The sequence below is a fragment of the Heterodontus francisci genome, chromosome 12 (assembly GCF_036365525.1).
Source record: "Heterodontus francisci isolate sHetFra1 chromosome 12, sHetFra1.hap1, whole genome shotgun sequence".
NCBI classification, from domain to species: Eukaryota; Metazoa; Chordata; class Chondrichthyes; order Heterodontiformes; family Heterodontidae; genus Heterodontus; species Heterodontus francisci.
In genome coordinates, this window is record NC_090382.1 from 43100447 (window position 1) to 43172535 (window position 72089).

The 72089-nt window shown below is 43.6% G+C and overlaps 1 protein-coding gene across 2 annotated transcripts; it reads left to right on the forward strand.

Annotated features, from left to right (window-relative positions):
* The first annotated feature begins 12604 nt into the window (after window positions 1-12604).
* LOC137375834 (alpha-1B adrenergic receptor-like) lies at window positions 12605-59124 on the forward strand. 2 transcript variants are annotated; one of them, XM_068043360.1, is made up of 3 exons: window positions 12605-13926; window positions 46489-46590; window positions 55738-55825. In XM_068043360.1, exons 1-2 carry the CDS (start codon window positions 12960-12962, stop codon window positions 46581-46583), a joined length of 1062 nt encoding a protein of 353 aa, XP_067899461.1. In that variant the 5' UTR covers window positions 12605-12959; the 3' UTR covers window positions 46584-46590; window positions 55738-55825. The 2 variants fall into 2 exon arrangements, with proteins under 2 accessions (XP_067899461.1, XP_067899460.1); XM_068043359.1 differs by lacking the exon at window positions 46489-46590 and having other exon boundaries at window positions 12620-13926; window positions 55738-59124.
* The last annotated feature ends 12965 nt before the right edge of the window (window positions 59125-72089 follow it).

Consider the following 72089-nt stretch of genomic DNA (forward strand, 5'->3'; position numbering starts at 1 on the left):
ACAGCACTAGTTAACCTCCTGGTGAGGACAATTATACCTGACCTATTCAGGTGCAACCTGTCTGAGATGTGCAGACTCTCCTGTCCCAGAACTGATCCTGTTTATGTTTAGAGATACAGCACTGAAACAGGCCCTTCGGCCCACCAAGTCTGTGCCGACCATCAACCACCCATTTTATACTAATCCTACACTAATCCCATATTCCTACCGCATCCCCACCCGTCCCTATATTTCCCTACCACCTACCTATACTAGGGGCAATTTATAATGGCCAATTTACCTATCAGTCTGCAAGTCTTTTGGCTTGTGGGAGGAAACCGGAGCACCCGGAGAAAACCCACGCAGATACAGGGAGAACTTGCAAACTCCACACAGGCAGCACCCAGAATTGAACCCGGGTCGTTGGAGCTGTGAGGCTGCGGTCCTAACCACTGCGCCACTGTGCCGCCCTAATGCCAATATGTATTTTATTGCATTGTGCGAATGTTTTTGTTCAATAAAATTACCAGACTAGCAAAAAGATGCCAACATTTGACAGCTGCTAATGCTGCTGTCTTTTGAGTGCAGTCTGAAATGTGAAACTTCACATTGGACATACAGGTTTACAACTAATGATTATTTTTACATTGCCTTTTGTTAATTGTCCACTGTAGATTTATTTTCTTTCACTTATCTATTGGGTTCTTGAGAGGGTACATTCACATTTTATGATGCTGTTATATCAAGGCATTGTATGATTTAGAGTACAATCACATAGATATTTCTGAGGTCATTTTATATCCAGTTGTACACACTCACACACATATTTTTGAAGCATGTACATTCCCAACTATAGTTCATGAAATCATTGCACATCCTGACTGCACAGTGCCTGTGGGAGAAATGTATCTTCACATTCAGACTTCTTGGCATGTGTGTGCTTGCACTGGGAGCAATACAGGTCGGGGCCAAGGCAGCTTGTTTGGCCTTAATTTCTGGGAGTTAGTTAGACTCGGGCTCTGTAGTTTTCTCATCCATAATTTGTTGTTAGTTTTATTTTATCAACTGTGGCATGTTATGCTCATTAGAATTATGTTGCTGACACATTTTTGGAGTTGTTAGTTTGATATTAATGTAAGCAGTGGATAAGCAGTTCTTCAATCTAGTGAAGGAATTAATGTACAAAATATTATTCTACAATATTATGCCTCTTATTCCATCCAATGCACTGAAAACAAGCTGTATATACACCCAGTTCATTGAAATTAGTAATCATTCCAGAGCGTGACCCTTCATTGTTTTAGTGAAGTTTTTTGTTTTTGTTTAACTAAAGCCTGAATTCTTTGCTTTCTCTGGCACACAAACTTTATTGCCTCATTTTATTAATTCTTTTATTCCATGTTATATTAACATTTAATGTACAACATCAAGTATTATGAAGGCAGGGAGATGTGAAGTGCATCAGAATTTGATGTGCAGTGACAGATATGGATTAATACTCTTCTGTGGAGCATTACAGCTGTTGTGATAATGGGATTCCAGTAGAAGATGATTGTAACTATAAATCTTTACATAAATCATTTTAACCTTGTGTTGGTCTTGGGATCTGATGAGAATAACTATGCCACCAAAAAACATTTTAATGTGCCTAAATTGTCAATCACAATCGAGTGAACATGAAAGTATGGTACTAAAAATAGGATAAATGTGTATCAAACAGATGGTTACAGATTTCAATCCTGCTACAATTTAGAGTACATTTGTTACTGATTCAGTTTTGTTGCTTTGATGGAATAATTAATGTTGTCGAAAGAATGCCTTCAACTCCTGATAGTTGATCTAATAGTGAATGTGATGTCAAGGCTTGAATCATCTTGCTTTCCTGGATGGGGCGAAGTGGCCCTGTGAGGGGATAAATGTGAAAGAATCAAGTGAATGAATAATAAAGCACATTATAATTACCTCTACGCCACAGTGCACCTGAATTTTCCTTTGTTGTTTGTGCATACGTGGGTTTCCATTGCCAACATACAACTTCCAACTCTGTATGTGCACCTGGTTCTTACACAAACTATCAATGTCATGGAGATAATAGGAATGAGAATTGATATTAAAAACAAGAAGATTAATTTCAAACCCATTTAAAAATATTCATATCCAATATATTATATGGAGGACAATTAATTATTTTTGATTCACCATCCAAAAGAATGAAATATTCAGTGTGGACCTTTGTGATTACTCCACCGATCAATAGCTGCAACAGAAAAGAAGCAGTGGCCACAGAATAGGTTGAAGAAAAAAGGTCACATACGGTTTAAAAAAAATTGGATCAATGTCTGGAAGTTCATTCTCAGAGTTTTGCTCTTCAAGATTTGATTTTTAAAAACTTGCACTTATATAGCACCTTTCATATCCGCCAGGCATCCCAAAATGTTTTACAGCCAATAATGTGCTTTTGAAGTGCACTCACTATTGCAATTTAAGAAACTCAGCTTCCAATTTGTGCACAGCAAACTCCCACAAACAACAATGTGACAATGACCAGATAATATTCCTTGTGATGTTGATTAAGGAATAAATGTTGTCTAGGACACAGGGGATAAAACCCCTGCTCTTCTTCAAAACAGTACCATAGGAATTTTTGTGTCCAGAAAGGGCAGACAGGGCCTTGTTTTAACACTTCAGCTGAAAGGTAGCACTATCAGCTTATCCCCAGAGATGGAGACAGAGAAGTCGAGGAAGGGAAGGGAAGTGTCAGCAATGGACCATGTGAAGGTGAGAGAGGGTGGAAATTGGAAGCAAAGTTAATGAAGTTTTCCAGTTCAGAGTGAGAGCAGAAAACAACACTGATACAATCAGCAATGTACTGGAAAAAGAGTTGGGGTAGGGGGTCAGAGGTAGAACTGGAACAAGGAATTTTTGACAACCCACAAAAAGACAGGCATAGCATAGCATAGGAAGGCATATGGGATATATGCCTTTATTAGCCGAGGCATAGAATATAAGAGCAGGGAGGTTATGATGGAGCTGTATAAAACGCTAATTAGGCCACAGCTGGAGTACTGTGTACAGTTCTGGTCACCGCACTATAGAAAGGATGTGATTGCACTGGAGAGGGTGCAGAGGAGATTCACCAGGATGTTGCCTGGGCTGGAGCATTTCAGCTATGAAGAGAGACTGAAAAGGCTAGGGTTGCTTTCCTTGGAGCAGAGAAGGCTGAGGGGGGACCTAATTGAGGTGTACAAGATTATGAGGGGCATTGATAGGTTAAATAGGAAACTTTTTCCCTTAGCGGAGGGGTCAAGAACCAGGAGCATAGATTTAGGGTAAGGGGCAGGAGGTTTAGGGGAGATTTGAGGAAACATTTTTTCACCCAGAGGGTGGTTGGAATCTGGAAAGCACTGCCTGAAGAGGTGGTGGAGGCAGGAACCCTCACAACATTTAAGAAGTATTTAGATGAGCACTTGAAATGCCATAGCATACAGGGCTATGGGCCAAGTGCAGGATTATGGGATTAGAATAGTTGGGTGCTGTATGGCTGGCACAGACACGATGGGCCGAAGGGCCTGTTTCTGTGCTGTATAACTCTATGACTTATGATCATGCAGTACTCCTTCACTACTGCACTGGAGTGTCAGCCTAGATTATTATGCTTAATTCCTAAAGCCAGGCTGGAACCAACAATTTTCTGACTTAGAGGCAAGAGTGTAACCAACTGAGCCACGGCTGATACTTGTCACAGCTGATACAATTACTGCATTGTAATCTATCCCAGTCAATCAGCATGCCCTATATGAAAGGTCAAGGTCAGCAAACACTACAGTACAGATAGTAAGGAGAGATGCAAACTTGATTGGAGCACAAAGATTTCTCCGCAATATACGCCTAGGAGCTGAGAGATGCAAAACTAAGATGTGCACTGTCATCACCAGCAAGAGAGTTTAACTACAGATAGGCAAGTTTACATAGACAGCTTCTATTTAAAAATATGGATATAAGAACTTATCATGTAAAAAGTTCACCTAAACATGTCACTAAAACACAGTAAAAGGAAGTAAAGTTTAGTATACAGGAAGATTATGCAGATTTAATTTTTTTTTTAGTATGTTACTAGTGGATCCTACTTGGCATTGCACACAATAGGTTCCAGAATATGGTTACTCTCTTCCCTATCTGTGATGTCATCATGTTGCTGTATATGATTTCTTCTTTCTCTTTCTCTTTTCTTTTCTTTTGGATGGGAAGCAGTGGGTGGTATGTTGTGGGGTGCAGGCTGCATTTAGGATGGGGTTAACAATGGGAAATGTGCCCTTTAATGCCTCCCTTCCTATATCTCCCTGCAATTATTCATGATTCCCCCATTTCCTCACTCATGCAGTTGCTATCCTTTCACCTTCCCTCTAACTATTCCCTTCCTACCATCTCCCACTCCAATCTAATATCTCTACCTCTTTCCTTTTAAACCCTCCGCTCAGTACTTGTTCTCTTTTCCCCTCCTTATTCCACTAGTATCAACTAACCATAATCCTAACTCACACTCCTAACCTTCTACCCACTCTCACTCCCCCACACAGCTGGGTAGCAAGAGGACAGAGTACCTCTCACGATCAACCAGTTTTATTCCTCTACTCCCTGCTACCCTTCTTTATTATCTTTTGCCCTCAGAGAGGTATTGTTTGCTTTCACCACTCAATTATTTTCATTTTTTAAATAGGAAAATTAGAATGAGGAAAGAAGCTACCTACCTGCCTTCATCTCTATTTGTGTTTTCTTTTCTGCCTCTGTCGCCTTTGCATTAGAAATTAGAATCTCTGTCACACAAGTGTAAGTGATTAGAACTGATTTTTTCCCATCAACAAAACAGATTGAGAAGAAATTGGCTTCAAAACGTAACATTTTATTGAATAAAGGTAACATTATCTGAAGAAAGACACATACTCACTCTACCTCATCTCTGACCTCAGTCTCTCTCTTTGTATCACCCCTTTTCTCTTTTGACCCGAAACTGCCTCTCTCAATCTTAATATAATTTCTAAAGTTTATAGAACACAAAATTAAAGTGAACATGTGTATAATCAGAACACTGTCATTGTGCCGTCTCACGTGCAGCCATATACAGGATTTTTTCTGTTTTAAAGAGTACACTATAAATTTTATCTCAATGAACTTTCATTGCAGCAGCTTATTCGGGAGCAGAGAGTGCGAGCGAGTGAGCAGCTGGGAAGGTCAGTTTCAGCTTAAACTTAATTTCCTTTTGTTTTCGGCGGACCAAGGGAGTGCTGGGTAAGTAAAACCCTATATATTTGGGCCCTTTAAATTAACTTGCCATTCATTGCAGCAGCTTTTTCGGGAGCAGAGAGTGCGAGCGAGTGAGCAGCTGGGAAGGTCAGTTTCAGCTTAAACTTAATTTCCTTTTGTTTTCGGCGGACCAAGGGGCTGCTGGGTAAGTAAAACCCTATATATTTGGGCCGTTTCTGAACCCAAGACACTACACGGGTAGTGTCTGCCACCCGCCCTCCTCCTCTAACCAAAAAAAAAGGACTCGGTGGTGTGTAGATAAGGTAAGGCTTTTTCTACTTTGTTTTTTATCGTGTGATTGGTAAAAACTTTTTGTTCCTTTTTCATTTATCTAAGTTTCAGACGAAGTTAAGCTTAAGATTAAAAATGGCAGGAGATCTCAGACCCGTGTTATGCTCCTCTTGCTCAATGTGGGAGCTCAGGGACATGGCTGATGTCCCTGACTCCTTCACGTGCAGGAAGTGTGTCCAGCTGCAGCTCTTGTTAGACCGCATGACGGCTCTGGAGCTGCGGATGGGCTCACTTTGGAGCATCTGCGATGCTGAGGAGGTAGTGGATAGCACGTTTAGCGAATTGGTCACACCGCAGATTAGCATTGCTGAGGGAGAAAGGGAATGGGTGACCAAAAGGCAGAGAAAGAGCAGGAAGGCAGCGCAGGTGTCCCCTGTGGTCATCTCCCTCCACAACAGATATACCGTTTTGGATACTGTTGAGGGAGATGGCTAACCAGGGGAAGGCAGCAGTAGCCAGGTTCATGGCACCGTGGCTGGCTCTGCTGTTCAGAAGGGCGGGAAAAAGAGTGGAAGGGCTATAGTCATAGGGGATTCGATTGTAAGGGGAGTAGATAGGCGGTTCTGTGGTCGAAAACGAGACTCCCGAATGGTATGTTGCCTCCCAGGTGCACGGGTCAGGGATGTCTCAGATCGGCTGCAGAACATTCTGAAGGGGGAGGGTGAACAGCCAGTTGTCGTTGTGCACATAGGCACCAATAATATAGGGAAAAAACGGGATGAGGTCCTACAAGCAGAATTTAGGGAGTTAGGAGCCAAGTTAAAAAGTATGACCTCAGAGGTAGTAATCTCAGGATTGCTACCAGTGCCACGTGATAGTCAGAGTAGAAATGAAAGAATAGTAGGGATGAATGCGTGGCTTGAGAGATGGTGCAGGAGGGAGGGGTTCAGATTTTTGGGACATTGGGACCGGTTCTGGGGGAGGTGGGACTATTACAAATTGGATGGTCTACACCTCGGCCGGACTAGAACCAATGTCCTTGGGGGTGCTTTTGCTAACGCTGTTGGGGAGGGTTTAAACTAATGTGGCAGGGGGATGGGAACCAAATGAGGTCAGTGGAGAGGAAGGAGGTAGTAACTAAAGCCTGTAAGGAACTAGATAATGAAGTCAGCGTGACTAAGGGAAAGAGTAGGCAGGGAGCAGATGATGAAAGCAAAGGGACTGGTGGTCTGAGGTGCATTTGTTTTAATGCAAGAAGTGTAGTAGGTAAGGCAGATGAACTTAGGGCTTGGATTAGTACCTGGGAGTATGATGTTATTGCTATTACTGAGACTTGGTTGAGGGATGGGCATGATTGGCAACTAAATATCCCAGGATACCGATGCTTCAGGCGGGATAGAGAGGGAGGTAAAAAGGGTGGAGGAGTTGCATTACTGGTCAAAGAGGATATCACAGCTGTGCTGAAGGAAGGCACTATGGAGGACTCGAGTTGTGAGGCAATATGGGCAGAACTTAGAAATAGGAAGGGTGCGGTAACAATGTTGGGGCTGTACTACAGGCCTCCCAACAGCGAGCGTGAGATAGAGGTACAAATATGTAAACAGATTATGGAAAGATGTAGGAGCAACAGGGTGGTGGTGATAGGAGATTTTAATTTTCCCAACATTGACTGGGATTCACTTAGTGTTAGAGGTCTAGATGGAGCAGAATTTGTCAGGAGCATCCAGGAGGGTTTTCTAGAGCAGTATGTAAATAGTCCAACTCGGGAAGGGGCCATACTGGACCTGGTGTTGGGGAATGAGCCCGGCCAGGTGGTTGAAGTTTCAGTAGGGGACTACTTTGGGAATAGTGATCACAATTCCGTAAGTTTTAGAATACTCATGGACAAAGACGAGAGTGGTCCTAAAGGAAGAGTGCTAAATTGGGGGAAGGCCAACTATACCAAAATTCGGCAGGAGCTGGGGAATGTAGATTGGGAGCAGCTGTTTGAAGGTAAATCCACATTTGATATGTGGGAGGCTTTTAAAGAGAGGTTGATTAGCGTGCAGGAGAGACATGTTCCTGTGAAAATGAGGGATAGAAATGGCAAGATTAGGGAACCATGGATGACAGGTGAAATTGTGAGACCAGCTAAGAGGAAAAAGGAAGCATACATAAGGTCTAGGCGGCTGAAGAAAGACGAAGCTTTGAAAGAATATCGGGATTGTAGGCGCAATCTGAAACGAGGAATTAAGAGCGCTAAAAGGGGTCATGAAATATCTTTAGCAAACAGGGTTAAGGAAAATCCCAAAGCCTTTTATTCATATATAAGGAGCAAGAGGGTAACTAGAGAAAGGATTGGCCCACTCAAGGACAAAGGAGGAAAGTTATGCGTGGAGTCAGAGAAAATGGGTGAGATTCTAAACGAGTACTTTGCTTCGGTATTCACTGAGGAGAGGGACGTGACAGATGTTGAGGTTAGGGACAGATGTTTGATTACTCTCGGTCAAGTCAGCATAAGGAGGGAGGAAGTGTTGGGTATTCTAAAAGGCATTAAGGTGGACAAGTCCCCAGTTCCGGATGGGATCTATCCCAGGTTACTGAGGGAAGCGAGAGAGGAAATAGCTGGGGCCTTAACAGATATCTTTGCAACATCCTTAAACACAGGTGAGGTCCCGGAGGACTGGAGAATTGCTAATGTTGTCCCCTTGTTTAAGAAGGGTAGCAGGGATAATCCAGGTAATTATAGACCGGTGAGCCTGACGTCAGTGGTAGGGAAGCTGCTGGAGAAGATACTGAGGGATAGGATCTATTCCCATTTGGAAGAAAATGGGCTTATCAGTGATAGGCAACATGGTTTTGTGCAGGGAAGGTCATGTCTTACCAACTTAATAGAATTCTTTGAGGAAGTGACAAAGTTGATTGATGAGGGAAGGGCTGTAGATGTCATATACATGGACTTCAGTAAGGCGTTCGATAAGGTTCCCCATGGTAGGCTGATGGAGAAAGTGAAGGCGCATGGGGTCCAAGGTGTACTAGCTAGATGGATAAAGAACTGGCTGGGCAACAGGAGACAGAGAGTAGCAGTGGAAGGGAGTTTCTCAAAATGGAGACGTGTGACCAGTGGTGTTCCACAGGGATCCGTGCTGGGACCACTGTTGTTTGTGATATACATAAATGATTTGGAGGAAAGTATAGGTGGTCTGATTAGCAAGTTTGCAGACGACACTAAGATTGGTGGAGTAGCAGATAGTGAAGGGGACTGTCAAAGAATACAGCAGAATATAGATAGATTGGAGAGCTGGGCAGAGAAATGGCAGATGGAGTTCAGTCAGGGCAAATGCAAGGTGATGCATTTTGGAAGAACCAATTCAAGAGTGAACTATACAGTAAATGGAAAAGTCCTGGGGAAAATTGATGTACAGAGAGATTTGGGTGTTCAGGTCCATTGTTCCCTGAAGGTGGCAATGCAGGTCAATAGAGTGGTCAAGAAGGCATACGGCATGCTTTCCTTCATCGGATGGGGTATTGAGTACAAGAGTTGGCAGGTCATGTTACAGTTGTATAGGACTTTGGTTTGGCCACATTTGGAATACTGCGTGCAGTTCTGGTCACCACATTACCAAAAGGATGTGGATGCTTTGGAGAGGGTGCAGAGGAGGTTCATCAGGATGTTGCCTGGTATGGAGGGCGCTAGCTATGAAGAGAGGTTGAGTAGATTAGGATTATTTTCATTCGAAAGACGGAGGTTGAGGGGGGACCTGATTGAGGTGTACAAAATCATGAGAGGTATAGACAGGTTGGATAGCAAGAAGCTTTTTCCCAGAGTGGGGGATTCAATTACTAGGGGACACGAGTTCAAAGTGAAAGGGGAAAAGTTTAGGGGGGATATGCGTGGAAAGTTCTTTACGCAGAGGGTGGTGGGTGCCTGGAACGCATTGCCAGCGGAGGTGGTAGACGCGGGCACGACAGCGTCTTTTAAGATGTATCTAGACAGATACATGAATGGGCAGGAAGTAAAGAGATACAGACCCTTAGAAAATAGGCGACAGGTTTAGATAGAGGATCTGGATCGGCGTACGATGTGCTGTAATTTTCTTTGTTCTAAATGTGTTCTCTTGCTTTTCAAAATTATTTGAAGAAAATCTGCTGAGCAGAAAGTGTTAGAGGTAAAGAAAAATATTTCATCAGTTTAGCTGACTGAACTGTACTGATAGGTCTTGGAATTTAGGTCGACTAAATTACGTATCAAACATGCTCAAACTGCACAATCAAACTTTGGTTCGCAGAGTCTTGCTCTGAGCAACAATATCCAAACTTTGGAAAGAGTCTAGGGTCTGCACGGAAAAACTTCAATGATTGCATTGAAAGGCACACAAGGAAATGAAATGAATTAACGTAATCGTATTATTGGCAAATATGTTCTTTTCAGTTTGTTTAAACGCTGAAAAATAAAATGTTTCGTTACTGAGAAGAAAAATTGCCGATGAAAGCAATTTAGAAAACATTTTGAACCATTTGTGGGGAGATGGTAGCAACATAGTTTATATAGGCAAAACCTATTGCAAATCTGAACATATAAGCTTATGGCAACGGCAAAATGTTGACACAAAAAGTGTGACTAAATGTAAGAACAGGAAGTCATGTTGGGTAGATCGGAAGTTCACGTAGGCGTAAGACTTTTAGTATATCAGATATGGAATGAGATTGCCCATATTCCACATCATGTTCTCAAAACATTTGATTTTCAAGGGCCAGGACCGTAACTTTGTGCGTCTATATAAGCACACTGGCAGGATTCTCCAATTCCAGTTGCAGCCATGTCGCTAGGGTACTGCTTGACTGGAACAGAGACTGCAACAAGCGTTCCCAACGCACTGCAAATGTCCCCTGATAGTTAAGCGTGTTTGTTTTAAAGACTCGTGCGAAAAATTAGCCAATGACAATCAATGTTAATTCTGAATGATAATTACTACTCGATGGTATGGTTTGGGGTGGGGCAAACATACACAAGCTGTTCATTTTAGCAAGAGTGCCGCGGTCTGAGGTTTCTTCGTTGATTTGAACGCTATCGCTCAAAATGTAACTACAGCAACATTGTGAACGTTCCTGGCAATCATTTAAGGGCGTTTGAGAATATTTAAAAGTAATTTTAAATTACAGACCGGCTAACTGATTTTAGGAACCAACTGCCACGGTATTAGAGTGTGTGAAGCAACAGGTAGCAAGCATGTTTTTTTAAAATCTGGGATTGTAAGCATCCTAATTCAAAGCTACGCTGTAAGAACAACGTACTTAACCGTGTTTTTTAAGAGATTTATATCTCTTAAATATAAAGTTTGTATTTATTGCAACATGTTGAAATGCAGACACCATAGGCGAACAGAGGATTCCTCTCCGGCGAGGTTGTGCAGTTCGGTTCGGGTAAAGCTACGACATTCCCAGCGGCAGTCACCGTCAAAAGTACTTCAAAAAGGGATTTTCCTGGAATTTGTTGCTTATGCTGTTAATTCCATTTGTTTTTCCTTCGGTTCTTGTACCTGTGTTTTTTAAAAATCTCTTATCCCATGGATTTTATCCCACAAGGATAAATTGTTAGGATCACGATGGGCCAAAGGGCATGTTTCTATGCTGTATAATATTATGATATTAAAACCTTAGCCTCTGCCTTTCGAAAACTGACTGTAACTTGCCTTTGCCTGGTTGCTGCGTAAAACTTGGTGAAGGACCTATCCCAGCGCTGCGCTTTGCATTGTTATTCCGCAGATCCCACCTCTCCTCCCCTCTCACTAACACCATGTTAGTGTGTACACCCACCGTGTCCATCTCCCCTCCCCTCTCCTTCACACCCTCTCAGTGTGTGCACCCAACGTGTCCATCTCCCCTCCCCTCTCCCTCACACCCTCTTTGTGTACACCCACCATGTCCATCTTCCCTCCCCTTCACACCCTCTGTGTGTCCACCCACCATGTCCATCTCCCCTCCCACTAACACCCTGTCAGTGTGTCCACCCACCGTGTCCATCTCCCCTCCCCTCTCCCTCACACCCTCTTTGTGTACACCCACCATGTCCATCTTCCCTCCCCTTCACACCCTCTGTGTGTCCACCCACCATGTCCATCTCCCCTCCCACTAACACCCTGTCAGTGTGTACACCCACCGTGTCCATCTCCCCTCCCCTCTCCCTCACACCCTCTTTGTGTACACCCACCATGTCCATCTTCCCTCCCCTTCACACCCTCTGTGTGTACACCCACCATGTCCATCTCCCCTCCCACTAACACCCTGTCAGTGTGTACACCCACTGTGTCCATCTCCCCTCCCCTCTCCCTCACACCCTCTGTGTGTACACCCACCATGTCCATCTCCCCTCCCCTCTCCCTCACATCCTCTGTGTGTACACCCACCGTGTCCATCTCTCCTCCCCCTCACATACACCCTCTCAATGTGTGCACCCACTGTGTCCATCGCCCCTCCCCTCTCCCTCACACCATCTGTGTGTGCACCCTCCAACTCCTCTCCCCTCTCACTAACACCCTGTCAGTGTGTACACCCACCGTGTCCATCTCCCCTCTCTAACACCCTATCAGTGTGTACACCCACCGTGTCCATCTCCCCTCTCTCTAACACACTGTCAGTGAGTACACCCACCGTGTCCATCTCCCCTCTCTCTAACACACTGTCAGTGAGTACACCCACCGTGTTTATTTCCCCTCCCCTCTCACTAACTCCCTATCAGTGTGTACACCCACCGTGTCCATCTCCCCTCTCTCTAACACACTGTCAGTGAGTACACCCACCGTGTCCATCTCCCCTCTCACTAACACCCTGTCAGTGAGTACACCCACCGTGTTTATTTCCCCTCCCCTCTCACTAACACCCTGTCAGTGAGTACACCCACCGTGTCTATTTCCCCTTCCCTCTCACTAACACCCTGTCAGTGTGTACACCCGCCGTGTCTATTTCCCCTTCCCTCTCACTAACACCCTGTCAGTGTGTACACCCGCCGTGTCTATTTCCCCTCCCCCAGGTGCTGACTCGCTCTGATCTTTCACAAAACGTTCAGTACCTCCTCAGACCAGATCCTGACGTCACTCTGATCCAGCACCTTTGACATCTTTGTTTTTTGCATGAAGCAGTTTATATAAAAAGCAGAGCGGGCGGGAGGCACCAACACAGCGGAAGGGAGCGGAGCGGCGCGGCGATCCCTACTCCAGATAAGGGCGCTGCGAGAGAGCAGCCCGGCTCTCAGAGGTAACCTCCAGACAAAGTAGCCCTGGGTCACTTGGAGTTTCATTTCGCCCTTACCCGGACTCGGTTGCTGGAAGCTCCACCGATGACAGTGGGTTTTGCAGTAAAGAAGGTCGCTTCTCTTCTCTGCGGAACAACTTTCCCTCACTGTCCTGATTTGGGATGTCTTCTTGTGATGGGACTTCACCGCTTGGCTGTCACATCCGCTGATTTAGAGAATGATCCTTAACATGAAGTTCGTGCAGCCTGATGGAGGTTTCGGCGACAACCGATCATCTCCAGATCCTCTTTTCTACGATGTGAACCTGACGACCAATATCTCAAACGGGACCTTCCTGAATAACACCTCGGTGTCGCTGAGCCCGACTAAAGGAGCAGTCCTCGGGCTGGTCCTGGTTCTCTTTATTTTATTCGCGCTGGTCGGTAACATCTTAGTCATCCTCTCCGTAGCTTTCAACCGACACTTACAAACAACCACAAACTACTTTATCATAAACCTGGCGATCGCAGACTTGCTCCTAAGTACAACGGTGCTGCCCTTCTCAGCCACACTGGAGATCATAGGTCATTGGATTTTTGGGAGGATTTTTTGCGATATTTGGGCAGCTGTGGACGTGCTCTGTTGCACTGCCTCCATCATGAGCCTGTGTGCCATTTCAATAGACCGTTATATAGGGGTGCGCTACTCGCTGCGCTACCCCTCCATTGTAACGGAGAAAAAAGCAGTATTGGTTGTAGTAGGGGTATGGCTCTTGTCCATTGTCATCTCTATCGGCCCCCTCTTGGGCTGGAAACAGCCAGCACCGCCGGACGAAAGGGAGTGTCAAATTACAGAAGATCCTGGCTATGCTCTCTTCTCCTCGCTGGGGTCCTTTTACATCCCCCTAACTGTCATCCTGGTGATGTACTTCAGGGTCTACATTGTGGCCAAAAGGACTACCAAGAACCTGGAGGCTGGGGTGATGAAGGAGACATCGGACTCCAGGGAACTGACGTTGCGCATCCATTGTAGGAACATTCAGGACGAGTCTCTTGTCTCCAGGTCCAAAGGGCACCATATAAGAAGTTCATTGTCCGTGCGTCTTCTCAAGTTCTCCAGAGAAAAGAAGGCAGCGAAGACCCTTGGCATCGTCATGGGTATGTTCATCCTTTGCTGGCTACCATTCTTCATCGCTCTTCCCCTTGGTAAGTAGAAGTTAACGTAACTATTAACATAGGCAGGATTCACCATTTGGAGAAATAGGATTAATTATCGTTCTTCATTGAGTTGTGGAGAAAATCTAATGAGCAGCACGTGGACATATTAGCAACAAAGATCAGCTTGGGAACAAACGTGCCATCAAATTTCTTAGTATTTAATATTTGAACTAGCTCCTTAAAGGTCTTTCAAAGGGACCTTGGTGACGGATTTATATACATTACATAAATTGCTCTCGCTCCTTGAGACTTACGAATGAGAATTTATTGTGCAGTGCTAACTTTTGGCTTTTAGCGCAGTCCATGGACTTACCAGACAGGGTGCTGCCGCTTTAGAGGAGGTTTGCTGAATCGGTTACATTAAACAGATAAACTATAAGGCTGTGAATAAATCTAGTCCATTTCCTCTATTATTCTAATTTATGCCCTCAGTCTTCCTATTCGGACTTTTAAAAAAAAGTTCGAATTCTGCCACGTGCCCATGCCTGGTTAGCTATTCGGACCAAATTGTTTAAGTGCACAGAGATGGTCTATTACATAGGGCAAGACCGTGTACTCTGATTCTTCACAACATGGCTGGATCGGTTATTGTGAAAATCTAAAATTTCTCTGCGATACTTTGTTTTAGAAATCGGTTCAACTGGGATAAAGTGTTTTGTGCATTGCCATACCTTTCCCTTCAGTTAGCTCCAGTTTTAAATAAAGCATTTTTGCATTCTGGTGCGAATAAAATATTTCATTTAGTTTTACAGTTTTATCAAGATAAAAGCATATATTTCTATTTTTCAAAAAAGTGTTTACTGTAGAAACGTAGGGGGAGTTTAATCCGAAACTTGCACCCATACCGAAATTAATGAATGAACAGCATGCAAACATTTTTCAGCCGTACTTAGCCACACAAATGATGTAAGGGGATATGGCGCTAGTGTGAGAAAAAGGCATTGAAGTGGATGATCAGCCATGATCATATTGAATGGCGGGGCGGGCTGAATGGCCTACTCCGGCTCCTGTGTTCCTATATTATTGCGCCCTGTAGACGACAGATTCATGCTTTGTTATTTTGACCGATTTGTGCCAGGGCCCCTGCAACTCCATTCTCTGTATGCAGGGAACACGATCTCTATTGGAGGAGCACTTTCATTAAAATGTAGTAAGACTGAGCGAGTTGCAGCAACAATTTCTGGAGGGAGGCAAAGTTTAATGTAAACTGGCAAAATATTCTGAAAATAACTCTCATTGAAAGTGTTGATTTCAACAGAACCCATTTCACAATTGATTAGCAAAATGTTGATGAGCATTAAAAGTCCTTTCATGTCATACTCTCAGTCTAAATCTTTTTTTAAAAACTATTCTTAATAAAGTGAGAATATATTCTTTATATGGTGAATGCTAAAGCCACTGAGAAGAAACTTTTAATTTGGAATCAGACAGTGAGATGGAACTGAATTAATATTAGCGGTTAATATGGACTCGTGATGTATTTTATAAATGTTTTGCTACTATTTATTCCCATAACTATGGCTTAGTACATCCTTGAAACTGGCACCTTGATATTGTTTAACCAGAATATATTATAGAAAAAGAAATAAAAGAATAAAACAGGACAAAAGTGCTTCAAAGAAATGCATAACTGTTGATTTCCAAGTGGTTGCCAAGTTCCAAGCTGTTAATTTATCTCAATAATAAATATTAAATACATTCCCAACAAGACATTCAAGTTAAAATAAAAACAAAATATTGCAGATGCTGGAAATCTGAAATAAAAACAAGAAATGCTGAAATGTTCTGATGAAGGCGTCACTGACCCGAAACGTTAACTCTGCTTCTCTTTCCACAGATGCTGCCAGACCTGCAGAGTGATTCCAGCATTTCTTGTTTTTATTTCAGATTTCCAGCATCCGCAGTATTTTGTTTTTATTTAAGAAATGCTGGAAATGCTCAGCAGGTCTGGCAACATCTGAGAGAAGCAGAGATAACGTTTCAGGTCAGAGACCCTTCTTCAGAACTGACAAATATTAGAAATGTAAAAGGTTTTAAGCAAGTAAAGCAGGGGTGGGGCAAGAGATAACAAAGGTGAAGGTGTTGATAGGACAAGGTCACAGAGAATTACTGACCAGAAGGGCATGGAACAAAGGCAAACAATATGACAATGGTGTGCTGAAAGACAACGCGTTAGTAAAGAGAGTGTAAATGATTATAAGGCACAGAGCACTCCAAGCGCAAACCTAAAAAAACACATGAAGAAAACGAAAACAGTGGAAACAAGCTAAATAATGTGAGCATGAGAGCGGGGTGGGGTATTGAAATGGCCAGCAACCGGAAGCTTGGGGTCATGCTTACGGACTGAGCGGAGGTGTTCCGCAAAGCAGTCACCCAATCTGCGTTTGGTCTCCCCATTCAGACATTCATGTAGCCGCGTGACTGTATATTTAGCCAGATGCTGCCACATTTAGTTTTTGGCCTGTTGCAGGATTGATCCAGGTGCCTTTTGAGGGATAAACTCCATCTGCTGCAAGGGATGTTTTAGTTCCTTTCCCGCTCTTGTTCCTCTTCAATATTAATCATTCAAGTAAGTACGGCTGGAGCATCACAGCACTGTGAAACATGAGCTGAAACATTTCCCAAACTGCTAAAGTTAAGTTGCCTGATTCTAACCTAAGAAGCATACTAAGCTACTTACCCATTACTCCGTCATTTTTGACGCGATCTTGAACTTGGTGGCGCGCGTTTTGTTTACAATGGACACAGCCTTTTCCCATTCCCCCAAAAAATTGGAACTGGAAAGACTTGCAAGGTACATTCATAAAGAGTCTAAATACCAAGTAAGATCTACACATGCTGGAAGTCTGAGGCGTTAACATATTGGGAAGAGCGTTTGTCAAAACTGAAGGCTATTAGGATTGAACAGCATTGAGAAAGGAACAGAGCAAATGAAAAGTGGGGAGGAAAATATACAAACTAAAAAAGGGAATAGAATAACCTGTAAAGGGCTTAAGTGGTAAGTAGGAGACAGTGAAATAGCAGAACTGATATAAACTCAAGCACAATGAGAGAATTCAAAGATATTTACGTGATACGCGTAATGTATGAATAACTGAAGGAGGTGGAGAACAGGTCGGCAGCTAAATAGTATAACACTGAATCTCGTCACTTAGCGTCTCAGGATTGCAGTGCTCAACTGATGCGATGGGTTGCATTCCTGGTGTAGCTAATTAGCATGTGCTACAAGTGTTAGTTTCTTTAAACTGACTAATGTCTAATCCTTTTAAAATGTGCTGCAATGTTAGTTAGATTACAGTAATGTGTACCTTCAGATTGTAACTTCAATCTTTTGCATTGAATAATAATCTGCTTGAGCAATATTAGCAATGTATGTGAAGATTTTAGTGAATGTAAAAGTCCTATTTAACAAATTACAGTATTTGATAAGAGTGAGTTCATTCCTGTATCATTATATTAGCATTTGAAACCAATGGTCTAAGCCTTTATTATCTCTAGACTCAATTACTCCAAAGCTTTCTGGCTGGTGTCCCATTCTCTACTATCCATAAATTTATGCACATCCAGAAATCTGCTGCTTATATCCAATTCAGCACCAAGTCCCACTGATCCATCACTCCAGTTTTTGTTGATCTGCATTGGGTGCTGGCACCCAAAAACCTGAAACTCAAATTTCTCCTCTTATGTTAACATTCCTTCATGGCCTCACTCCTCCCTATATCTGTAACCTCCTACACTGCTACAAGCTCCCCAAACTCTCTATTCCTCTCACTTCACACTTTTGTGCACCCCCTTCCAGCTTTGACACACTTTCAGTCACCATGCTTCAGAATTCCCCTCCTAAAACTTTTGCTTGTCCACCTCCTTTAGAATCCTCCTTAAAAACACATCTGTGCGTTGTTTTTCTACATTAAAGTAGTGTAATGATGGTGCTTCTATTTTTGTTAGGTTTTTTGAGGACTCATGTACTTTAGAATTATGGACATTGTTTTATTTGGGAAAATTGAAAAGGATTCCCTGGATGTTTTTTTTTCACTGTGGTCATTGAAAGGACTATGAGAGGTCTTGTTTGAAAACATTTACTGGAAGTCACCTATCTTCAGATAAATACCCAGCAGGGGCTTTTTGACTTGGGGAGATATTTCCAGGGAAGTGGCAGGTCAAGGTTTATAGGGGTCAGGAGGCTTGACTCTTGAGATATTGGTTTGGGTTCCACTTTGGACAGTGTGTTGGGTGTGAACTATTTTGAAGGCAGTTGGAGAAAATCAGCCAAGAGAGCAGTCACCACCAGCACCCTCTTCCATCTCTTCGAGAACTTCCTGAGAATCAAGTGTAAGAAATTGTCGCATTTCTCCTGCAAAGCCTGCCAAACTGATCTTCAATGTTGCCTAAAAAGAACTGTTCTAGAAAGATTCCAGTGACCGCCATCTACGTGTATTTGGGATGCCAAATCAAAAAGGGACAACTGACAATGTTCCATATTTTTTTTCAAGAATTAGCAAGTATTTGGTCAAAGTATTCTTTTTTGTCTTTTTTTGTAACAGAGCTCTAAAGAGAAAATCTCTATTTTTGGTTAACCAGTGTGTGTATGTGTGTGTGTGGGGGAGGGGGGGGGGAGGGGGGCTAAGGTGAAAAGGGAATGTTCATATTTCAATCTGTGTGTTAATGTTTTGCTTCATTACTAGTTATATAATAGTTTTATAATAAACTGATAATTTTGTTTTTATTACAGAAACCTGGTTGGTGTATTTTATTGTGGGATAAAGAGTAGAGTCTATGATTGCCTGTATTGGTAACTGTCTAAACATTTAAATATATGTTGTCAACTGTGGAGAAGTGGAGCTAGAAAAGACAGTGCACTCCTATCACCTCGGTCATAACATATAATTGGGGGCTTTGTGTGGGATAATCCAATGCCTATGATGTGCAATTGTAAGTAGGGTACTAATAATTGAAAAGCAGAAAAGAAAAAAATAACCAGGTTTCTTGTGCAATAGAGTAAAGTTTGTTAGTTGCTTCGACGTTTCTGGGGAAGGAGGATGTATCACTGAGTGACTTAACTAAGGTTACACTAAAGGATTTGGCAGACCTGTTGGCATTAAAGTTAAAACCAAGAGCTAAGAAAGCAGACATAATTGAAGTAATAGCATAGCATTTGCAATTGGAAGAAGAAGAAGGCAAGCCAGATGGTGGTGCAGTTGAATTAGCTAAAATTCAGTTGCAGAGAAAGCAGCTTGAACTTGAGGAAAGGGCAAAAGAGAGACCATTTCAAAGGGAGCAAGCAAAGTGGCAGGAGAGAGAAAGAGCAAGAGAAAGAGAGGAAAAAGACAGAAGGGGAATACCAGATTAGAAGGCTGGCACTAGAGGGAAAAAAAAGGACGCCCTTGATCCCGATGAAAATTCAGGAGGGGAAAGACCTGTCTCCAGCCCAGGACCCAGTGGAGAGATGTTAAATTTGTACACGCCCTCCCAAAATTTGAGTAAAGGGATGTAGAGGCATTTTTCATTTATTTTGAAAAGATAGCCAGACAGATGAAGTGGCCAAAGGAGAACTGGACACTGCTTATGCAAAGCTGGTTGATGGGCAAAGCTCATGAAGTTTATGCCATGCTTTTTAAGGAGGCTTCTTCAGATTATGAAATGGCAAAAAAAAGGCTATTTTCACTGCTTATGAGTTGGTTCCTGAAGCGTACAGGCAGAAATTTCCAAACCTCCAGAGACAGCCTGGGCAGACTAATATAATTTGAGAGGGTAAAGCAAATTAATTTTGATCATTGGATGTGGGCACTAAAGGTAGAGGCCATGTATGAGAACCTTAGGGAAAGAATTCTCTTGGAAGAATTAAAAAATTCACTTCCTCCATTAGTAAGAACCCATGTAGAGAATCAGAAAGTTTTAACAGCCGGACAGGTAGCTGAGATCACTGATGATTATGAGCTTGTTTATAAGCCCAAACCCTTTGTCTGTCACCTCCACAAACCTGAGAAGGATAGAAGGTGGGTGAAAGGAAGGCAAGTAGCCGGGGATGAGAAGGGACAGCTGTTAACGCCCCAGGATCTTCTCCTCAGACCAGAAAGGAAGATGCTGAGGGTGGAAGTGAGGTCCACAGACCTAAGTATTACCATTGCCATAAGGTGGGACACCTTCGTGCAGAATGCTGGAAGTTGCGGGGTAAACCCATGGGACTTACTGGGATACACAAAACCAATGTAGAAAAAGGAGCCCTGACCGAGAGTACAACAGATCAGGCTGTACATCTGGCTGCATTTGTAAGGCCAAGTACAAAAACTGCTGTGAGTGCAGGGGACATGAATAAAACATCTGAGAGTTATAGGGAATTCTTGTCAAAAAGATAAGTAACTCCTTCTCCCTCAAGTGAGGCAGGTAAACCTATAGTTATACTTAGGGATACAGGAACCACCCAAACTCTTTTGCTGGGGAAAAGCATAACTTTTCCACCACAGAGCACACTGAATGCCAATGGTATTGGTGGGGAGTATATACATGTACCTTTGTATCGGGTGTACCTAGAGTGTGACCTAATGTCTGGAATGGTAACTGTAGGAGTTGTCCACAGTTTGCCTGTAGATGGAGTTGACCTACTCCTGGGGAATGATTTGGCTGGAACGAAGGCAGTAGCTTCTCCAGTAGTCACAGAAAAACCAAGTGAGGTCAAAGAGACAGAACAGTTGCAGGAAAAAGTTCCAAAAATTTTCCTTCCTTTGTAGTGACCTGAGCAATGGCTAAACAAGTTCCACTGTCAGAAGTAAAATTGGCACCTCAGTCAGATAGTCGAATATCTGAATCTTTCTTTGGGGATTTGGATAATCTGAAGGAAATGTTCAGCAAGTCCTCATTAATCAAGACTCAGCAAGTTGATCCAGAGTTAAATAAAGTGGCACAATCAGCTCTAACTGAAGCTGAGGCAAAGGGAGTTCCAGAAGGTTACTATATTAAAAATGCGATTCTGTTGAGGAAGTAGAGACCTCCTCACTGACATGCGGACAAAGAATGGAGGGTTGTTCACCAGATAGTGGTACTGCCCAAGTATTGCCGGGAAATATTAAGGATAGCACATGAAATTCCTATAGCAGGACATGTGGGGATCTGGAAGACCCAATCATGTATAAGTCGGTATTTGTACTGGCCAGGTCTTTCCAAGGACGTGGTGCAGTTTTGTAAAATGTGACATATGTGCCAGATTGTGGGAAAACTGCAACCTGTCATAAAACCAGCACCTCTAATTCCCATACCAGTTTTTGGGGAACCATTTAGTAGTAGACTGTGTAGGACCTTTACCATAAAAAAAGCGGGACATCGATATATACTCGCTACCATGCATATAGCTACTCAGTTCCCAGAGGCCATTCCCTTGAGAACAAATTCTGCTGAGGTAGTGGTAGAGAAGTTAACCCAGTTCTTCACTTCATATGTATTATTGACTGAGATTCAGTTGCATCAAGGTTCCAATTTTATGTCTAAAATTTTTCAGCATATTATGGCTTGGGTATAGCACAGTTAAAGTCTTCAGCATACCACCCACAGACACAAGGGGCTTTAGAAAGGTAATCAAACCCTCAAAATTATGATCAAGGCAGATTGTCATGAATATCCCCATGATTGGGATAAAGGGCTAGAATTTCATTTATTTGCCTCTAGAAATTCCCCTAATGAGTCTATCCATTTTAGTCATTTTGAATTAATTTATGGACATGAGATAAGAGGTCTTCTAAAACTAATTAAAGAAAGGTTTTTAGAACAGAGGGACGAATCTTCTGTGTTAGATTATGTATCCGTGTTCCGGGAACGGCTCATGAGAGACTGCAAAGTGGCTCAGGAACACCTTAAAGTTTCCCAAACAACCAAGAAGAAATGGGCAGACAAGCATGCCAAGACCCAAACGTTTCAGCCAGGGGATGAGGTGTTTGTATTACTGCCTTTACAGGGTGAACTGCTGAAAGCACGGTTCAGTGGTCCATATAAAGTGGTCAAAAGAATTGGCAAAGTAAATTATTTTATTGACATCCCAGATCACGGGAAAAAGAATTGGCTGTGTTATATCAATATGTTGAAACAATATCATCCCCAGGAAAAGGATAAGCAAGCACAGGCGTGTCAGGTAGTAGGGACAGTGAAGGATGAAAGGGATAATGCATATAAGGCAGAAGGAGACCTAGACAATTCTCAAATTAAACCCCCTACAATCCGGTTAGCTAATACAGAATTGTCAGGGAGATTGGACACTATGCTTTCCTATTTAGATGCAGAACAATGAGAAGACCTAACAAGGTTACTCATGGCGTTTAAAAGAGTCTATAGGGACAAACCAGGATGTACAACCTTAGCCACACATAATGTGGATGTAGGGGAATCCTTTCCTATAAAACAGCATCCTTATTGCTTACGTCGAGAGAAACAGGCCCGGGTAAAAGCAGAAATCCAATAAATGCTGGAAAAACACCTAATTGAACCCAGTCAAAGCAGCTGGAGTTCCCCAGTGGTGTTAACTCCTAAAGCTGATGGTTCAGCTAGATTCTGTATAGACTGCAGAAAGGTTAATGCAGTAACAAAGGCAGACTCCTGCCCAATTCCTCACTTGGAAGACTGTATTGACAGAGTGGGCAGTGCCACATTTCTTACAAAAATAGATTTGTTAAATGGATGCTGGCAAGTTCCTTTAACACCCCAAGCTGAAGAAATATCGGCCTTTGTCACACCAGACAGTCTTTTCCAATGCTGAGTGAAGCCATTCAGGCAAAAAAATGCGCCAGCCACTTTTCAGAGACAAATGAACCAAGTAGTAGCCAGGGTTCCTAACTATGTAGTTTACTTTGACGATGTGCTGGTATACAGTGACACTTGGAAGAACACTTGGAACAACTAGAAGCTCTGTTTAGAAAATTACAATTGTCTGATTTTGTGATAAACCTTGTCAAAAGTGAATTTGCAAAAGCCAGAGTAACCTAGCTCAGGCATGTAGTAGGACAAGGACAAGTGTTGCTAAGAACAGTGAAAGTACAAGCATTGGTGGAGTTCCCTACCCCTTGGACTAAGCGAGAAATCATGAGGTTCTTGGGGATGTGTGGTTTTCCACCGCAAGTTTGTACCAAATTTTAGTACTATATTTGGTCCACTGACAAATTTGCTACAAAAAAACAAGGTAGTGTGGTTAGGGGAGTGCCATGCATTTTTTGAGAGGCTGAAAGCCATTTTGATTAATGAACCAGTGTTGCTGCTCCACATTTTACTGAGCCCTTCAAGGTAGCAATAGATGCTAGTGACCTGGGAGTCAGTGCAGTCCTGTTACAAGATGATGAATCAGGCATAGAAAAGCCAGTGGGATACATAGGAACATGGGAGCAGAAGTAGGCCATTCAGCCCCTTGAGTCTGCTCTGCCATTCAATGCAATCATGGCTGATCATTCACTTCAATGCCTTTTTCCCACACTATCCTCATATCCCTTTATGTCATTGGTATTTAGAAATCTGTCAATCTCTATTTTAAACATACTCTGAGCTTCCACAGCCATCTGGGGTAGAGAATTCCAAAGATTTACAACCCTCTAAGTAAAAAGCTAAATCAACACCAAAAAATATATTCAACAGTGGAAAAATAAACCCTAGGCTTATTACTAGCTCTTAAGCATTTTGAGGTCAATGTTCACCATGTCTACAGAGAGAAACTGGTATATCCTGATCATAACCCCGAGCCTTTGTGTAAAAGTTCAAAAATCAGAATGCCAGACAATTCCGATGGAGTTTACTATTGCAACCTTTATCACTTAAAGATTATCCACATTGTGGGAAAAAAATAATGTAATTGTGGATGTTTTGTCCAGGATTTGACTTTGCTTTGAGTTATCTGAGTGCAAAGATGGTACAAAGTAGATCTGTATTAGCTACAGGTAAAGAGTGAATGAGTATGAGTGTGAAAATGTGTTTTAAAATATTTTTCATCTTCTGTTTTTTTTCCCATTCTGTAATGAAACGCACTTGAAAATGATGTTTCATTCTTCCAAGGATGGAGGTGTTATGACAGTGCTTCTATATTTTTTGAGGACTCATGTATTTTAGAATTGTGGACATTGTTTTATTTGGGAAAGCTGAAAAGGATTCCATGGATGTTTTTTTTTTTCACTGGGGTCATTGAAAGGACACTGAGAGGTCTTGTTTGAAAACAACATTTACTGGAAGTCATCTGTCTTCAGATATTTTTGTTGTTTATTACAGAAACCTGGTTGGTGTATTTTATTCTGGGATAAAGAGTAGAGTCTATGATTGACCATATCAGTAACTGGATAAACATTTAAATATATGTTGCAACCCATGGAGAAGTGGAACTAGAAAAGACAGTGCACTCCTCCCACCTCAGTCATAACAGTAACTATATAAATGCAAGTTGTTATCATGGTTTTTCTTGGCATACATGTTTCAGGGCAAAATATACAAATGATGTTCTGCTCAATACATATATATTCAGTTAAGCTTTTTCTCATCTGTCTACTTGCATGTTTCATAAACTACAAAGATCCCCTGGCAAACATTGCATCTACTCTAAGGCCTGCAACACCATCACCCCATCTTTGCCAAGCTCCGCTTGCAGCCCATGCCCTAGAAGTTACGATGCTCATCCTCAAAGTCATCCTCCGTAGTCTCATTCTTTCATACCCCTGAAATATCCTCCAGATATGTGGCCCAGTTATTCTCCGCTCCTCCTGAACAAGCCTAAACCTTGTCTCCTGTCCCTTACTCAGTCTTGAGCAGCCTTTTCTTCACCCAGTTTCTTCCTGCCCTCCAGACGTCCCTCCCTTCAATAAAAGCAAAATACTGCGGATGCTGGAAATCTGAAACAAAAACAAGAAATGCTGGATTCACTCAGCAGGTCTGGCAGCATCTGTGGAAAGAGAAGCAGAGTTAACGTTTCGGGTCAGTGACCCTTCTTCGGTTCCGAAGAAGGGTCACTGACCCGAAACGTTAACTCTGCTTCTCTTTCCACAGATGCTGCCAGACCTGCTGAGTGAATCCAGCATTTCTTGTTTTTGTCCCTCCCTTCAATTTGTGTTCTACAAAAAACACCAAAAGATCATCAGTTCAATTGCATGGTTGACTCCTCATCACCACTCCCTTTCTCTCAACTGATTAGTATTCACATGTTGTCCACCATTCTGTAAGAAAATGCAAGTTGTTCAAATGACAGAATTACTCTTATAGTCCCACATAGTACTTACTTAGTGTTAGAGTGGAATTGACTAAAATGAACCACTCGATGCTCAGGTCTGTTCCAATCGTCAAAAGGTTTATTTTACACCGGTGGGGAGTAAGACGCTGGGCTTACCATGCGCTTCTCCACCGAACAAAGGAAAATCCACAACAGATATACAGTTACTCAGCCCATCCCGGCTGGACACAATCCAATCGTAATGGTTATTGATTACATACATTACATTCATTACCAAAAAAATTATTAATTATGCATCATGTGGTTGTGGGGCTAGCTCATGGTACGCCCCTGACCATCTCAGCTTGTTTACCAAACCCCCTTATCAAATATCCTTGAGTCTTCACAATGAATCCTTCTACCTCTATCAGGCCTGCATTCCTAGTTGCTTTGTGTAGTCCGCAATTAGACAGAGCAGCTGTCTTATGCACTGATATGGGGGGCCCTCCTTGGTCAGGCTAATTGCCTGTGCTAAGCAGTACCATGCTCAAGGCTGCAAGCTAACTAACTTGTCCCACAATGCCTTGGGTAGATTCTCCATTTTGTAACAATATGTAGCTACACTTTTATCTTGTATATATGTGTATATTTATTTAGCTGCATCGGCCACAATTTTTCCCCCTACACTTAGTTTGTATTCCCTTGTGTTTAGAAGGTGATCTAATGGAGGTGTTTAAAAATGATAAGATTCAATAAAGTAAATGTAGAGAAAGGTGGGGAAATCCAGAACAAGAGAGAATAATCTGAAAATTAGAGATAGGCCATTCATTTGGGAGTAAATTCAGGAAGCACTTTTTCGTAGAAAGAGTAATGGAAATCTGGAACTCTCTCCTTCAAATAACAACAGATGCAGGGGCATTTTAAATTTTCAAGGCTGAGATTGCTGGATTTTTGTTAAATGTATCAAGGGATATGAAACAAGCAGGTAAATGGAGTTGAGATCCAGATCAGCCATGATCTAATTGATTGGCAGAACTGGCTGGAGGAGCTGAATGGCCTTCTCCTGTTCCTGTTCCCAGACTGGCCAAGAGAGTGTGGGAAAATGGCGCACTGACATGGAACACAAAAGTCCGAGTGTATCAAGCCTGTGTCCTCAGTACCTTGCTCTACGGCAGCGACGTCTGGACCACGTATGTCAGCCAAGAGCGACGTCTCAATTCATTCCATCTTCGCTGCCTCCGGAGAATCCTTGGCATCAGGTGGCAGGACCGTATCTCCAACACAGAAGTCCTCGAGGCGGCCAACATCCTCAGCATATACACCCTACTGAGTCAGCGGCGCTTGAGATGGCTTGGCCATGTGAGCGGCATGGAAGATGGCAGGATCCCTAAGGACACATTGTACAGCGAGCTCGTCACTGGTATCAGACCCACTGGCCATCCATGTCTCCGCTTTAAAGATTTCTGCAAACGCGACATGAAGTCCTGTGACATTGATCACAAGTCGTGGGAGTCAGGTGCCAGTGATTGGCAGAGCTGGCGGACAGCCATAAAGGCGGGGCTAAAAAGTGGCGAGTCGAAGAGACTTTGCAGTTGGCAGGAAAAAAGACAGAAGTGCAAGGGGAGAGCCAACTGTGTAACAGCCCCGACAACCAATTTTATCTGCAGCACCTGTGGAAGAGTCTGTCACTCCAGAAATGGCCTTTATAGCCACTCCAGGTGCTGCTTCACCAACCACTGACCACCTCCAGGTGCTTACCCATTGTCTGTGGACACAAGGAGGCCAAAGAGGAAGATGTTTTGTGTTCTGTTGCCCTTGTTTCAACTTTATGGAACTTATGTTTTATCTGGAGAATAGTGTGCCTCAAAAACATCCCAGAAAACACGACAGAAGGGAAGCAAAAACATCGACAACGACCATCTATAGTCAGTGGGCGAATTTCTATATGTGGAGACCACAAAGATACTACTGATTTGCCTCTGAACCTGATGCGGAAATGCTAGAATTCGTAGACGAACATACAACAAGAAATTGCAGTTAAAACCACATTGGCATTGGTAATGGGTAAGCAGAATTATTCCATAAACTGTCAGTGTTTTGACTGTTTATTACTAAGCAGTCGTTGGGCAGAACCCTGAAAGGAATTCTGTAGATTAGCAGGTTCATAGCTTCAGTGAGAAAGCTCCACCAGGATCTCTCTGAATACTCCAGCGGAGACTAATCCCGTGTTTGTGTCTATGTTAGCCTGCATCCCATCGATAATATCTTTTTATACACGTTAAGTGATAGAAATTGAATACATTATAGTTTTCACGGATGATTCGATTCACTTCCTAGCAGCGATTTGTTTGTTTAAATGTAGCCTATATTATGAACAGAACGAGGACGTTTCCCAACCTCTCTTTAACTCTGTGTGGATAACATCCAGATACTGTGTAGAGATATAGAGGTAAAACTCAAAATATTTGGACAGCTTAGTTGAGAATTTCAGAATATTTTGGCAAATCACTCCACCAACTTTAGACTTGCAAAACACTTCACACCGCTTTGGCTGTAGTGTGAAAACAAAAGATCAGAAAAACTGGCTGTTAATATTTTATTTCATACTGTGCGCGATAGTTGGTGCTGATATGAATTCCTATCCTGTCGTGTTCCTGCCGCAGTAACGTTCGTAAGTGACAATTCCCATTAGCCCAGCATTCAATCATTTTGTCAAAAGGCGGGGCGCCTCGAGTTAAAAGTTGGTTCCGGATTTTTTTTTTTAAATCAAAGTGATTTGTAAAATAATGACTAAGTTCCTGGCTGTTCTTTAATTGTTTCGTTGCAGCACTTTAGCGGTAGTGACTTTTGCAGATGTCTCATGTCAAATCACATGCCCTCGCCAAAACACTGTGGTGTCCAGTTAGTGAGACAACAGCCAACAACTTTTAATATCATAATATGCGAATTCTGCATATTTGCAGAGCATGTCTTCACTGACCTTTCACCCAATGAACTAGGAAAACATTGAGATCCGCTCTATTCATACTATGCTGTTACATGTCACATTGTTACAAAGCGTGCCAAATGTTTCCATAGCTAAATTAATAGGACAATATTCACTCAGTGGTTTTTTCTCATTAAGTGTGCAAACCCTTTATGTTTAATCATGATGATCCAACATACAAAGCCTATTTGGGCATTAGCAGTTAATTTACGACATAAGAAAACATAAATTGAACATGTGGGATTGTTGCTTACATCAAAATAAGGAATAAGGAATTCAGGAGCGACCCATGTTTTAAACCTAAATAAAGGCAATTACAGGGGGATGACGATAGAGTTGGCTAAAGTGATCTGGGAAAATAGGTTGAAAGGGAGGACAGTAAAGAAGCAGTGGCAGGCATTTAAGGAGATATTTCATAACTCTCAGCAAAGATATGTTCCATTAAGAAAGACTCTAGGGGAAGGATGCACCTATGGCTAACTAAAGACGCTAAAGATAGTAGCAAATTGAAAGAAAAAGGTGTACAATACTGTGAAGATTAGTGGTAGGTCAGAAGATTGCACAGATTTTAGAAATCAGCAAGGAGGGAGACAGAAAGCTGATTCTTGGGATGAAAGGGTTATCTTAAGAGGAAAGGTTGAGCAGTTCGGCTTATACCAATTGCAGTTTAGAAGAATGAGAGGTGATCTTATTGAAGCATATAAGATCCTGTGGGGACTTGACAGGGTGGATGCTAAGAGGATGTTTCCCCTTGTGGGGGTGTCTAGAACTACGGGATACTGTTTAAAAATTAGGGGTCTTATATTTAAGACTGAGATGAGGAGAATCTTTTTCTCTCAGCTGGTTGTTAGTCTGTGGAATTCTTCTTCAGAGAGCAGTAGAGGCAGGGTCATTGAATGTACTCAAGGCTGAGTTAGATTTTTGATCATCAAGGGAGTCAAGCATTATGGGAGGCAGACAGGAAAGTGGAGTTGAGGCCACAGTCAGATCAGCCATGATCTTATTGAATGGTGGAGCAGGCTCAGGGGGTTGAATGGTCTACTCCTGCTCCTCATTCTTATGTTCTTGTGTGTGGTTAGAATGTGGAACTCGCTACCATATGGAGTATTTGAGGCAACGAGCATAAATCCATTTAAAAGGATGCTAGATAATTAAATGAGGGAGAAAGGAATTGAAGGTTATCCTGCCAGAATTAGATAAAAACTGGTACAGACCAGCTGGATCAAATAGCCTGTTTCTGTGCTGTAGGCTCTATATAATTCTATGTAAGAAAGAAACAAGGCCCATGAGCAAGATGCTAGCAGACAAATGTCTGCTAAAGTGTGGTGGTATTGTCACTCAACTAGAGACCCAAGGTATTGCTCTGGGGACATGAGTTCGAATCCCACCACAGCAAAAGGTGGAATTTGAATTCAATTAATAAATCTGGAATTAAAAGCTAGTTTAATGACGGCCATGAAGCCATTGTCAATTGTTGTAAAAACCCATCTGGTTCACTAATGTCCTTTAGGGAAGGAAATACTTAGTCTGGCCTACATGTGACTCCAGACCCATAGCAATGTGGTTGACTCTTACATGCCCTCTAAAATGGCCTAGCAAGCGACTCAGTTGTAGCTAACCACTACAAAGTCAATAAAAAGGAATGAAAGCGGACAGACCACCTGGCATCGACTTAGGTACTGGAAATGACAATGGCAAACCCTGTAAAGTTCCCCTTACTAACATCTGGGGGCTTGTGCCAAAGTTGGGAGAGCTGTCCCACAGACTAGTCAAGCCACAGCCTGATAAAGTCATATTCACGGAATCAAACCTTACAGATAATGTCCCAGACACCACTATCACCATCCTTGGGTATGTCCTGTCCTACTGGCAATGTCCCACACACCATCCTGCTTTGGAACTATATTGCCGTTCCTTCACTGTCGCTGGGTCAAAATCCTGGAACCCCCTTCCTAACAGCACTGTGGGTGTATCTACCCCATGTGGACGACAGCGGTTCAAGAAGGCAGCTCACCACCAGCTTCTCAAGGGCAATTAGGGATGGGCAATAAATGTTGGCCTAGCCAGCGATGCCCACATCCCATGAATGAATAAAGAAAAAGCATAATATACTTTAAACAGCCAGGTTTGAGGCAGCTAGATAAACCCCAATTTTTCCTGATCCTGCACATTCCTGCCTTCTTGTGTATTTCATTTGTAAACTGTTAATATACATTGCAATGATTAGATTCACTGTAAAAGCACACTCCATGCAGAAATCAAATGTGTTTTCTTTTTACATGTGCTCAACACACATTTCACAAAACAATTCAAGAACAGCAGTAAAGAAACTATCATTCTGAAAGTTGGTGTCACATAGGCAAGGTATTTATTAATTCATTCACTGAACTTTAGCTTTTATTTTTAAGTTTTGTTTTAGTGCATGCAATCCATTTAAGTCAGAATGACGTCTGTTTGGAATGACCCTTAAGTTATGACAGTAAATGCTTGAAATGTATATGGTTACAGTACAGAAATAGCATACAGCTGTTAAAGAAGAACAGGGTGCTGCTCTGTGTAAACCATAATTAACTAGGCACAACTTGGGTAAGTGCCTTAAATTAATCTGTATTAATGAGGGGATATGAGTCTGGATAAAATGTGGTCATTTTTCAAAATTATGAAGCAAATTGCACATAAAGATGCAGTGTTCACTTTATACGACATTAACTCTACTTTGTAATAGTAGACTTTTAATCAGGACTGTGTATGAGCATTGATTTTTCTTTCCCTCTTTTCTGTAGCACTCTATTGAGACCATTTTAGGCAGTGTGTCAATTCAGAAACCACTTAATAGTAACTATATACAAGATCGGTTTGAAAAGATATCTTGTCTAATAAGCTTAATTTATGTTTGTCAGCATTTATATAATCATATTCTTTATTTCCCTAGACTTGTGTAGCCATCTTTATCTTCTTTATATCTCTGTAGTTGGTAAATAATAGAAATAATTTAAATTAAATTATCTAAAGTAACAAACTTGATTGCATTGATATGATTGTTGACTGACAGTTTTTCTTGAAAAAAATCGAAATTACATTTACTAAAATGGAAGAAGATAAGCATTCACAGAACTAAGTCTAATAATCAGCCTGTCTTTTACCTACAGAAATATACATCACTGAATAGTTAATTGTATCTTGGAGTTAGGTTGCAGCAACAGTTGTAATACAATTTGAACCGTTGTAAATCATTTCATGCATCCAGTTGGGGAAAAAGCATTGCAGTATCAGTAATCCTAGATGACAGGTTAACATGTTGTTTGCCAAGTGCCATTATTTACCCATTGTGTCATAAGAGATCTGAAAGAGCACACATCACCACACTGAATCACAATAGAGTAAGAATTCCTCTGCCCAGAATGCATAGCAATATTATAAACGGATCAAAGATTTCCTTCCTTCAGTATTTCTAGCAAAATCATGGACATGTTTTTAAAATAGCACATTTGCTATTTGCCTATGAATACTCAAGAGAGGAAATCTTCATAAGCACATTTACTGTTTCACTATTTGTGCAAATATATAATTGTAGAGCAATTTGTGTCATTGTAAAGTTATGTCTGCAAATATGTATTAATGTAACTAGAACAATGCATATATTTCTGTAACTATAGAGCAGTGTTTGTCAATATACATTACAGTCACTACAGAGCAATGTCTATCAATATATTTTAATATCACCATAATGCAGTGTCTTACTATACCTAGAGAGCAGCATGTATTGTTGTAATTGTATGTGAATATTATTGTAATTACAGAGCAATATGTTTATAGATGTATAAGTAAACAGCAATGAGTGAATACATTAATTGTGGTTATGTAAGTAAAGATATACCAGTTTAGCCATATGTGTGAATATATCAGTAGCCAATGTATTACAATAGCTGTAGAGTTGAGTCTGCTGATAGATATTACTGTCACAATAATGCAATGCATGTGTACTACTGTAATGTTAAATATTGCCTGTGTTATATAACAGTATTATGTATATCTATGTACATCTATGATTATGCATTACTGTAGCTGTAGTGTATGTGTGTAACTGTAGAGTTGTTTCTGTTAATATATATGACTGTTGTTGTAATAGAGCAGTGTCGATGTGCAACTGTAACAACATCCTGGAACTCCCTTCCTAACATCACTGTGGGTGTACCTACACCCGAAGGACTGCAGTGGTTCAAGAAGACAGTTCACTACCACCTTCTCAAGGACAATTAGGGATAGGCAATAAATGCTGGCCTAGCCAGCAACACCCACGTCCCATGAATGAATAAAAAAAACTGTAGAGTTCTATGTTTGTTACTTTAGTTTTAGAGTTGTATGCTGATGTGAAATAATTAACAAGTTCCAAATATCAAGAAAAATAAACTTTGAGTTCATAATTTTATAGTTTTTGCTAAAATCATTTCATTTTGGCATTAAATCTTAACTATTACATCTTACAAAGTATTGTATCTCGTCATGCTACTATTTTCTTGTACTGCTTAAATGTACAAAAGCAGCAGCAAGCCTTATTAATTAGAAATCCATAATACTCTGTTTCTAACTATAGAGTAGTAGAAATACTGGTGTGAATGTGGATTCCTATAAATATAGAACAAAATTATTGTAAAAATGCAATAATGGTACTATAGAGCATTAATTGAATCAATGTGTGTTACTCAATATGTGAATGTATAGTGCCGCAGCACTAGACCAGCTTATAATGAAAGTATATTACTGTAATTATGTTACAGCATAATAGTATACTCCCTTAACCTTGGTCTCTCCCGAGACGCCCACAAGGCAGTGGGGTTGTTGGGGCCCCTACACAGGTGTAGGATAGTGCCGGTGGGAGGAGGGGATGCAAGGAGGAGGGGTAGAGGGAGGGGGTGGGGGGGGGTGCAGGGGAAGGGGGTGCGGGGTGAAGATGGTGCAAGGGGGGTGCGGGCTGGGACGGGGTTGTGAGGGGGTGAGCTGAGAGGGTGGAGCAGGGAAGGGGACGGGGACGGGGGGGGGGGGTGGAAGTGGGCGTCTCGGGAGAGACCAAGGCTAAGGGAGTAAACCCTAACAGATAATCCGGAGCGGAACCCCGTAGGCGGTCATGTATCACCTTTGGCATGTTTCCGGCAGTTCCTGCAGCCATACTGGTGCCAAACGTCGTGTCCTGCACTCCTTTGGACCCCACCAGAAAGGCCGAGAGGGGGGTTTTGACGACTGGGCAACTCTCAACCTCCATAAATTTGCCCAGGCATGCGCCATGGAGAGGTCACTCCATAGTTGCCTCACAGCGACTAAAACAACACGGAAGGCAGCAGTTACGGGTTATAAGTCCAGATAAATTGGCGTAGAAACTGGGCGCCACGGGTTGCCTTTGTCGGTGGGAGAGGTCATTGCACCTCACTGGACAGCTACCGCCCGCCTCAAACCGGGCAGCCCCCGGTCAATAAGGTTCTGTCCCGCCACAGTCTGCCTGCTTCAATGGGTGCTTGGAGCTCAGGGTCATTGCCCGAAAGGTGGACTGATACACCGCACCAAACAACACGAAAAAAGGAAAGAAGGTACCAGCCCTTCGCTTTGCAAGCTGGAACGTCAGAACTATGTGTCCTGGCCTGTCAGAAGACCTTACACAAATCAACGATTCTCGGAAGACCGCCATCATTAACAACGAGCTCAGTGGACTCAATGTGGACATTGCAGCACTTCAGGAGACTCACCTCCCCGCGAGTGGCTCTCCAGCAGAGCAAGACTACACCTTCTTCTGGCAGGGCAGGGATCCTGAAGAACCAAGACAGCATGGAGTGGGCTTCGCCATCAGAAACTCCTTGCTCAGCCTGATAGAGCCTCCCTCAAATGGCTCGGAACGCATACTGTCCATCCGACTGCTCACCACCTCTGGTCCAGTACACCTACTCAGCATCTATGCTCCAACACTCTGCTCCCCACATGAAGCTTCGATGAACAACTCCATAACATCATTAGCAGCATCCCCAACACCGAACACCTATTCCTGCTGGGGGACTTTAATGCCAGGGTTTGGGCCGACCATGACTCATGGCCCTCCTGCCTTGGGCGCTATGGCATTGGAAGGATGAATGAGAACGGGCAGAGACTGCTTGAGTTGTGTACCTATCATAACCTCTGCATCACCAACTCGTTCTTTCACAGTAAACCCTGTCACCAGGTTTCATGGAGGCACCCAAGATCGCGTCGTTGGCACCAGCTAGACCTCATTGTCACAAGGCGAGCCGCTTTAAACAGTGTTCAAATCACACGCAGCTTCCACAGTGCGGACTGCGACACCGACCACTCCCTGGTGTGCAGCAAGGTTAGACTCAGACCAAAGAAGTTGCATCATTCCAAGCAGAAGGGCCACCCGCGCATCAACACGAGCAGAATTTCTCACCCACAGCTGTTACAAAAATTTCTAAATTCACTTGTAACAGCCCTTCAAAACGCTCCCACAGGGGATGCTGAGACCAAGTGGGCCCACATCAGAGACGCCATATATGAGTCAGCTTTGACCACCTACGGCAAAAGTGCGAAGAGAAATGCAGACTGGTTTCAATCTCATAATGAAGAGCTAGAATCTGTCATAGCCGCTAAGCGCATTGCACTGTTGAATTACAAGAAAGCCCCCAGCGATTTAACATCCGCAGCACTTAAAGCAGCCAGAAGTACTGCACAAAGAACAGCTAGGCGTTGCGCAAACGACTACTGGCAACACCTATGCAGTCATATTCAGCTGGCCTCAGACACCGGAAACATCAGAGGAATGTATGATGGCATGAAGAGAGCTCTTGGGCCAACCATCAAGAAGATCGCCCCCCTCAAATCTAAATCGGGGGACATAATCACTGACCAACGCAAACAGATGGACCGCTGGGTTGAGCACTACCTAGAACTGTACTCCAGGGAGAATGCTGTCACTGAGACTGCCCTCAATGCAGCCCAGCCTCTACCAGTCATGGATGAGCTGGACATACAGCCAACCAAATCGGAACTCAGTGATGCCATTGATTCTCTAGCCAGCGGAAAAGCCCCTGGGAAGGACAGCATTACCCCTGAAATAATCAAGAGTGCCAAGCCTGCTATACTCTCAGCACTACATGAACTGCTATGCCTGTGCTGGGACGAGGGAGCAGTACCCCAGGACATGCGCGATGCCAATATCATCACCCTCTATAAAAACAAAGGTGACCGCGGTGACTGCAACAACTACCGTAGAATCTCCCTGCTCAGCATAGTGGGGAAAGTCTTTGCTCGAGTCGCTCTGAACAGGCTCCAGAAGCTGGCCGAGCGCGTCTACCCTGAGGCACAGTGTGGCTTTCGTGCAGAGAGATCGACCATTGACATGCTGTTCTCCCTTCGTCAGATACAGGAGAAATGCCGTGAACAACAGATGCCCCTCTACATTGCTTTCATTGATCTCACCAAAGCCTTTGACCTCGTCAGCAGACGTGGTCTCTTCAGACTACTAGAAAAGATCGGATGTCCACCAAAGCTACTAAGTATCATCACCTCATTCCATGACAATATGAAAGGCACAATTCAACATAGTGGCTCCTCATCAGAGCCCTTTCCTATCCTGAGTGGTGTGAAACAGGGCTGTGTTCTCGCACCCACACTTTTTGGGATTGTCTTCTCCCTGCTGTTTTCACATGCATTCAATTCCTCTGAAGAAGGAATTTTCCTCCACACAAGATCAGGGGGCAGGTTGTTCAACCTTGCCCGTCTAAGAGCGAAGTCCAAAGTACGGAAAGTCCTCATCAGAGAACTCCTCTTTGCTGACGATGCTGCTTTAACATCTCACACTGAAGAGTGCTTGCAGTCTCATCGACAGGTTTGCGGCTGCCTGCAATGAATTTGGCCTAACCATCAGCCTCAAGAAAATGAACATCATGGGGCAGGACATCAGAAATGCTCCATCCATCAATATTGGCGATCACGCTCTGGAAGTGGTTCAAGAGTTCACCTACCTAGGCTCAACTATCACCAGTAACCTGTCTCTAGATGCAGAAATCAACAAGCGCATGGGTAAGGCTTCCACTGCTATGTCCAGACTGGCCAAGAGAGTGTGGGAAAATGGCGCACTGACACGGAACACAAAAGTCCGAGTGTATCAGGCCTGTGTCCTCAGTACCTTGCTCTACGGCAGCGAGGCCTGGACAACGTATGCCAGCCAAGAGCGACGTCTCAATTCATTCCATCTTCGCTGCCTTCGGAGAATACTTGGCATCAGGTGGCAGGACTATATCTCCAACACAGAAGTCCTTGAAGCGGCCAACACCCCCAGCTTATACACACTACTGAGTCAGCGGCGCTTGAGATGGCTTGGCCATGTGAGCCGCATGGAAGATGGCAGGATCCCCAAAGACACATTGTACAGCGAGCTCGCCACTGGTATCAGACCCACCGGCCGTCCATGTCTCCGCTAAAAAGACGTCTGCAAACACGACATGAAATCGTGTGACATTGATCACAAGTCGTGGGAGTCAGTTGCCAGCATTCGCCAGAGCTGGCGGGCAGCCATAAAGACAGGGCTAAATTGTGGCGAGTCGAAGAGACTTAGTAGTTGGCAGGAAAAAAGACAGAGGCGCAAGGGGAGAGCCAACTGTGCAACAGCCCCGACAAACAAATTTCTCTGCAGCACCTGTGGAAGAGCCTGTCACTCCAGAATTGGCCTTTATAGCCACTCCAGGCGCTGCTTCACAAACCACTGACCACCTCCAGGCGCGTATCCATTGTCTCTCGAGATAAGGAGGCCCAAAAGAAAAGAATAATAGTATGTGTTCCTGTCATGGTAGTGTGAGTATAGGATTATGTATTACATTGCTTATAAAGGAATATGAGCCTTTGTTAATGTGTTTACTGAAACAATAGAACGGTATATGTGTGCATATATGTACATTGCAGTGTGTGTTAATGGGGCCAGATGCTATTCTAACCAACGAATGAACTTAGCTTTACCCTTGCTCATTTAATTTCCATAAACCTTTAGACAGTAAGTTGCTGTAAGTGGGGAGTTGAAATATTGTGACATTCTCTACAAGGTATCTGGGACTTGTGTCAACAGGGCAAGCAACTGGATATCTGCCTAACCAATCAGATTAAAGCATTCTACTGAGCAGCACAGAGTCTGAATCAGGAAGTGTAAGTTGGAATAGTGAATTCAATACCAAACCAAGTGCAGAAAGTGAAATAAAGAGAGACAAAGAAAGATGGGATTAAAAGCAAGAGTAGAAACAGACAGAAAGAGAAAATTAAAAAAGGAATTCAAATATTAAAACCACCCAACATCAATTAAAATCTGAACAAATGAGACTCTACACTTGTAAGAGTTAATTTTCAGTGATAGAGCGATTAAGATTGATCACACTGTTAAAAAGGTACTGAGCCTGAAATGGACATGTTGTAATTATCTTTGGTGAATTTAGTTTATATCTACAGTGCATGTATAGGACTTCACACCATTCAATGTATTTGAAAGCTGAATCAGACAGCGAGATGCTGTTTTGGGAAGCTAACAGCAAAGTGATGCATCTTCGGATAGCATCATCCTGATTTTTATGTTTAACCATCTGTCCTCAGTTGAATAAAAGCAAAATACTGTGGATGCTGGAAATCTGAAACAAAAACAAGAAATGCTGGATTCACTCAGCAGGTCTGGCAGCATCTGTGGAAAGAGAAGCAGAAGAAGGGTCACTGACCCGAAACGTTAACTCTGCTTCTCTTTCCACAGATGCTGCCAGACCTGCTGAGTGAATCCAGCATTTCTTGTTTTTGTCCTCAGTTGAATTTGTTTTGCAATTTGTGTATAATTAATGGTGAATGTCATTAGCTTCACTATTATATTGACAGTAAATTCTGTCCCGTTATGTTGTGTTAACTGCAGTATATATTGCTGTGAACTACAATAGGGCAAGGGTGTATTAATTATAGACCAGTATGCATCAATACGTGTGTTCTACTGTAACTGTAGGTGGTATGTATTATGCAGGCTCCCACCTGCCAAGCGTGAGGCCTATTAAGTTCGCCACATGGACATTAAATTTCAAACTGCTGTTGAAATGAAGAAAGGACTTGCTTTAAAAAATTGCCAGATCTTGGCTGGAAATACATTTACATATTAACAGACAGTGTTTGGAAGGACAAAGCAGCCATTTCCTGACACATTCAACTCACAATGGACTTTTGATCACCAGTTGTTGAAGGTGGGGGAAGCTCGCATTCCAGGTTGACTGCTAAGATGGCTGAATACACAAATGGACATGATCAAACCAACTAGTCACATGACTAACCTGCTGGGCAACCTGAGTTTCTTTATTTGTACAAACAGTTTGGAGCAGAAAGCAGAATGCTCCTGGACTGAGAAGATCTCTCCTGGCTGGCTTGCCACGGCCTCTCCTATCTGCCTGTTTCCATTTCTTTCTCACAAGCCTCTGAATCCAATGAAGACACACAAACCCCAAGAGAGAAAAGTCTCCTACAGCGAACAAGATTTAAGAATAATATTGGGCCCCAACGAAAAGCAAGATCTACCTCCAACAAGGACTCTACAGTGAGCTCGAAGACCCATAACAAAAATTCTCCAGATATTGCCTCAAACTTTTCCACTTTATTTCTTCTGCTCTTTTCTGTCTCTATTTGCATGTGTGTATCGCGTATGCATGCTAGCATGAGCGTGTCATGTATCCATAAGCATCAATCGAATTAGAGTTTAAATTTAATAAATTTCAACTTTTCTTCCTGAAACCTGTCTGTGCTGGTTTCTTTACCTTATAATTGGAAAGTGATGAACAAGGATTCACCAAGGGGGAGCTAAAAACATGGTGTGTTTAAAATTAAACTCTGTTACCGTAAGACCAGGTGAAGGCTGAAAGGGACCCCTAGACACCTTTCTCACCTGGTCGTAATATATGTGAATATGTATAACTGGAATTCTGGAACAGTAGGTGTTGGTCTGATTGTGTATGGCTGTAACCAACCATGACTATATTGAAACTAAAAGTATTTGTAAATGTATAAACGTGAATCATTGTAATTCCAGGACATGATGCGAATGTTCTCTATTGGAATTGTAGACCAGTGTGAGCTTGGAATTGTACTGTATTTAATTTATTTAATGGCAGTTTCAGCTGCTGCCTTAAACACTTAATAATCTAAACTCCATTGTCATCCCCTGATAGATCATTACCCATTTATTGAGTTTAGCAGATTGTATTTTTAACTGACACATAATTACACAACTGAATTCTCATTGTAAGGTGTCAGATAAGTACTTAATTGTTCAATGGAGCTGTGAAAGTGCATAAATAAATACAGAAAGTGCTGGAAACACGCAGTAGGTCTGGCAGCATCCATGGACAGAGAAACAGAGTCAACGGTTCAGGTCTGTGACTCTGGTCACAGACCTGAAATGTTAACTGTTTCTCTCTCCACAGATGCTACCAGACCTGTCGTGTATTTCCAGAACTTTCTGTTTTTATTTCAGCAAAAGTATTTTGCTTTTATTTTTCTATTAACGTGTATATTGCTTGTCTTTTGCGTGGGATTTTTGATCAATATTCACTGCCTTTGCTGTAAACTTTTCACTGTCCAAGGTGCTTTTTTTGTCCTGCAGTTTTTCTCCCCTCTTTTCCTGAAGCCAATGATTTAAGATTGGGTACAAACCTGACTGCTGGCTACATTTTTCTACCTCATTCAAGTGACCAATCTTTAGGTGTGAGTCTTCACAATAAGTATTGCCAGGCTATCTGACCATTGGCACATCATTGCTAATCCTGTCCTGAACAGAAATTGCATTTTCTAGGAAGGGATGCTTGATAATATCAAGGGTTAGGAGACCTCCCTTGCCCATAGACTGGTACTGCTATCCCTGCTGAGATCAGTTAACTCGGCACAGACTGGGGGTGTTCACACATTTGGCACTTTGTTACGTATGGCTCAGTTCAACATTAAGCATTGCAGCTGCCCAACGAGCTATCAGAGAAGCACTGACAATTAATTCTTTAGTTGTGGTCGGAATCAATTTCTATATATTGATGCACAAATCTTTGCATTAGTGATTTTGTATGGCCTGATACTCCAATTAAATGAATGATTGGTCAGGTTATCTCCCAATCAGTCAGGTCCGAAATTTGGGTTGGAATGTGTATCTACCAGGTTTCCTCCCAATTATGCTCTGCCATAAACTCCACCAGAATTGAGGATAAGGTGAAGAAATAGCACGCTCTTCAACTGTTGCAAATTTAGAATGAGATGGCATCACGCATTTTAAATTCCATAATTTATTCTAGACAGTACTTACTGGAGCTGAGAAAATTGTTGCAGTAATTCATTTTCTTGCCACCAGATAGTTCCAAAGGGTAACCAGTGGTTTCTTCCAGGTCAGTCAATTTGCTATCCATTCTTGCATAGATAAGTAATTAATGTCCTTTTTGCCAAGGCAGCTCAGTTCATTAAATTTTAATGCAGAAGCAAGACAAATGATTTAGTGTGCCTTTATTTTTTATTAATTCATTTAGTCTTCTATCAGTGAAGAAAACAATAGTTCACACTTGAGGTCCATGAGCACGTACTGTGAATCTAAACAATTTTCTGAACCAAAAAGTGATTTCACACCTTGAATGTTTAATTAGTGTGAAACAATAGGCACAGATTCCTACATGTTAATGCCTAGTATACCGGAAGCTGCCATGACTCATTGTTCATTCATAGTTCCCTACACTTTTTCAGAATCAAGAGCAAAGTGCTGGCTGGTTCTGAAGAGGTATCCAATTCTACACTGCTAATACCATTGCGTAGGAGCACCAGCACAGTGGAGGAACACTGGAACTAGTCTCAAATGCAGACAATAGAAATGCTGAAGGGAAGATTCAGATAGGTTGGGACAGTTTCGTGAATTGTGGTGATCTGCTGTGACCTCTACAATTTTTCTTTTCCAAAAGACCTCAGAATAGAAATTGCTGAAGACGGTAAAGAGTCCGAAATTGAATATCTTGAAGCTGAGGAGCATGAAAATGATGAGGGTACAGGACTGAGCAGAGAGGCTGGATTGAGAAAAAGCAGTTTCCTAGGAGTACTATCCTGCACACTCTCTCTAAGAATAGGATATTGTTAGTCATTGATCTGTCGGATAACAAACCTTATTGAAGAACTTATATCCCTAAAACCTTGAAAGAAGGCACATTGGCTATCTCCAATGCCCTCCAAGTTACAGCCCCAAATATACTGGAACCTGGTAGATATCAATTTCTCCATTCAGTCACCCTGGGCCTGAAGACCAACAGTCCACTTTGGAAGTAAGAACATAAGAAATAGAAGCCAGAGTAGACCATACGGCCCCTCGAGCCTGCTCCACCATTCAACATGATCATGGCTGATCATCTGCCTCAACTGCACTTTCCCACCCATCCCCCTGAACCCTTGATGCCCCGAGAATTTAAAAACCTGTCTATTCCAGCCTTGAATATATTCAACAATGAAGCATTCACAACCCTCTGGGGTAGAAAATTCCAAAGATGCACAACCCTTTGAGTGAAGAAATTTCTCTTCATCTCAGTCCGAAATGATCAACCCCTTATCCTGAGACTGTGCCTCCATGCTCTAGATTCCCCAGGCAGGGGAAACGACCTCTGAGTGTCTACCCTGTCAAGACCATTCAGAATCTTGTATGTTTCAATGAGATCATCTCTCAAACTCCTGACAGTATAGGTCCAATTTATGCAGCCTCTTATCGTAGGACAACACTTTCATCCCCAGAACCAACCTAGTGAACCTTCACTGTACTGCCTCTAAAGCAAGTATATCCTTCCTTCGATATGGAGACTAAAACTGCACACAGTACTCCAGGTGTAGCCTCACTAAAGCCCTAAAAGATTGTAGCAAGACATCCTCATTCTGGTACTCTATTTCCCTTGCAATGAGAACTAAAATGCCGTTTGCCTCCCTGACTGAGTGCTGTACCTGCAATTAGGGATTGGCAATAAATAAATGCCGACCTTGCTCACATCCCATGACTGAATAAAAAAAAAGTTAACATTCTGTGTTCCATGTACAAGTCTCTCTGAACATCATTTAATAGTTTCAAGCCTTTGAAAAAAATGTTGCTTTTCTATTATTACCAAAGTGAATAATCTCACACTTCCCCACGTTATACTCCATCTGCCAACTTGTTTCCCACACACTGCGCTAGATTTTATTTTCTTGCTGCTGTTTCCGGCAACGGGCGAAAAAAATGGCAGCCCGTATGCGCCACCATGCCACCACAATCTAGCAAATGGCGGCCCATTATAATATGCAGGGCAGCTGTGCCCCCTCCCCCCCCCCCCACTAGGTCATGCGGTGGGGATAACCTCGGCAACAGCGTCACCAGTTTCTTTGCAGGCGCCGGCACCATTTTTAAAGGGCTGCCAGGGCTGCGTTGACAGATGAAGTTGACCCCACCACCTCCCCCCCCCAACTGCAACCAAAAATAAAGTTTGACCAACACCCCCCACCCCCCGAAACTACCCCAGAAAAGCCCTGATTACCGCTTTCCATCCCAACTGCACTAAGTGCAGAGTTCACCCCTTCCCCCCCACCCCCCACTCACTACAAATGCAGAGATCCCCCCTTCCCTACATCAGTGGCACCAGATTTCCCTGGACAGGAAAGTGAAGCATGGGAGTGCCACACGTCACTCGGAGGATCCGGAACTGCTGGTAATATCACTCCAGCTTCCATTTAAATGTATTTAAATAGGTGATATTAATATTCAAATCCGGGTCCCATCACAGAGTGGTGGTTGTGCCACCACGGAGCTTCCCTGCCACAGGTAAGATAGTGCCAGCATTCCTGGCGTCGGGCTCCCTGGCGGGCCACTGCCACTCCAATCTTCTGCCCCCACCCCCACCCCGTCTGAGAGCCCGACGCCGGGAGCTCAACAAAATCCAGCTCAGTTAGCCTGTCTATATCTCTGCAGCCTCTTGGTGTCATCCTCACAGCTTATATTCCCACCTAGCTTTGTATCATCAGTAAACTTGGATCCATTACTCTCCGTGTCTACGTCTAAGTCATTAATATAGATTGTAAATAGCTTCAGAGAGCTGCTGGCCAATCAGAGGCCGGCAGCTCTTTAAGTGAGCAGCACCACCGGGATGTGGTAATTGCTGCCAATGGACCACTCATCCAAGGCCTAGGAGTGGTGCTGGACCCAGGCCACAGGTTGGTCAGAGCAGGAGGGGTCTTTGCGGGGTGGGGATCGCAGGGAAAGGAGGGTGGCTGTCAGCAGGGTGCTGATTGCCTTTTAACAAACGACCCCCGCCCCCAACCCGGAGCCAGCCATCAACCTGCATGGTTTTTCTTGCTGTGCTTCCTGTGCGGTGACAGGCCTGCCACTGGGCTAATTGTGATGGTGGCAGGATAAGGCCCTTAATTAGGTATTAATTGCCCACCTAAGGGCCTCAATTGGCAGTGGGGAGGGAAAGCCATTCACAGGTCTTCCTGCCTCAGACTTAATTTTGGCAGAAGCAGGAAGGTTGCGGGTTTTCCCCCACCACCATCCCAGCCAATTATACGCTCTCCCGCCTCCAAATCAGCTGGGGGGGTGGTGGGGGGAAGCATAAAATTCCCCCAAAATATTTGTTCAACGTCTCTGTCATTTTCTCATTCCTCATGATAATATCTCCTGTCTCTGCCTCTAAGGGGCTGCAGTTTACTTTAACTACTCTCCTCCTTTCAATATACTTGTAATAGCTCTTACAATCCATTTTTATATTCCTGGCTAGTTAACCCTCATTCTATTTTTTATCAACTTTTTGATTGTCCTTTGCTGGTTTCTAAACACTCCCAATCCTCAGGCTTACAATATTACTCTTCTTAACATTATTAGCATCTTCTTTTAATCTAATACTATCCTTAACCTCCATTGTTAGCCACAGATAAATCTTTTAGACTGAGTTTTTTTTTTAATGGAACGTATATTTGTTGCACATTTTGAATCATTTCTTTAAATATTTCCCACTGGTTATTTACCCAATCAGCTTTAGCCAGTTTTCTCTGCATACCCATGAAATTGGCTTTGTTTAAGTTTCAGATGCTTGTTCTGAACTTGAGTATGTTGCTCTCAATCTTATATGGAATTCAATTGTATTATGATCACTTTTTCACAGAGAATCTTTCACTATGAGATTAGTAATCAACCCTGCTTCATAACATAATATTAGATCTAAAATAGCTTTTACCCTAGTTGGTTCCACAATGTATTGTTCTCGGAAGGCACTGGCCATAATCTTCCAATCCTCCTTAGGTACAGGAGTGGTGTCAGAGGATGACAGAACTGTAAATGTTACACCCTTGTTCAAAAAAGGTGTAATGATAAACCCAGTAACTACAGGCAGTAAGTTTAACCTCAGTGGTGGGAAACCTTTTAGAGATGATAATTTGGGACAAAATTAAGAGTCATCTAGACAAATATGGATTAATTAAGGAAAGCCAGCATGGGTTTGTTAAGGGGAAATCATGTTTCTAATTTTATTGCGTTTTTTGATGAAGTAACAGAGAGGGTTAATGAGGATAATATGGTTGATGTGGTGTACATGGACTTCCAAAAGGTGTTTGATAAAGTGCCAAATAACAGGCTTGTCAGCAAAGTTGAAGCTCATGAAATAAAAGAGACAGTGGCTGTATGGATATGAAATCGGTGACAGGAAGCAGAGAATCAAGGTGAATGGATGTTTTTGGACTAGAGGAAGATATACAGTGGGCTTCCCCAGCAGCTGGTATTAGGACCATTGATCTATATTAATGATTTAGACTTGGGGGTACAGGGCACAATTTCAAAATTTTCAGATGATACGAAACTTAGAAGAACTGTGAGAAGGATAATGATAGATTTCAAGAGCATTTTGACAGGCAGGAGGAATGGGCGGACACATGGGAGATGAAATTTAATGCAGAGAAGTGTGAAGTGATACATTTTGGTAGGAAGATCAAGGAAAAGCAACACAAAATAAATTTTAAAGAGGGTGCAGCAGCAGAGGAACCTGGGAATATATGTGCACAAGTCGTTGAAAATGGCAGGCCAGATTGAGAAAGCACTTAATAAGGTATGTGGGATCCTGGGCTTTATAAATAGAGACATTGAGTACAAAAACAAAGAAGTTATAGTTCAATCATGGCATTCAAAAGGGAATTGGATAATTACCTAAAGAGAAACAATTTGCAGGGCTACAGAGAAAAGGCAGGAATGTGGGACTAACTGAACAGTTCTTATAGACTGCTGACACAGGCATGACAAGCCAAATGATATCCTTCCGTGCTGTAATCATTCTATGATTCTATGATTTTCTAATTTTTTTAGTTGTTGTAATGTGAACAATGCTGCGGTAATTGTCCTCTCTACTTTTCCTGGAGTAATTGGTGCTTTCTTGAACCTCTGCACTCATTGTGAAAATAATGCTTCCATAATGATATCAGATAGGGAATCAATGGATGTGGTTTATATGTATTTCCATAAATTATTTTATGAGGTAGCACAAATGAAACTTATGGCATAGATAATGGCACATGGAATTAAGGGGAGTGTAGCCACATGGATAGAGAGCTGGGTGGAGGGCAGAAAGCAAAGGATACATGTAAAAGAAAGTTTCTCAAATTGGATAGTGCACGGGGTCTTTGTTTAGGTTGTTCTTATTTACTATATACATAAAAGATCTGGACTAAGGAAGTGAGAGAACAATATTGAAATTTAGTTCTGACACCAAATTGGAGGCTATAATAAATTTGATGAGTATTGTGAAAACTATAGGAGGACATAGATAGTCTAGCAGAATGAGTGGTAATGAGTATCCAACATAGAAAAATTGAACTAATGATTTTGGCAGAAAATTATGGTGACTTTGAAATTTCAGCTGCTGTTCTTGGAAATATGTGGAAGTTTCTTTCTGTAGTTTTTGTGAATGGATGCTTTGTGGGTTGTCATTCACAGAGAAAGGTCTGTAGAATTGGCATGTTTGTGGAAAGAAGCACTCCCTTCATACAGCACTGTAGAATATATATGCTCAAGTCTTGGAGTGGAGCTTGAGCTGATCCACAGGCAAAGGTGGTATCAATGCTTTTCCTGCATAGCACCATTTACCATATATGGAAATCTAGAAAAAAAAATCAACTTTGTTATAACCTGTAATTCATTTATTTAAATGTTGTTAAGCTTCTCACCAACAGTTTTGCTTTTTCAGTATAAAAAGAGATTGCAGCTTTCAATGTAAGCACACTTTACTTCTCACATAACACTTATAAGTGGGACTTTCTGTATGATTCTTATATGAAGTGTATGGAATAGAATTAGAAGAATGCATAATGTACAAATCTCATGTTCTAGCTATTTTCTCCCTCTTGTTAGGTTCCTTCATTCCCAAACACCACTCCCTCCCTGAGAAGCAAGTGGATGACCTGCTTCCAGGCCACTGTGAATGCTGCTCTGTAACCAGCTGCTAAGCACTGGGTAAGGAACACTGTCCAATGCAGTCCCTTTTTCCACATTCTTCCTATGGGGAGGCATCTTAACTCTGCCATATTACAAACTAATGCCTAGTAGTAGTTAGTGCTGTAATTTGATAAGTTTTGAATTGAGAATGGGCTGTCTGGAAATTTCTGGAACTACGAACAGGATGCAAAAAATTGATTTTTAAAATGCAAGTCCATTTCTTTTCTCAGTTAATTCTGTTTTATGATGTAAAAACTTCATAACCCAAGCCACAATTTCACAATTCACTCTGTCCCAATCTTGTCCTCATCTGATTTTGGACTAATAAATGGTAGTGACTCCAGTACCACTTCAATTGAGATTGGGAATTCCATGTGTTAATAATATGGCATAGAAGGTCATAACTTAGTTCAAGATCAAGGTTTTAGAGAGAGTCCAGGGAAAATTTACTAGACTGGGATGAGGGATTTCAGTTATGTGGAGAGACTGAGAAGCTGGGATTGTTCTCCTTAGAACAGAAAAAGTTAAGAGGAGATTTAATAGAGATGTTCAAAATTATAAAATTATGAATGGTTTTGATGGAGTAGATAGGGAGGAACCATTTCCATTGGCAGGAGAATTGATATCCAGAAGACACAGATTTAAAATAATTGGTAAAAGAACCAGAAGGGAGGTGAGGAGAAACCTTTTTACACAGTGAGTTGTTTTGATCTGGAATAGTTGTGGAAGGAGATTCAACAATAATTTTTAAAAGGAAATTGGATATATACTTCAAAAGGAAAGATTTTCAGGGCTGTGGGGAAGGAACAGGGAAGCAGGACTGTTTGGCTATCTCTTTCAAAGAGCTGGCATAAGCACAATGGGTTGAATAACCTCATTCTGTGCTGAAAAATTCAATGACTTTATGATTATTCCTCAAATGGTTCCATGTTTGGTTCACTTTGTATCAATAAATTAGACATGAAATTGGTAAATAAATGTGTGGCAAATGGGTACTGCAGTTTTAATCTATCATCAAAGGACTTGCTAATAGAACAAGTTTAAAATCAATAGTTCAGATCAACCCTAATTCAAAAACCAGTTTTCTAAGTTTTATTGAGGAATCTCAATTTGTTAAGACATTAAATAGGTACATGAGCCAGAGATGCACTGCCTATGATACAGGTTATTGCATTTTAAAGTAAGGAGAGTGTAATACTTTAAGTAGCTTAACTGCAAAATCAATGATAACTTTATATCTAAACTAATGAAATCAGAAAGGAGAAAAACAATCCCATTATTTCATGGCCAAGCACACTTAGTGCTCCTTCATTAAATGAAAACACATTCCATACACATCTCACACACGCAGATCATTTGTGTATGAAGTGTAGTGTTTTGCCAGCTGTGTCATATCCACTGATTCTCCATATATTCTATAACAAATCCTAATGTAGAATATTAGAGAAAAAATGATCTAGCTTCAGTCATAATCTCCTCTTTCCCCACTGACGACAAATTAATATCTTCTGCTTACCCCTCCCTCTCCCCAGGGCTAGATTCCTGTCTCTGAAGAGTCATTCTGCTATCTTTCTTCTGCCTTCCTGCTCTCAATAGTCATAAAGTTGCATATTTCCCCATTTCTAATGCTATAAAAAATTGCTTTAATCTTTTGTTTATAAATTTAAAGGCAAAAATTAACAAATGGCTTAGCTACTCTTAGTTTACAATATGCTCACTGGAAAAAGTATCCTGGCTGCATTTATAACATTGGTATATGTCTTTAAATGGCAATCAGTAACTTTGCCATAATGCTGTAGGTGGCACGGGTACAGCACCGTAGGCGGTAGCTCGAGCCCAACGAAAACGGAAAAGCTCTAGCTCCTTAAAGCAATAGCACCATCCACTGGAAGTCAATATGTTTAATGCATACTTGAAACAACTGCATCAATTGCATTCTTGCTTTGAGCAAATAGGCCAGCATAATATAATTGAGATGATCATGTATTATAATTTATCATTGCAGTATTAAAAGTGGTCATGTATTGAGACATACAGAAGCAGCGCTGTGAATTATGGTGCCCACTAATTAATGATGATAGAAGACTTGATTTCCCCCCCTGCCCCCTCTATTTTTGGATGTATTATCTTCAATATCTGATGTTCTACCTGCATTTAAATCAGGTGGGAAGCATAAATTATAACTGCATTATCCAATAATTTCCATCATTCCCTTGCAGTGGGCTGCCTGCTTGTATTTGTGCTGCTATCTATGGTATTATTTAGATACATTGTGACTGTAGACAGCTGCTCCACATTCCAACAGAACACTGCAACCAGCTGTTGAAACTTTTATTGTAAACTCAAGGACAAATACATAACCAAACATACCTCAGTATATTTCTTCAAAAATCAATGTACAGTCTAAATGACAGCTTCAAATTATGGTGTATTTAGCTCCTCTTAAACTACATACACAAGCAGGCAGCAGGTCTACTTGCATTCTTAGGCATATGTAAGAGGCAGATGAAAGGGGCATCAAGGGCACTACATATTTTGCTAAGTCCCATTTAGTATTGCATGTAGCATTAAAGTCAGTGGGTTATATTAGCACTGATGCCATCACATGACCTGATGGGCCAGATTTTCAAAAGGCCATGGGAACGGGACCTGGTGTGTGCGGGATTTCAAAATTGCGGTGCCGGAGGTCATTTTGGGATGTCGACACGTCCAGGGCAGTTTTGAATTTTTGAAGGGCCAGTGGGGGGGGAGGGAACTGGAAACATGCTCGCTGCCAATTAAGAGCCCCTTAAGTTACTTAAGGAACTTGTTAAGAGGCCTGTGCAGTCGCGATTAGAATTTTAAATCTTTATTTCGGCGAACCCGAAGAGTTTGGTGCGGCCCCCACATGCTCAACTTGTGTTGTACCTTGGCTACTCACTCTTCCCAGGTTTTGGTGCATGCCTCTGCCGTTCCGAACCATATCCCCAGTACCTAGAGGTAGTCTGACCTGACGGTGAAGGGGACAAAGGATCGGTCTCTCCATTGTGGGTAAGAACCTGGTCATCAGGTGCGAGGCGCTCACGTTGTTGCTGTACGTGGCGCAGGTCTGGCCCATACCCCACTCCTGCGCTGTGGCGGTCACCCGAGCCATTTTCCGCTTCATCTGGGGATCCAAAATGGACCGGGTCCGGAGGGACATGGTGTTCAAACCTCTGGATAAGGGCGGGAAAAATGTACCCAACATGGCCCTCATCCTGATGACCACCTTCGTGTGCGGCTGCATCAAGATGTGTGTAGACCTCCAGTACGCAAACTCCAAGTGTCACTACGTGCTGAGGTTCTATCTGTCCCCGGTGTTGCGAAGGATGGGCCTGGTCACATTGCCGCGGAACGCTCCATGCAGTTGGACCGTGCCGTACCACCTATCCTTCGTGGAGCAGTTTCTGCGGGAAAACACCTTTGACCACCGATCCATCAGGCAATGCACGGAATGTCCTCAAGGCCCTACGGGAAAAGGAGATGGTGGATCCTGTCGGATGGTTCCCCGAGCAGACCGCCAAAGTCACTTGGCGGAATGCCTCATCACCAGAACTTTCAAACAAGCACCAAGATGTAGCTTGGCTGGTGGTGAGAAGAGCCCTCCCCGTCAGATCCTTCCTGCACGCCCGAAGTCTCGCACCCTCCGCACAATGCCCCCGCGGTGGCTGTGGTGGGGAAGAGACGGTTGCCCACCTACTCCTGGAATGTGTCTTTGCAAAGCAGGTGTGGAAAGAGATGCAGTGGTTTTTGTCAAGGTTGATCCCAAGCAGCTCTGTAACACAGGAGTCTGTGCTCTACGGGCTGTTCCCAGGGACACACACCGAGACAAACATCAACTGCTGCTGGAGGACTATCAATTCGGTGAAAGACGCCCTTTGGTCTGCCCGAAACTTTCTGGTCTTCCAGCGCAAAGAGTTGACCATGACCGAATGTCGCAGACTGGCACATTCCAAGGTCCAGGACTACGTGCTGAGGGACGCACTAAAGCTTGGGGCAGCCGCAGCAAAGGCTCAATGGGGAAAGACCACAGTGTAAGGTCTCCCCACCAAGCTGAACTGAGGGGCTGAATCCATGGGAAACCCCTCGAACTGTATCGGGAAAATTTTCATTTGCTGTAAAATGTAAAAATGTAATTGGCATGACAAATGTGAAATGGAAGGGTTGTGAGACAACTCATGATTGTAATGAAGCAAACGGACCTCCTTTGCACTGTTTGTATTTTTTGACTTGGTGCTTTTTGAAACTGGTAATGTATTTTTTTACAGATTTTTATGAATGAAGTATATTTTGGAAATAAAAAGAAAAGAAGAGTTTGGTGCATGTTAGTGCACAGCTGTAGGGTTCACTGCGGGGACATCAGAAACTTTTCTCTCCATTTAATTTAAGCTAACCTTTCCTGGAGCTACTTGTGCTGATTTGAGCACTCTACTGTCATCTAGCTTGCATGGTTACTACCATCATCGAGGACACTGCAGCCCCTTCAAGGAGCTGCCTGCTCTCTTTGGTAAGGCAGCAGCAGCCCCCAACATGGTTGTCACCTGTTTTTGCCGCTGGTGCCAGTCAGGCAGCTCCCACCTCTTGGAGGCATGTGGTATCTCTAATTGAGCACCAAGCTTTCCTCCTGCCCAATTAGGGAGTTTATATTTAAAAATAAAGTTGTGAAAGCGATGCAGCTCAGGCGCAGGGTTGGGACCCGGAATTCATTCGGGTGTCAGGTTCCCGACCCCACTTTGAAAATCCAGCTCCATATATCAAGTACTAACATTACTAAATGAAAATTCTTTGATTTTAATGCTGGACCACAGCCTTTGCTTTAGATCTAACAGTTGTTTTAGTGTGATGGGATGTGGAATGTAATGAGTTTATGTACATCTTGAAGCATGTGATCCATGGACTTCTGAGGTTTATTTTCCATATCATTGGGTGAGTTATTTTGCATATCTCACCTCCATTAGTTACAAAGATGCATTTTTTTTTATAAACACCAGCTGACTTCACGTTAAGTCAGAAGATTTTTTTTAAGGTCAGGAGCACTATACCAGGTAATGCATAATGGATTACTCTGGTGCTAAGATGGAGTTTGTGTAATTGTGATGTCACTTTAATGCTACAGGGCAACTTTCAGCAGATATATTCTAAAATCAATTTGAGGATAATTGCTATTGAGCACATCTTGAGGTCCATTAGAGACTAATTGCTCCAAAAATATCTCAGTAGATTGGTAGCTACTTGTAAATCCTATCTTTTCATATGGTCAAAAGAAACTAGTAAGAAATGACTGATAACGGTCTTTCTTTCTCTTTTATACTTTTAAAATGTGATACAAAAAATTGTATTGATTATAATAAGGTGTGATCCTAAAGCATAATGGAAAAGTCTGAAAGCTTATATATCCACATGTGTACAGGTTTCTCCCAGATACCCCATGATGTCTGTCCATCCAGACGTGTTCTGCCCTCAGGCAGGTCTTAACGCAGGTCTCATACATGAGATTCTTAAGCCATTTACTAAGCAAGAGTAGCTGAGGTGTTTTTTGATTCCTTCTTGTTTTTTTTATTCCACATACCTTCTCCTAGGAAGGACTGCAACCAAGGACTCACCTATTCTTTATGATGATTTTGTTTGGGGGGGGGGGGGGGGGTGCGTGGTGGGTGGTTGAGGGACTCTCACATTGGACACAAGTACTTCGGCTGAACATTAATCCAGTATTCGACTCTGCACTTGCTGGACTAGGGCCCAAGCCCAACCCTTCTAAATCAGAGGAGGGACCAGTGTTCTCTCCAGCCAGATGTAATTACCCACAAGATGTAAACCCAGTACTTGTAGACCATATTCCAGTCTCCCCTCACCAGGGCTGTCTGAAGTGAGGCTTGAAAGTCTTCACCTCCTGACTCAGAGGCAGGACTGCTGTCATTAAGCCAAAGGCTCACTCCTCCTGTACAGTTGCTCATGATAAATCAGAATCAGTGAATGCAACATTTTATAAGGGAAGGAACATTACAAGTAAACCATAACATATTATTCTGCTGCTAATGGGTAGGCTCTTGCCTCATTAAGGCCACAAGGTAGAATTGCTTTGCATTCTTGAGATGAATGCTCAGGTCAATTACAGTTCTGTGTGAAAACTGGAACCAGGGCTTTGTTCATGGGAAAACCAATTAAGAATCTGCAGATATTCTGGCACTAGTATTAACTGTGATACAGAAAATTATATTAGACAGTATGTGACATCTGGAGTGCCGATGGACTATTCATAATATATTATATAAATATCTTGAGACTACATTTACTTCCTGTTGATAATGATTTTGTGGCATGGGAAGTCCAGATGTGATGGCTAAAGCGTAATGACAAAGACTGCTTCAACTACTTTTAACAGGAAACAGTGTAGGATTTGCAATTAATTTTTTTCAGCCCTAGTGATATGCTAGCATTGCTTACTATTTTGACCTGTTACAACAAACACAGATAAAACATGATCTATTGGAGTTCAGAACAACTGCGATATTCAGATCAGACAACGTTAGAGGTCAGGAAGTTAACTAGACCCAGGTGATTAAGAAGAAGGAGGCAGGAAGGGAAAAGGGAAAATTGGGAGAGTTGGGGAGTTATAGAGGAAGAAAGGAGATGGTGAGAAGGAAAAGGGGAGAGATAGAAGGGAAGAAGAGTAAGGGGGCAGGAAGGAAGAAGTAGTGGAGAAGACAGGAAAAAATGCAGATAAGGTGGAACTATGAAAGGCAAGGAAGCTACTTCAGCAGTGGGTGGCAACAGCCCTCTCAGTGTCGGGGTGGGGGGTCGGGGAAGGAGAACATTCTGGAAAGATACCCTTTCATTTTCCAGGACAGGATTATCAACTGAGCAGGTAGTAACTTCTCCTTCAGATACCCAAACCTTAATTTTCGTCTCAAGGTTGTACTTGGGTGTGGGGGTGATGGGGGGCGGGGCGGGGGGGTGCGGCGGGGCTGTGATGTTGAGGGGGGGGGGGGGCGGGGAGCCAGAATCCACAAGAATATGTGTTGACGTGTGATTCTTAGGCTCCAAGGTTACATTTTCCAGGGGATACAATATTAAAAGTGGATAATAAATTCAGATTATATAGCAGCTGCTTACAAGGCAACAGCAGGGTCTGGGGGTGGAGGAGAGACAGATCCCTAAACTGTTATGGTGAAGGAAAATCATGGCCCGTCTTTTTGGGGCATGGGTAGAAAAAGAGGGAACATCAATCAATGGTGACCACAGCAAATCTCTCCTTTGATTCTGGGAAAATTAATCAGCCAAATAAGGACATGAAGCCAAGAAGACAGCTGAACTGCAGATTGAGTGACTGTGGAGAGTGCGTGAGTAAGGGTGAAATTTTCATTCAGCTGATTGATAGGTGGATCAGTTTGTTTATAATTCCAGCAGAATTGAGATCCATTTCAGTAACACATATTTAGATTTCAGGTTTTTTTGCATGAAATTATCTTTCAACCCACGTTGAAGTCACATTGATATGCTGACACCCAGTGGCTTTCCTCTGGAATTGAAAAATGATTCTCAGGCACAAGACACCATACCAATGATGGGGCTGGATTTTTAAAGCCTGTTGGGTGTGGGGGTGGGTGCAAGCGCGATTTAAAGATCACATTCTTGGAGGTTGGCTTGAGGATCTGTTGCCTCCAGAACACTACGCCTTTTTTATCGGGATGCCAGGAGGGAGGAAAAGGCAACCCTGCACGTCTCCAATTAAGTGCCTGTTGAGCTCATTGAGGAACTCATTAACAGACTTGTCAGCAGCAGTTTTTATTTTTTTAAAGGGGGCAGAGAGAACGCCAGATCTGGAACACGGCAGGGTGTACAAGTCGTGAACACTCTGGGGGGCAATGATGGCTATGGGAAGGGCTGATTAAAATAATGCAGAGGCACAAAATAAAGCTCCGCTGCTCCAAAAATGCCATAGAGTAGCCCTTGCTGCAGCTGTGAGACTTGCTTTACTTAGTGGTGTGTGGCAGGAATCCGGAGAGGGATGTGAGGCCACTGGCATTACTGGGGCAGCTGATGTTGGCAGGGGAAGGCCTGTTGAACGAACGAACCCCAGCTGAGGGAGTTCAAATGGGAACAAGCTACTTTGACATAGACAAAGCAGGTAGGATGAGCTTCAGCAGACGCAACCACCTGGACGGCAGGAGGCCAAAAGAGCACAGTGGAGGGGCTGCAAGGGGAAGTAGGTGCTACTCAAGACATCGGGTCTACCACCCAAGAGTCAGTCACCTGTAAATAACAGAGCACCAGTGGGTTTAGGAGGCTGTGTCTATCCAAGTCCTTTGTGCTCTGATTCACAATGACCTGAAGCCTCCTGCCCCCACACTCCCATGGCAGTCCCTTACCTGCAGCCATCAATGTCACCATTGCCTCTGAATTTCTATGCAACCACGTCATTTCAGGGCTTATCTGTGGGCCTATGTGGCATCTTGCAGTCGGCAGCTCATCATGCAATCAGGCAATCCCACACTAGATCTGTCTCACCTCCATTCTTGGCCCTACTGGCTCTAAGTGGACAGGAAACCTGTCTACATACCAATTAAGGGTTTGCCCGTTTGAAAATCTCAATCTGAATCAGTTTCCCACCGGAGGCGGGTTTCTGACCAAGAACCAGCCCTGGTTCCTGTTTCCTGCCTCCGTAACGAAAATCCAGCCCACAAGCTTTGTACTTACCATTACTGTGACAGGCATTAAATATTGTAAATACCCATCACAGTGCTACCTACATGTGTAACAGGTGCTGCAGGTACATGTTAGCACTTTTAAAATGTGTTTTCACATGACCAAAGTCAGGTATAAGAGTTTTCAATGTATTTTAAGTTGGTATACATATGTAAGGAGATTTGCAAGTTCCACCCCAAGAAAACACAACAAAGTGGAAAGCTTTAGACCTTTCAGAAAATGGGCACCATTTAATAGATTTCACCAAAAAAGCATCATATTTTCAAAAAAAATTATATTGAAAGAGAATGCAGTGTTTAAAAGTGGATAACAATTTCAGGTTATAAAGCAGCTGAGCACCATTGTACTCTAAATATTAAGAGTTGAATAAAACACAGTTTTTATTAACCTGTTTATTTACAAATACGGGAATGTAACTTCTATGAACTTTTTCCTTTGCAGGTTCATTCTTTCCCTCCTTGAGACCAACAGAAACTGTCTTCAAAATAATATTTTGGCTGGGTTACTCTAATAGCTGCTTAAACCCCATCATTTACTCTTGCTCCAGTAAAGAATTCAAAAGAGCTTTTATCCGGATTCTGAAATGCCAGTGTCACCGCAGAAAGCGACCGGTCTGGCGGGTTTACAATTACAACTGGAAAATGAATTCTCTCGATCAACAGAGAAAAGACTCAGTGGATGGTGACTCTGTTATTTTCAATGGCAGTGAGAGGAGGTCGTCATTGAGTCCCAATCCCTGTTTCATTGACAAGAATAGGGTGCAGAGCATGGAAATGTGCAGCCTGCGTGGCTGGAGGCTGTTCCCTTCCTTTCACCACTCTTCCTTTCAGGCCAATAGATCAAAAGAGAAAAGTGAGTTACCCAGAAAGATCATCAATGGAGAGTACGGAGTCTGTACTAGTTCAACCATCATTACAAAGAGAACCGCGACTTTTGGACATCAAGCAATATCAGAAGAATTTCAACAGAACGTTCATAGTAAAACAACTCCTAATGTTCCGGAAACAAATATTTAAACAAGAACCGAGACTTCCATTTGTAAAGACTTGTTGTTGTGAAAATGCTGTGTTGTTATATGCTATATTGTTTACAAAGGTATAAATGCACATAATATTATAATTACTACATAAATGTTTTACTTTCATTTCTGTATTTGTAATAATTTATTGTTTCAGATGTATATTATGTTACTATGAAAACCTCATATCCTCAGGAAGATGTCTATTGTCTACAATGCACAGTTTGCATTTCAACTAAAATGTTTTGATTGCATTTATAGGGTCAGTGATTTGAGAACTGTTTCAGTCCATTTTAAATAAAACAGTGTCTCTTAGACATTTGGGGATGGATGCTTTTGTAGAATTGGGATGAAACAAACACTGTTGCAGAGAGGATGACCAAAAGGTGTTCTACTTTAAATAAAGCTTCTGTATCGCAGGATGGTATTGGGCCATGCTGTTTCATTTTCATGATACCTCCTTTCACCAAATCAGTTTGAATTTCCCACGGAGCTGGGCTGTATATTGTAGCCAGGAGGTGGTGAATGGAGACCAGGCCAGAAAGGAAGGGAAAGGCATGGATCATCTTGAGCCACTGTTCCCATTAGTTGGCTACTGATTGTTAATAGCAGAGGCTGAAGAAAGGGGACAGGTAACCTGTCCCATCATTTTGATCAGGGAGTCAAGAACCAATGAGAGGGAGGATTCAAAATAGTTTAAAAAATGACAACAATAACATATAAAGTTTTTAAACCATTAATTCTACTGGAGGCTGTTCATCATAATAAAATGTGACAAGCTATGTTTATGATGCATCACTTTTTGTCTGTGAAAATCTTTAAATAAATATTTTAAAAAGTAGTGCTCCTCCAAAATGAATAATCAACTTTCTTTGATTTACATTACTTGCATTGTCAACACTTATCGAGACAACAATATCAATGGAGAAAGAGGTAAATTGGCAAGGAGACTTTTTATAATCCACAAATTGTTTGGCAAATTCCCATATATCCTGAAAAAGTGAAAGGATTTCCTTGTATATGTAGATAACTTTTATAGTATGAGCACATCTAGATAGAAGCAGTGGTGCATGAAAAAATCTCTCTGAGTGACAGTGTGCTCAATAACTCAATTGCTACAGGCTGAGGTACAAGTGAACTATGAGGTCGATCAAGTCATAAGTGGTGCAGAGTTCCATGTGGCTCGGCTCTTCATATCATTTATTCCACATGCCAATCCCAGACCAATAACTACAGAGTGCAAAGCACAGTCAACAACTCCTTCCTTACATTATTTTAAGTTAAAAATTCCCTTAATGCATGTCAAAATATAGGTTGGCTTATCATTTATTTGCAGTTTTTGTTTCTGGATTTGTCCTACTAATCAAGGTAAAGATACGGGGAACAACAACAGAAAATGTTGGAACCAAGCAGCAAGTCAGGCAACATCTGTGGAGAGGAGGGGAGTATAAATTTGTCCTGGGTAATAGTGCAAAATGGGTGACAGCGAATCAGTGGTCCATTTTACCCTTCACCTGATTTTCTTTTCCGTTCTATTATGACCTCAGTGAGATTGTTAACGTGAAAAATACAAGATATGAACCCTCAGACCAATTTAAAGAATTACATGACAAGATTTAACATTTTAAGACCTTTATTATAAGAACTAAACTAAAAGAAATCCCCATTAACTGAACAGTACTTTGTGAGTAGCTGATATCCCAAATTACAAGAAAGGCATTTTCTTATTAAAATACTTGAAAACCTCACACCATACTTATATGTTACACAGTCCTTTCGACGACAAATCCTTTGTGGTTAAAAGTCCCAAACTGCTCCCAGTTTCAATGGGTTGGATCTCCTAGACCTTTTCAAAAGTCAATGTCCTCTTCGTTCATTTCTCTAAGCACTTCTGAGCCAGATGTCCATGAATAAGGCATTTTCTGGTGGTCCTGCTGGTCTTCTACTTCTCCACAAACTTCAACTTTTGAAACAGGTTCAAGTCTTTGCAGCCTTTTGCTCTATCTGGCTTCCGAGAGCTAGTGCTCCCTCTCTCTCTTGAGCTGATTGTCTTCCATTGGTTGTCTTCCTTTCTTGCAGCCTGCTGTGAGGCCGCAACCACAGGGTTCTCGTCTTATAGCCTGTCTGCCTTCAGAAAGTCTGTAAAATTGATCTGGACTCAAAAGTAATGGCCCATTGTACTGTTCCAATTTGCAGAATCCAGAAGTCTCATTTCACAGAATCACTTGGGCCTTCCACTGTTCCCAGGTGTTAAAGCTGCCTGGTACATTTGCATCTTCCAAATTACTGACTCCTTGTTTTACGACCCGAAAGTCTGGGATGGCGAAACCCATTGTTCTTCAGGAGTTAGCCCTGTCATCACTGTTTCTCAAAATAAAGTCTTTGAACTGTGTTCTCTGTTGTCCTGGTAACCAAGACTTCTGTCTTGTCCTTTCACAGAGTGGATGTGAGGTCATCTGACTTTCTGGACTGCATCTTGAACTTTTAAAAATCATAATTTATAAACACAATCATGTTACAAGGTCCAGCGTTCATAACACATGGAAAGTTATATTTTCATGTTTAAATTAATGACAGTTTCTGATTTCTCAACTGCAGAGTGCACCCCAAAGAACATATGGAAAAAATAGGCAATCTGTCCAGCTATTTTCCAAAGGAGCCAATTGACATAGCATTGGCTACCTTTCCTGTGAATATTTCTCATATCTGACAATTTTACAGGAATGTTTATCTCAATTTCACTTGAGACGTGTTCATTTTGTACTTGTATTATGGATTTCTACAATCGTAGTCTTACTGTAACAGCTAACCTACATTACATTATATACTATATTATAAATAACTTTATGAATTTTAAAGACCTGGACGATGTTTCTTCTCAATTTTCTTTTTCCAATGATAGCTAGTACAATTCTGTGAGTAATTTCAGCCCTGGGATCCTTCATACAGCTATTCTCTAGAATGCTTTCCTGAAACAAGAAGTTGCATTTAAACAGCATTTTTAATGTGGGAAGATGCTCCAAGGCACCTTACAGAAGTGAAAAACAATGCCAAGCATTGGTGGGAAAAGAGTTAAGGAGAGTGACAACGCATGGTGAAAGAGAGAGGTTTTTGAAGGAGGAAAGATAGCAAGGCAAAAGGTTTATGGAGAACATTGCAGGGACCAAGATGACTGAGAGCTCTATCACTGACTGTGTGTGGATGGGAGGATGGTGGTGGCAGTATGGTTGGGGGAGCAGAAATGCTAAGGAGGCCAGAGCCAAAAGAGCAGAAGCATGAAGAATTGTAGAGATTTGGAAGGCAAGAACCTTGGAGGGATTTACAAATGAGGATAAGGATTTTGAATGAATTGTGGTGGGGACAGGGAGCTAATAGAGATTGGCAAGGACAAAAGTGGAACTAGTGCAAGGCAGAATGGAGACAGCAGAGTTTTAAATGAGTTGCAGTTTATGTGGATGAAACTCAGGGCCAGTGAAGGCCCTTTGAAGTAACTATGAAGGTGACGAAGCCTGGATGAAGGTTACAGTGGCTGTGGCATAAGGTTGAAGGCAAGCAATGCAGTGGATGTGGAATTAAAGGGTCTCAGTGATGGATAAGTTAGAGGATTTGAATCTCAGCAGGTCAGCCAGCACACTACCAGGTTTAGTTTGAGTGAGCAGCTCTGGAGAGGAGTGATATTTTGGGATTTTTGATAGGAGCAAAATAGGCTGATTTCAATATGTCAGTATGTCAATATCCTTGTGAAGATAATGTTACGACCAGGTGAAAAAGGTGTTTAGGGATCTTTTCAGCTTTCACCTGGGAAGGACAGCATTACCCCTGAAATAATCAAGAGTGCCAAGCCTGCTATACTCTCAGCACTACATGAACTGCTTTGCCTGTGCTGGGATGAGGGAGCAGTACCTCAGGACATGCGCAATGCCAATATCATCACCCTCTATAAAAACAAAGGTGACTGCGGTGACTGTAACAACTACCGTGGAATCTCCCTGCTCAGCATTGTAGGGAAAGTCTTTGCTCGAGTCGCTTTAAACAGGCTCCAGAAGCTGGCCGAGCGCATCTACCCTGAGGCACAGTGTGGCTTTTGAGCAGAGAGATCGACCATTGACATGCTGTTCTCCCTTCGTCAGATACGGGAGAAATGCCGCGAACAATTGATGCCCCTCTACATTGCTTTCATTGATCTCAGCAAAGCCTTTGACCTCGTCAGCAGACGTGGTCTCTTCAGACTACTAGAAAAGATTGGATGTCCACCAAAGCTACTAAGTATCATCACCTCATTCCATGACAAGATGAAAGGCACAATTCAACATAGTGGCACCTCATCAGACCCCTTTCCTATCCTGAGTGGCGTGAAACAGGGCTGTGTTCTCGCACCCACACTTTTTGGGATTTTCTTCTCCCTGCTGCTTTCACATGCGTTCAAGTCTTCAGAAGGAGTTTTCCTCCACACAAGATCAGGAGGCAGATTGTTCAACCTTGCCCGTCTAAGAGCAAAGTCCAAAGTACGGAAAGTCCTCATCAGGGAACTCCTCTTTGCTGACGATGCTACTTTAACATCTCACACTGAAGAGTGCCTGCAGAGTCTCATCGACAGGTTTGCGGCTGCCTGCAACAAATTTGGCCTAACCATCAGCCTCAAGAAAATGAACATCATGGGACAGGACGTCAGAAATGCTTCATCCATCAATATTGGCGACCACACTCTGGAAGTGGTTCAAGAGTTCACCTACCTAGGCTCAACTATCACCAGTAACCTGTCTCTAGATGCAGAAATCAACAAGCGCATGGGAAAGGCTTCCACTGTTATGTCCAGACTGGCCAAGAGAGTGTGGGAAAATGGCGCACTGACACGGAATACAAAAGTCCGAGTGTATCAAGCCTGTGTCCTCAGTACCTTACTCTATGGCAGCGAGGCCTGGACAACATATGTCAGCCAAGAGCGACGTCTCAATTCATTCCATCTTCGCTGCCTCCGGAGAATCCTTGGCATCAGGTGGCAGGACCGTATCTCCAACACAGAAGTCCTCGAGGCGGCCAACATCCCCAGCTTATACACACTACTGAGTCAGCAGCGCTTGAGATGGCTTGGCCGTGTGAGCCGCATGGAAGATGGCAGGATCCCCAAAGACACATTGTACAGCGAGCTCGCCACTGGTATCAGACCCACCGGCTGTCCATGTCTCCGCTTTAAAGACGTCTGCAAATGCGACATGAAGTCCTGTGACATTGATCACAAGTCGTGGGAGTCAGTTGCCAGCGTTCGCCAGAGCTGGCGGGCAGCCATAAAGGCGGGGCTAAAGTGTGGCGAGTCGAAGAGACTTAGCAGTTGGCAGGAAAAAGACAGATGCGCAAGGGGAGAGCCAACTGTGTAACAGCCCCGACAAACAAATTTTTCTGCAGCACCTGTGGAAGAGTCTGTCACTCTAGAATTGGCCTTTATAGCCACTCCAGGCGCTGCTCCACACACCACTGACCACCTCCAGGCGCTTATCCATTGTCTCTCGAGATAAGGAGGCCAAAGAGACTTACTTTTGCCGATTATGCAGCCCGCTGCCTCTCCACTGACTCTTCCGGAATTTTTTGATGAACGGGCGGCCGTCACGTGCCGTCCGGTTCACGATTGGAAAAGCCTGCAAGTCCACAGAAGCAGAAGGTTTCGTGGCAGAAAGTAAGTTTCTTTTCAGGGGTCTCACTTTGCATTCTTAAAGGGAGGAGGGAGGGGGGATACACAGGGGTCTCACTCTGCATTCTTAAAGGGAGGAGGGAGGGGGGATACATAGGGGTCTAACTCTGCATTCTTAAAGTGAGGGCAGAGGGAGGATACACAGGGGTCTCACTCTGCATTCTTAAAGTGAGGAGAGAGGGAGGATACACAGGGGTCTCACTCTGCATTCTTAAAGTGAGGAGAGAGGGAGGGGGGATACACAGGGGTCTCACTCTGCATTCTTAAAGTGAGGGCAGAGGGAGGGGGGATACACAGGGGTCTCACTCTGCATTCTTAAAGTGAGGAGAGAGGGAGGATACACAGGGGTCTCACTCTGCATTCTTAAAGGGAGGAGGGAGGGGGGATACACAGGGGTCTCACTCTGCATTCTTAAAGTGAGGAGAGAGGGAGGATACACAGGGGTCTCACTCTGCATTCTTAAAGGGAGGAGGGAGGGGGGATACACAGGGGTCTCACTCTGCATTCTTAAAGTGAGGGCAGAGGGAGGATACACAGGGGTCTCACTCTGCATTCTTAAAGTGAGGGCAGAGGGAGGATACACAGGGGTCTCACTCTGCATTCTTAAAGTGAGGGCAGAGGGAGGATACACAGGGGTCTCACTCTGCATTCTTAAAGGGAGGAGGGAGGGGGGATACACAGGGGTCTCACTCTGCATTCTTAAAGGGAGGGCAGAGGGAGGATACACAGGGGTCTCACTCTGCATTCTTAAAGTGAGGAGAGAGGGAGGATACACAGGGGTCTCACTCTGCATTCTTAAAGTGAGGAGAGAGGGAGGATACACAGGGGTCTCACTCTGCATTCTTAAAGTGAGGAGAGAGGGGGGATACACAGGGGTCTCACTCTGCATTCTTAAAGTGAGGAGAGAGGGGGGATACACAGGGGTCTCACTCTGCATTCTTAAAGTGAGGAGAGAGGGGGGATACACAGGGGTCTCACTCTGCATTCTTAAAGTGAGGGCAGAGGGAGGATACACAGGGGTCTCACTCTGCATTCTTAAAGTGAGGGCAGAGGGAGGATACACAGGGGTCTCACTCTGCATTCTTAAAGTGAGGAGAGAGGGAGGATACACAGGGGTCTCACTCTGCATTGTTAAAGTGAGGAGAGAGGGAGGATACACAGGGGTCTCACTCTGCATTCTTAAAGGGAGGAGGGAGGGGGGATACACAGGGGTCTCACTCTGCATTCTTAAAGTGAGGGCAGAGGGAGGATACACAGGGGTCTCACTCTGCATTCTTAAAGTGAGGAGAGAGGGAGGATACACAGGGGTCTCACTCTGCATTCTTAAAGTGAGGAGAGAGGGAGGATACACAGGGGTCTCACTCTGCATTCTTAAAGGGAGGAGGGAGGGGGGATACACAGGGGTCTCACTCTGCATTGTTAAAGTGAGGAGAGAGGGAGGATACACAGGGGTCTCACTCTGCATTGTTAAAGTGAGGAGAGAGGGGGGATACACAGGGGTCTCACTCTGCATTCTTAAAGTGAGGGCAGAGGGGGGATACACAGGGGTCTCACTCTGCATTCTTAAAGTGAGGGCAGAGGGAGGATACACAGGGGTCTCACTCTGCATTCTTAAAGTGAGGACAGAGGGGGGATACACAGGGGTCTCACTCTGCATTCTTAAAGGGAGGAGGGAGGGGGGATACACAGGGGTCTCACTCTGCATTCTTAAAGTGAGGGCAGAGGGGGGATACACAGGGGTCTCACTCTGCATTCTTAAAGTGAGGGCAGAGGGAGGATACACAGGGGTCTCACTCTGCATTCTTAAAGTGAGGACAGAGGGGGGATACACAGGGGTCTCACTCTGCATTCTTAAAGTGAGGAGAGAGGGAGGATACACAGGGGTCTCACTCTGCATTGTTAAAGTGAGGAGAGAGGGAGGATACACAGGGGTCTCACTCTGCATTCTTAAAGTGAGGAGGGAGGGGGGATACACAGGGGTCTCACTCTGCATTCTTAAAGTGAGGGCAGAGGGAGGATACACAGGGGTCTCACTCTGCATTCTTAAAGTGAGGGCAGAGGGAGGGGGGATACACAGGGGTCTCACTCTGCATTCTTAAAGTGAGGAGAGAGGGAGGATACACAGGGGTCTCACTCTGCATTCTTAAAGTGAGGACAGCGGGAGGATACACAGGGGTCTCACTGCATTCTTAAAGTGAGGAGAGAGGGAGGATACACAGGGGTCTCACTCTGCATTCTTAAAGGGAGGAGGGAGGGGGGATACACAGGGGTCTCACTCTGCATTCTTAAAGTGAGGGCAGAGGGAGGATACACAGGGGTCTCACTCTGCATTCTTAAAGGGAGGAGGGAGGGGGGATACACAGGGGTCTCACTCTGCATTCTTAAAGTGAGGGCAGAGGGAGGATACACAGGGGTCTCACTCTGCATTCTTAAAGTGAGGGCAGAGGGAGGATACACAGGGGTCTCACTCTGCATTCTTAAAGTGAGGACAGAGGGAGGATACACAGGGGTCTCACTCTGCATTCTTAAAGTGAGGGCAGAGGGAGGATACACAGGGGTCTCACTCTGCATTCTTAAAGGGAGGAGGGAGGGGGGATACACAGGGGTCTCACTCTGCATTCTTAAAGGGAGGAGAGAGGGAGGATACACAGGGGTCTCACTCTGCATTCTTAAAGTGAGGGCAGAGGGAGGATACACAGGGGTCTCACTCTGCATTGTTAAAGTGAGGAGAGAGGGAGGATACACAGGGGTCTCACTCTGCATTCTTAAAGGGAGGAGGGAGGGGGGATACACAGGGGTCTCACTCTGCATTCTTAAAGGGAGGAGAGAGGGAGGGGGGATACACAGGGGTCTCACTCTGCATTCTTAAAGTGAGGACAGAGGGAGGATACACAGGGGTCTCACTCTGCATTCTTAAAGGGAGGAGAGAGGGAGGATACACAGGGGTCTCACTCTGCATTCTTAAAGGGAGGAGGGAGGGGGGATACACAGGGGTCTCACTCTGCATTCTTAAAGGGAGGAGGGAGGGGGGATACACAGGGGTCTCACTCTGCATTCTTAAAGTGAGGGCAGAGGGAGGATACACAGGGGTCTCACTCTGCATTCTTAAAGTGAGGGCAGAGGGAGGATACACAGGGGTCTCACTCTGCATTCTTAAAGTGAGGAGAGAGGGAGGATACACAGGGGTCTCACTCTGCATTGTTAAAGTGAGGAGAGAGGGAGGATACACAGGGGTCTCACTCTGCATTCTTAAAGGGAGGAGGGAGGGAGGATACACAGGGGTCTCACTCTGCATTCTTAAAGTGAGGAGAGAGGGAGGATACACAGGGGTCTCACTCTGCATTCTTAAAGTGAGGAGAGAGGGAGGATACACAGGGGTCTCACTCTGCATTGTTAAAGTGAGGAGAGAGGGAGGATACACAGGGGTCTCACTCTGCATTCTTAAAGGGAGGAGGGAGGGGGGATACACAGGGGTCTCACTCTGCATTCTTAAAGTGAGGGCAGAGGGAGGATACACAGGGGTCTCACTCTGCATTCTTAAAGTGAGGAGAGAGGGAGGATACACAGGGGTCTCACTCTGCATTCTTAAAGGGAGGAGGGAGGGGGGATACACAGGGGTCTCACTCTGCATTCTTAAAGGGAGGAGGGAGGGGGGATACACAGGGGTCTCACTCTGCATTCTTAAAGGGAGGAGGGAGGGGGGATACACAGGGGTCTCACTCTGCATTCAAAGTGAGGACAGAGGGAGGATACACAGGGGTCTCACTCTGCATTCTTAAAGGGAGGAGGGAGGGGGGATACACAGGGGTCTCACTCTGCATTCTTAAAGTGAGGACAGAGGGAGGATACACAGGGGTCTCACTCTGCATTGTTAAAGTGAGGACAGAGGGGGGATACACAGGGGTCTCACTCTGCATTCTTAAAGTGAGGAGAGAGGGAGGATACACAGGGGTCTCACTCTGCATTCTTAAAGTGAGGAGAGAGGGAGGATACACAGGGGTCTCACTCTGCATTCTTAAAGGGAGGAGGGAGGGGGGATACACAGGGGTCTCACTCTGCATTCTTAAAGTGAGGAGAGAGGGAGGATACACAGGGGTCTCACTCTGCATTCTTAAAGTGAGGAGGGAGGGGGGATACACAGGGGTCTCACTCTGCATTCTTAAAGTGAGGGCAGAGGGAGGATACACAGGGGTCTCACTCTGCATTCTTAAAGTGAGGGCAGAGGGAGGATACACAGGGGTCTCACTCTGCATTCTTAAAGTGAGGAGAGAGGGAGGATACACAGGGGTCTCACTCTGCATTCTTAAAGGGAGGAGGGAGGGGGGATACACAGGGGTCTCACTCTGCATTCTTAAAGTGAGGGCAGAGGGAGGATACACAGGGGTCTCACTCTGCATTCTTAAAGGGAGGAGGGAGGGGGGATACACAGGGGTCTCACTCTGCATTGTTAAAGTGAGGACAGAGGGGGGATGCACAGGGGTCTCACTCTGCATTCTTAAAGGGAGGAGGGAGGGGGGATACACAGAGGTCTCACTCTGCATTCTTAAAAGGAAGGGGACTGGGATTACTGGTGGGAAAGCTCTGCTGACATGAAGGGAGGTACTGTGTACCATCTCTCCGTTAACAGTGTACGCTCTGTGTTTGTTCGTGTTTGTGAGGGAGCAATGGCACACCAGGCACCCTGTGTATGGGGAGGGTGCCAGAAAGGGTAGAAGTATTAAGGTGATGTGGATGGTGGGGGCAATCGATTCAGCTGGTAGGATCTTGATGTGGTCATGCTGTGCCACTCTGAGTTGGCCAAGATGGACAATGCTATGGCAAGCCACATAGTTAATCCAGGAAAGCAGCTGATGTACTCATCAACACCAATCCCTGCCCTATTAGGAACCTTTGAATACATGAAGGGTTCAACTTTATTTATCACATGGAACTAGGTATGGCTCGTCCTACATTGTGTGATCCTCTGCACGTGAGGATCCGTAAGCGCCAGAGGCAATATCAACAGGCAGATGCGATCCAAATAGAGGCCCCCAGTCGTGAGCAGCAGCCCCCAAGGGGAGCTCGCCACTACATTTGCCATGCATCTACATGCCCCACATGACATGCCATCGGATGTTAGAGCACCAGTGTCAGAGGCGATTGTGCATTTTGAGAGAGTGGTGGCACCTCTCTGTGCCCTGCTCAAGGATGACCTGCAGCCCACGGGCTCCGGTGGACATCTCAAGCCTTTGTTCCTCATAGTGGCAGCGGTTCTCAGGCCTGATGCCTCTGCACCTTTTTAGGGACCCACCAGAGACCTTTGTGGGGTCACACAGTCAGCAGTGCACCGCCGCATCAGGGAGGTCACCAATGACCTGCACCAGAGGGCCAGTGAGTATGTCCGCTTCAGGACGGACTCTCACAGCCAGGCCCAGAGGGCCATTGGTTCTGGCACCATTGCTGGAGAACTATAGGTTGTAATGTTCATAGACTGCGCTCATGTGGTCATCAGGCCTCCCACCAGGCTACTACCTGCAGACATCACATTAAAGAAGCCCTCTCAGTCTAGGTGAAGCTGGTTTGTGAACACCGCAGATGCTTGTTGAGAATGTGTGACCGCTTCTCAGGCAGCTGCCATGACACCTGGGTCTTGCGCCAGTCCCAGCTGCCACCGCTGTTCACTGAACTGGCTCAGATGGAGGGGTGGCTTCTTGGAGATAAGGGTTATCCTTTGCAGACATAGCTCCCAACACCAGTGAGAGACCCCACCACTACTGCAGAGGAGAGATACAACGCCAGCCACTGAGCTACATGAGCCACCATTGAGCAGGAGATCGGCATGCTGAAAGAGTGCCTCCAATGCCTGGATGGATAGGGTGATGCCCTGTACTAAGGGCCGAAAAGGCCAGCTCCTTTCTTTGCTGCTCTGCACAACTACGCACCCAATAGGCCTGGCATGATGAGGAGAGACGTCAACAGGATTCCTCCTCGGACTATGAGGACGCTGAGGACCTACAAATGAAAGACGCAAGGGAGGGCAGATGGCTCCTAGGCTCTGCACTCAGAACTAGCAGTGAGGTAAGGATGTACAGAAGTAGCTTATCAGACAAAGGCTCTCTGAACCATAGGAACTGACATGAGCTCTGCAAGCCACACATCACCCTCGCTCACCTGCTGTGCACCAGTCCACATCTGCAGCATCCCTTTGTAACCCAATAGAGGCAGCCGCTGACAGAGCCAATGTCCATGTCACTGCTTCCGTGGAGACGCTTATTAGTAATGGTGGCATGGCAATGATGTTATTGCACACGTTGGCTCTCCTGAAGGGCCAACGGTGCAAAGGGATGTGACATTGGCGCTGCATGCTGGAATACATCATTCGCAGAGAGAAAAGGACACACATGTTGGTGAGGACCATTTAGTGAAAGACGTATTTACATTGCTGTGACACCGTGCATTCCCATTTGTTTCAGTGTGTTCTCTGTGAACCTCTGTAATATCTTTTATGGTCTATTTCAGTCTCACGTCCTGGAATGTGCAAATTTAAGATTATTCACCCAGGTGCAGCATTCCTACAAGAAGGAATGTTACACTTGAGTGGGAGAAGAGGATCACAAATTCACAGGACACTGGGATACAACAGTGTATGTATGTGGCAGCAAAGCAGAAAGTGCTGGTGTCACTCAGCAGGTCATGCAGCATCTGTGGAGAGAGAAGCAGAGTTAACTTTCAGGTCTGTAAACTTAGACAAATTAACTCTGCTTCTCTCTCCACAGATGCTGCCTGACCTGCTGGATTTCTGCAGCACTTTCTGCTTTGCTGCCAAATTGACAGCAGCCCCACTCTTCAGCAGTCAGGTAAGTATTTCTTTGACAGCTGTCAGGAAGCAGGTGCTGCGGCACTTAAAATAGGGCCCCAGATCCTGCAGCACAACTGTCAAAACTCTCGCTGCGCCGAATGTCCCGCCTCTCCCCACTTAATATTGGTGGGGGGAGGGGGGCGGCCTCTATGGAAATAAGCCCCCACAATCAATATCGCGGGAGCACCGCTGAGTTCAAAGGGCGCTGCTGCGGAGCACAGCAGCCCAATAAAATTCAGCCCAAGGAATCTGAAAAGGGATATAGATAGGTTAAGTGAGGGGGCAAAAATTTGGCAGCTGGAGTATAATGTGGGAAAATGTAAACGTGTCCACTTTGGTAGAAAGAATAGAAAAGCAGTATATAATTTAAATGGAGAGAGATTGCAGAGCTCTGCAGTGCAGAGTGATCTATGTGTTCTGGTACATGAATCACAAAAAGTTAGTATGCAGGTACAGCAAGTGATTAGGAAGGCAAATGGAATGTTGGTGTTTATTGCAAGGGGAATGGAATATAAAAGTAAGGAAGTTTTGCTACAGTTGTACAGGGCGTTGGTGAGACCACACCTGGAGTACTGTGTACAGTTTTTGTCTCCTTACTTAAGAAAGGATATAATAGTATTAGAAGCAGTAAAGAGAAGGTTCTCTCGACTGATTCCTGGGACGAAGGGGTTATCTTATGAGGAAAGGTTGAACAGGTTGGGCCTGTATCCCTTGGAGTTTCGAAGGATGAGAGATGATCTTATTGAAGTATATAAGATCTTGAGGGGACTTAATAGTGTGGATGCTGAGAGGATGTTTCCCCTTGCGAGAGAGACTATAAACAGGAGGCTCAGTTAAAAAATAAGGGGTCTCCCATTTAAGATGGAGATGAGGAGAATTTTTTTCTCTCAGAGGGTAATTAGTCTGTGGAATTCTCTTCCCCAGAGAGCAGTGGCAGCAGGGTCATTGAGTATTTTTAAGGCTGAGTTAGATCGACTATCGATTGGCAAGGGAATCAGAGGGTAGATCAGCGATGATCTTATCAAATGGCAGAGCAGGCTCAAGGGCCAAATGGCTGACTTCTGCTCCCAATTCATATGTTGGTACGTTTTTATGTATGTATCAATTACACAGCGTTAAAAAAACTAGTTTTTGAGTTGCAGTCAAATGTATTGAGATGCATCAGAATACTAGATTAATAAGAACAAAGAACAAAGAACAGTACAGCACAGGAACAGGCCATTCGGCCCTCCAAGCCTGCACCGATCTTGATGCCTGCCTAAACTAACACCTTCTGCACTTCCGGGGCCCATATCCCTCTATTCCCTTCCTATTCATATATTTGTCAAGATGTCTCTTATACGTCGCTATCGTATCTGCTTCCACCACCTCCCCTGGCAGCAAGTTCCAGGCACTCACCACCCTCTGTGTAAACAATTTGCCTCGCACATCCCCTCTAAACGTTGCCCCTTGCACCTTAAACCTATGTCCCCTAGTAATTGACTCTTCCACCCTGGGCAAAAGCTTCTGACTATCCACTCTGTCCATGCCGCTCATAACTTTGTAAACCTCTTTCATGTCGCCCCTCCACCTCTGTCGTTCCAGTGAAAACAATCCGAGTTTTTCCAACATCTCCTCATAGGTGGCACAGTGGCGCAGTGGTTAGCACCACAGCCTCATAGCTCCAGGGGCCCGGGTTCAATACTGGGTACTGCCTGTGCGGAGTTTGCAAGTTCTCCCTGTGTCTGCGTGGGTTTTCTCCGGGTGCTCCTCCCACCGCCAAAAGACTTGCAGGTGATAGGTAAATTGGCTGTTGTAAATTGCCCCTAGTGTAGGTAGGTGGTGGAGAATATGGGATTACTATAGGGTTAGTATAAATGGGTGGTTCTTGATCAGCACAGACGCGGTGGGCCGAAGGGCCTGTTTCAGTGCTGTATCTCTAAATAAATAAATAGCTAATGCCCTCCAGACCAGGAAACATCCTGGTAAACCTCCTCTGTACCCTCTCCAAAGCCTCCACGTCCTTCTGGTAGTGTGGCAACCAGAATTGTACGCAATATTCTAAGTGTGGCCTAACTAAGGTTCTGTACAGCTGCAACATGACTTGCCAATTTTTATACTCTATGCCCCGACCGATGAAGGCAAGCATGCCGTATGCCTTCTTGACTACCTTATCCACCTGCGTTGCCACTTTCAGTGACCTGTGGACCTGTGCGCCCAGATCTCTCTGCCTGTCAATACTCCTAAGGGTTCTGCCATTTACTGTATACTTCCCACCTGCATTAGACCTTCCAAAATGCATTACCTCACATTTGTCCGGATTAAACTCCATCTGCCATTTCTACGTCCAAGTCTCTAACCGATCTATATCCTGCTGTAACCTCTGACAATCCTCATCATTATCCGCAACTCCACCAACCTTTGTGTCGTCCGCAAACTTACTAATCAGACCAGCTACATTTTCCTCCAAATCATTTATATATACTACAAACAGCAAAAGTCCCAGCACTGATCCCTGCGGAACACCACTAGTCACATCCCTCCATTCAGAAAAACACCCATCCACTGTTACCCTCTGTCTTCTATGACCGAGCCAGTTCTGTATCCATCTTGCCAGCTCACCTCTGATCCCGTGTGACTTCACCTTTTGCACCAGTCTGCCATGCGGGACCTTTACTAAAGTCCATATAGACAACATCCACCGCCCTTCCCTCATCAATCATCTTCGTCAAGCTTCACATGGATGAATACTTTTACACTGCCTTCCAGCTTTAGCCACAACACTTATGAGCTGGATAATTAACAAAAGGAAATTAGTGTGTAAAGGGATGTGAAAAGCTATTAGCTATATATGGACTATGGGCTGCAAGCCAGTAATCAATGGGGTCATGAAGAAATATGGATCAACATTTTACATCAAATATGATTTGTTTTTGTGGTTATAAAACCTGGTTACAATAGCAGGTCAGGAAAAACATATAAGAAAACAAGGTGATAATGTTGATAACTTTATTGAAAGAAAATTCCTTTACAACCCATTTCTAATTATATTGTGTTACTGGAACAAATTTTTAATTTACATTATGCAATTGAAGATATTTATAAATTTTAGGAAAAAATGCAGTACAAAAACTTGTGAACCTTGCTGTGCACAAATAGGCTGCCGTGTTTCCGACATTGCATCAGTGACTACACTTCAAAAGTATCTTGTTGGCTATAAAGCACTTTGAGACAACCTAAGATCATCAAAGGCGCTATATAAATTCAAGTCT

What these genes read in the sequence shown, in the direction of transcription:
- LOC137375834 (XM_068043359.1), top strand. Translation starts at nt 12,960, where the DNA reads ATGATCCTTAACATGAAGTTCGTGCAGCCTGATGGAGGTTTCGGCGAC. An exon ending in CTTCATCGCTCTTCCCCTTG is followed by an intron (nt 13,927 to 55,737) that starts GTAAGTAGAAGT and finishes TTTCCTTTGCAG; the next exon opens with GTTCATTCTTTCCCTCCTTG.